This window comes from Pholcus phalangioides, unplaced genomic scaffold (assembly GCF_987345545.1).
Source record: "Pholcus phalangioides strain wild (caught in Gottingen) unplaced genomic scaffold, Ppha-v1.0 ptg000009l_1, whole genome shotgun sequence".
Classification (NCBI taxonomy): domain Eukaryota; kingdom Metazoa; phylum Arthropoda; class Arachnida; order Araneae; family Pholcidae; genus Pholcus; species Pholcus phalangioides.
In genome coordinates this window covers 32,134,477-32,206,565 of record NW_028301602.1, presented here as the reverse complement: position 1 = coordinate 32,206,565, position 72,089 = coordinate 32,134,477, and the positions used below count along the sequence as shown (strand labels likewise).

General features: G+C 36.1%; 3 protein-coding genes and 1 non-coding gene across 7 annotated transcripts in view; 3 read left to right on the top strand and 1 right to left on the bottom strand.

The window, feature by feature from the left end:
• LOC149082823 (RNA-binding protein 1-like) overlaps window positions 1–6,463 on the bottom strand; it is an 8,993-nt gene extending 2,530 nt beyond the window's left edge. Inside the window, exons 1-3 of the mRNA XM_089235992.1 lie at window positions 6,292–6,463; window positions 3,433–3,644; window positions 2,916–3,101 (exon numbers count right to left, since the gene is read on the bottom strand). Of these exons, the coding sequence (XP_089092118.1) occupies window positions 2,916–3,101; window positions 3,433–3,644 (398 nt within the window). The 5' untranslated portion in view covers window positions 6,292–6,463. The remainder of the gene's footprint in view (window positions 1–2,915; window positions 3,102–3,432; window positions 3,645–6,291) is intronic.
• Window positions 6,464–12,634: 6,171 nt separating this feature from the next.
• Window positions 12,635–28,738, top strand: LOC149082822 (serine/arginine-rich splicing factor x16-like). 4 transcript variants are annotated; one of them, XR_016193196.1, is made up of 6 exons: window positions 12,635–12,722; window positions 17,413–17,625; window positions 18,130–18,330; window positions 21,618–22,108; window positions 23,752–23,863; window positions 28,420–28,738. XR_016193196.1 is itself a non-coding variant. In XM_089235990.1 (5 exons), exons 2-4 carry the CDS (start codon window positions 17,414–17,416, stop codon window positions 23,858–23,860), a joined length of 522 nt encoding a protein of 173 aa, XP_089092116.1. In that variant the 5' UTR covers window positions 12,635–12,722; window position 17,413; the 3' UTR covers window positions 23,861–23,863; window positions 28,420–28,738. The 4 variants fall into 4 exon arrangements, 2 of the variants coding, with proteins under 2 accessions (XP_089092116.1, XP_089092117.1); XR_016193197.1 differs by lacking the exon at window positions 23,752–23,863; XM_089235990.1 differs by lacking the exon at window positions 21,618–22,108.
• A 4,763-nt stretch (window positions 28,739–33,501) lies between these two features.
• LOC149082820 (thyrotropin-releasing hormone receptor-like) lies at window positions 33,502–69,865 on the top strand. The gene is made up of 3 exons (XM_089236897.1): window positions 33,502–33,903; window positions 36,140–37,156; window positions 69,313–69,865. Exons 2-3 carry the CDS (start codon window positions 36,299–36,301, stop codon window positions 69,664–69,666), a joined length of 1,212 nt encoding a protein of 403 aa, XP_089093023.1. The 5' UTR covers window positions 33,502–33,903; window positions 36,140–36,298; the 3' UTR covers window positions 69,667–69,865.
• TRNAS-GGA (transfer RNA serine (anticodon GGA)) lies at window positions 42,033–42,106 on the top strand. Its single transcript has one exon. It is a non-coding gene; the product is annotated as a tRNA-Ser (tRNA).
• Window positions 69,866–72,089: the final 2,224 nt, after the last annotated feature.

Here is a 72,089-nt window from a genome sequence, read left to right as displayed (position 1 = left end):
GAACACTTAAAGGGAGAAGATAGTGAACTACCTGGTTACGTAACTTTTTACACAGAACTTTAACAATTTAGTTTTGGGTTCAAATTCGAATTTAGCAAAACTGATCATTTAAATGTAAAAGAGTTATATTCACTTATTCTATGAGAAGGAAAGAGAAGAAACTAAGGTTTTCAGTAACTGAGAACAAAGTTTTAAAAGCTTTATGGAAAAAAAAAAAAATTATATACAGACATAACTAGGTAAAGTGCTAAAATAAAATAATTTAGAAGTATCAGATACCGAAGAAAAGGTTAAGCATATTGGTCTTACAAAGAAAATATTTCTTTATTATTAACAAATTGGTACTGTGGTGCATGAAATAGAAAAGATTATACACATCAATCATTAATCTAAAGTTTAATGATTCTAATGATTTAAATTAACGCTTGACTGAATTAGTTTGACAGTCTGAGTGTTATTAGCAATAATGAGAAAAACATTAACTTCCACTAGCAATATGGTTTATGCCTCTGCGTCCAACATGTGAAATGTTTGGCAATCAAATACAAATGTTCGGTATAAAAAGGAACCAATAAAACATCACACCAAGGCCTGAAAACAGTGTTGAAAGGAAATCTGGCAAAGAATCTCAGGCTGATGTCGAAACACTAGGTACAGGTTCATTTCACTTTGGCAGCTTTATGACAGAAATAATTTAAGAAATAACATGATACTTGAATTGATTAAAAAGAGCCAATAACCATCTGAAACATTAAATTTCAAAAATTAGAAAATAAACCAGCATATAACAAATACAGTCAAATCCAGCTATAGCAAACCTTTGGATACAAAGAACAGTGTTTCTGGTGCCTTCAAAATTTTCTATAGGCATACAATATTATTTAACATGGCTGCAGCAAACCTCAAGAGTATGTAAATCAGATGTCACAAACTTTACTGATGTCATCAATTGAAATTCATTGTGTTCTCTGTGGGTTTTCTCATAGGTGCCAATTTAGACTTGGAAAATCTGTAGTTTATAACGTGATGACATATTTTGCATCGAACATGTCGCACAAATAAAAGGGAAAACTAAGGAATCTTTTTTAGGATTGCATCTGGTGACCATATATAGTTTTCTCTGGACGTATTTTTCGCAATCCTAATTTTTTAGCAATAATGGGCAACTTTACTTGCTTTTGGCATCATATATGACAAGTTACTGATTTTTCATACTTGAAATCCTGATTTCTTATATTTTCCCTGAGAAAACGGGATCAGCCTGGAATTGCAAGAACTGAAAGAGTATTTTCCATTTGAATGGACACAATTTGAAGACTTACAGGGATTTTTCTATGAAGATATGAAAAATCAGAAGATCTGATTCCAGACAGGAAAATTTTAATAAGGTTGAAAAATCTAAAGGCTTCCAGGTAAATTGGAAGCATTGGCACCTACACTGATTGTTTCAACTATTTTGGAGCACGGGAAGGAGAAATTGCAGGCCCCAAGGCCAAATCCCTGAAGCATATGATTTAGCTTAAATATAGAAATCAGTTGGACTTAAGAAAAAACTAAATACACATAATTATAACTGAAATTAATTGCTAATATTATTTTCAAATCCTTGACTTCGAGACAGAACCGACTTAATATTTTTTAAATATATATATTTGTAATATCAACCACAATTTATCACATTAGATATATAGAAAACAAATGCTTATTTTCTTGAAGTTTGTTTATAGCGGGGTTTGACCGTATAGTTTGAAGACTGCTTCCATTGAAACACTTCAAAACATATTTCACACAATTTCACTTCTTTGTGCAAAAGAATTCCTAGTTTTCAACTTCTGGTAACTTCATTTTAAACAATGAAACACTAAAATCTTCAGGAAATCCAGATTAAACATTAATATCAATGAGATAATTTGAGTTTTGTAATTATCCTGGAGTAAGGTAGTAAGCATGGATATCCAAGCGGAAAGAACTAAAATGTCCAGAATTTTTCTTATTCAGGTATTTTTTTGCAGCTAATTTTCACCCCACACACAGAATCAATGGGTGTGTTTTCCTACTTTCAGTGCCAGCCATGGAACTAAAGCTGTCATGAATATCAGAGACCTATACAATTTAAATTAACACCATGTGAACAATGAAATTTCAGATTTTGCCGAGAGTACCTAAGGGACTGTATCACATGGAGTCAAAATTTTCTCCCACTGATTATATTATATAACTTACCATAATGTGATAGGGGGAAAGCATAAATAGAATTTCAATGATTAATTATGAATATTTACGTGACGAAATTAGAAGAAGACAGAAACTGTTGACTCAAAAGAATCTAACGAATGTCGTTTGTTGAGGCATGTTGAAGACCGACGATAACGTGCACAGCTGTTGATGAAACAGTGCAGTACGAACATGCTGAGCTGTGTAGGTTGGCAGCTAACACAGACTGAATGTTGTTGATCAAGACAGGGTGAAGTATCAACTCTAGCCGCTTGGAGCCATAAAGCTGATTTTTTGATGTGTGAGGCTGCTTAGCCTATAAAATGGATTGAGATTTATAAAGTATCATATCACACAATGTAACCCAGAAAAAAAAATTATAATACCATTTTGCTCATTACTTGATTCAAAACCAATAAAAGTTACTTTATTCCTGTGTATTATGATGCATCACATGTATGATGTTTTGCTTTATTATCATCCTACAATCACGTACATATTAAAAATTTTCCATAATTGATAAATCGAATAATGAGCAACAATTAAAAAAAAAAAAAAAAGACATTGAGGAAAAAGTCGAGATTTCAACAATCTTTACCAACTGCTTATCATTACATTTAAAAAATAAAAATGCAAAATAATTTTTGAATAAAATCCTAATGCACACATGGTTAGGAAAATATATGAAATTTATTTTCTACCTAGAATAACGGCGGCGACCACCTCCTCCTCCTCCACCACCACCACCTCTGCAATCACGAGCATAATGGCCTCTTTCACCACATTCATAGCATCGCTCGTCACTTCCATAACGACTTTGAGACCTATAATTAGACCTAGTTTTCCCGGTTGACAGTTCCACTCGAACTCTACGACCACAGAGAACCCTTAGATAAAATAATTAGTTATTAGATACAGAATGTCAAAAATACCACTTAAAAAACATGAAATTATACACATTTCTATAAAGTATGGGTTTTAAAGTTTGTGAAAACACCCTTTTCCCAGTCTCTAGATTCTACATGCAGTTCGCTATGCTTTTCTGTTTTCAACATAGTAAAAAAAAAATTACATCACAGCGTAACTTTACAATTACGAAAAATTAATTTTTACACAGGGTATCCTGCTTCTGTTTAAAAATCCCCGTTATAACAAATTCAAACAATTATAATACTGAGAGAAATGCGTTTTATATTTTCAGGCTAAAATGTTACTAACTTTCCATCTAAAGCTCTAGCAGCATCTCTGGCATCACGAGCATCTTCAAATTCCACGAAAGCAAAACCTGGTGGGTTCCTCGCTACCCACACATTTCTTAGTGGTCCATAATAACTGAATGCATCTTCCAGTTCATGCTTCGATCCACTGTTGCCTAGTTCTCCTACATAGACTTTACAGTCGAGTGGACAACTGCTTCGGTAACGAGACATCTAAAAATAAAACAAAATATGCACATTAATTTCATAAATGACTAGATGGGTGTAAAACTATATCATAATCTTATAAAAAATTATATCACTCAGTTACACCATACTCTCATCAGTTCTTCCCTTTTATTAAAGAGCCTTGGCAAGAAACTATGAATTAGTGTGTTTGATAATTAACTTGTGTCACTCCCTTCTCACCAAGGCCACTATAAAAGGTAAAGGAACAGCTTTTGGCAAATTTCCAAAAATATTTTTCTCCACTCAATTTTATACTATTTGCCAGGGTTACCAATGGGACAAGAAGACAAAACATTTGAAAATGTGCGACAGAGGTTGATATTAACATACTGCTGTTCTAGCATGGTCAAAAACTTGCCATCAAAAAGTAAACGGGAAATTGACCTTTCCCATGTTTTAACGCAGTGAATCCACTAACAATGGGCATTTTCTAAATTAGATCAACGGGCCTCAGTGCACCTAACAATCCAATCCATTAACCCTAGAATATATACCAACTGTTTCAGAGACTGAGGTATAAAAGTTTAGGCAGCAATATTCCATTTTTAGAATAGGTATAGCACAATTCCTTATTATTATTTTAGCCCGTTGGCGCTTTTCTTCCTGGTCGGTGATGGGTGGCATTTTCTTCTTCCCCTGCGAGCTGCTACTATTATTCCTCTCTTTGACTTGGGTTGCTATTAATTATCTTCCCAAGGTGATGTCACCCCTAGAAGTTTACTAGCAATTATAGCATGCTTTACTGCAGCATTTAAATTTATCAATCCAACAGTTTCACGTACACTGCTGCATTGGAATTTGTCCACAGCACACACTTTGGAGCTTCCATTTATTTGTTGTATCAACATACTGTTTGTTTTCAGGATTACACATTTTTTTTCTATTTTTATGGTTGGTGGTTTCTATTATGTTTTGCACGCGGATGCTTTTTTTTCGGCATCCGTAGTGTCTGACGGCCTTGGCGACTCTTCGTTGAGCCATCAGACATATGTGGCGCCAAAAAATCGCCAAGTGGCAAACCATACGACAGATGCAGTATGGTCCGCCACGACTTATGCGACTTTTTTCTCGCGATAAGTCGCCAAGACCGTCATAATGCTTCTTTGGGTTGCCGTATTTTTTAACACCTTTCCGGTTTCGTTGGGTGATACTAATGGCGCTAGCTTCACCAAACAGGATTTTTCTTTTGTTCACTGAATTTTTTCAAAAATTCCAAACAGCCGTTGTTCCATTTCCAGCGCATCTCTGATTATTATTCCTCCCTTCTGTAGCTTGAGTCATTTGGATTATCTACTGCTCAGGTTGTATCATACCGTTTTATTATTTCGTTGTATTTATTAATTATTCATCCATTGCCATGCCTTCTGTTTTATCATTTAAAATAAACCTACAGAATTTTTCATGCCCGGATCAGTTTATTAAAAAAAAAAAAGGTCCGGGTTTTAGTTTTAATGCATAGAATATTTATGCCGGAATTCCTTATGCCCCGATCTTTTTATTATAAAAAAATTGGGCCAGGTGTAATTTTTTTAAACTATTTTTCTATTTTTTATGCTTGGTGGTTTCTATTATGTTTTGCACGCGGATGGTTTTTTTTTCAGCGTCCGTAGTACCTGACGGCCTTGGCGACTCTTTGTTTGCCATCAGACATGTGTGCCGCCAAAAAATCGCCAAGTGGCGAACCATACGACAGCTGTTCCTATGCTTTTATTGAACTCGCACCTTTTTTTTTAGCCCTGACCATAGCATTATTTAACACATTCACTGAGTGATGTGATCACCCACGTGCGATGTGACTATCAATACAGCCTGCCTAACAAGACCAGCAGTGAATTTGTTAAGAAAAATCCTGCTTTTTATCATTTTTAATTTGGTATCTGGTCTACGATGTTATATTTTTAATCTTGATCCCTTATTTACTCGTGATGGTTTTGGGCATTTTTTATTTAATCAGCGATTGTCAAACAAAAGAATCGCCAATACATCGCCAAATTAGATACCATAGCTGCTCCCAATTTTTTCGCTTATCAAGGAGACCTGTGATTTGTCAAATTCTATCACAGCTAGATTTGATGCTATGATAACTATATAACTACCTAAGCATGGAATCAAACATGGTGAAATTTATTTTATCAGTGTTTTTCCACTGATAATTGGCCTACAAGAGTGACAATGTTTGAGCACCCATCATGTAGATCAGCGATTCCCAATGCGTTAGCCACGGTACCCTACGGGGGTGCCGCTACACATCCTATTCTCGAACTGTGGATCGGGGCACTTCAGGGTGTCTCCAAGAGTGCCTCGAGATCAAACGGGTGCCGTAGAAGGAAAAGAAAATCGAGCCCCTGACGTAGAAAATGCAGATTCTCCAAAGGTGCCGCCATTCACAGGAGCATTGTGAATTAACTACCGGAGGTTATCCCACTAACTGAATCGTACCAATTTCAGTTACTTTTAGACAATCAATATTTGACAAAACTGAATCCACGTCATAAAATCCTGACTCAATTCTAGATCCCAGCGTTTATCAATTTTAAAACTGGAGGAAACGATGGTGGGTAAATACAATAACGGAACAGCGTGCTCGCCGACCCGGTAAACTTTTATGATGGAATAACTATAAAATATTTACCTTATTTCTTTATTAAAATGTTTCCTTTTTAGAGCACAGATTCCTCGATAAATTTTAATTGAATTATTTCAATTCAGTAGAACTTCAAAAACACTTGAAATTCTTCAACGATCGTCTGAACCAAATAAGCCTACTACGGACTTCAATCGGCTTTTTACAAAAAGGTTTGCGCGACGATCTTGTGATAAAATGTTTCCTCGCCTTTTCCAAATACTTACTAGATTACGTGAACCAATTTCTCGGAAATCCGTAGTATAACGTCACTCTACGGACTTCGTCATATGGAAATTCAAATTACTGTGGCGTTCACCTAATCGTACTTACCACAATCGGCCACAAAAGGTGTTTGCGCAGCCATTTTGCTAGTTGTGTGTTTGCGTCGCTGTCGAGATGATGCTGTTGTCGGTTTGTAGTTTTTTGAGTGAAGTGTAAGCCGTGAAAGCGTGTTGGTGAAAAAAATCAGCGTGGTTGGTGTTACGCCCCTCTCGCTCTGCGTTTGTGCCTTACCCTTTATTTAATTTTTTACTAGTGTTTCCCTCTTTAAGTACAGTTTTCTTTATTTATTATATTCGTAGGAATAATTTTATTTAATTTCCTGAAGTGAAGGATCAAGGCTCTTGGTTAGGGCTCTGCCCGTTTCCGGGGTCTAGTTTGACTCCTTCAAATGTGCAGCTATGGCTGTTGAAATAGATACACAGCCAGCGGGCAGTGCAGACAAAGTCTCGTCTACAAGTCATAATTGGAATACTTTATTATCTGATGAAGACATCTTGGACGGTTTTGGTGAGTCCCCTCGCATTTTGCTAACTTTCAAGTTTTCGGGTGCAGAAATTATTCCCAGATCCAGGCCTTTGTGCCTGAAAAAGGATATCTGCTCAAAAATCTCTGTTCCTAAACACATCTCGGAGATTCGATTCACACGCTCAAGTGAGCTGTTAATCTCTACGGAAAATATTCACACTGCGAAAGAGATAAAAAAAATAGATATGATTTTGAACATTCCCGTTAAATCGGTCCTTTTGAAGGATTCGATTACCTCCAAATTTTTGCTAAATATTCCGTGTGATATTGCAGTAGTGGAAATTGCGGAAGAACTGCAATCGGAGGGGTTACAGGTCATCGGTATTCGAAGATTTATAAAAGAAAGAATTCCTTTACAAACTGTTCTGGTAACGATTCTTGGTAGGAACATTCCGCTGGAAATAAAGTTATGGTTCTTGATATTTCGACCACGTAAATTTATTGAGCGTCCTAATCAATGCCTTCGCTGCTGGAGCTACTTTCACCGCTCAAAGTTTTGTAGAGTATCATCTCAGATCTGCAAACGATGCGGCCAAAATCATAACCATGAAACCTGCCAAAACCCTATCTCCTGCATTAACTGTAAGGCTTCCACTCATCTTGCCTCTGATCGTCAGTGCCCTGCTTATGTCTTGGAGTCAAAAGCATATCACTATAAAGCCGAACATCATGTTCCAATAAACATCGCTCGAGAAAGATGTAAAATGAATTCCTCTTCATATGCTGCTCGGACCAGCATTTCCATGTCATCTGACTTCAGTGCTCTCAAGGCTGAGATCAGTTCCCTGGTCCAAGCGGAAGTATCTGCCATCAAAGAAATTGTACTTAAAGATCTGAAAATAAGTCTTCAGGAATCGCTGAATGACTCTATTAGAGCGCTTATTCCCGAAATAGTCAATTCGGTTAACCTAGCTGTACATAAGGTGAATATAATACCGCCACTTAATTCGAATGTAAATATGGACACTTCTGGTCCTTCGACTGCTATCTTCAATCAACCTTTGCCCCCTGAGCATAATGATGATAGTGACTTTTCTCAAGATCCTGAATCGAATAAATTCTATACTTCTCCTGCGGAAAGGGTTAAACAAAGACGATTAGCTAAGAGACTGAAAAATGACTTGGCCTCAAATGTTGGAACCTAGTTTTTCACTTAATTTCATTTTTGTCTCCCCCCCCCTTTTTTTTCCCCTCTCGTTTAAAGTTTGTTCCTCGTTTGATCTTTTTTCCTTTCTCTCTGTTATCGAGTTTGATAATGGTTTTTCTTTACCTCATTTAGAGCTGACAAGAGTTCAGTATTCTTATTTTTGTGATCAAATCGAGCTTCGTTTGATTTTTTTTCCCCTCCCTTTCCTATTGTGTTTTTCTCGCTTGATATTTCCTTTTTCTCTCCCAAAAATAAGTGTTGTTTTTTTTGTTTTTTTTTTTTCTGTGAATTTGATGCTTTTTCCCTCTCTTCAGTTCAATATATTTTTCTAGTTAATCCTTTCCAAAAAAAAAAAATACTATGAATAATATGAATTTTAGAGTTCTTCAATGGAATGTCCGAGGCATCAAGTCCAAGTCAACCTTTATCAGAAATTTTTGTTTAAACTATGATATGTTATGTTTACAGGAGACTTTTCTGGAACCGAAGGACCATTTTTTTCTTGCTGGTTTTCAGATTTTTAGAAATGATCGACTTCTCCCAGGTGGTGGTTTAGTGACCGCGGTAAATTCATCTCTTTCCTCATCTTTGATATGGAAAATTTCGGACCCCTTTTTTGAAATTATGATTGTTCAAGTTTTTCTAAATAATTTTTCTATGTATGTTGTAAATTTTTATCGTCCTCCAGGTGTTTTCAATATCGCTGCTATTGACAATATTTTCTCATACATCTCTGGGAATTTCATCATAATCGGAGATTCCAACAGTCATCATCCAAACTGGGGAGGACATATTGTATCTCCTGCAGGTACTATGTTATTTAATTGGTATCTTAATCATAACCTTTGTCTAGTTCCTCCATTTTGCCCCACCTTTTATAGCAAGGACTCACAATCTTATATCGACTTATGTTTCTGTAGTCCAGGTCTTTATAGATATATTATCTGGACTCCCTGTGAATCCTTATTCAATAGTGATCATTTGCCAATTAAAATTTCCGTCTCTTTGAATAAACAATTCATATCTCAGGAATTCCGTTACATTAAATGGTCAGCAGTAATGGCAGGTCTCTCTGTCATCCCCGCTACTAACGATTTCGACAGTATCTACAATCATGTGGTTTCCATTGTTAACTCAGCTAGGTACTCTGTGTACCGGAAGAAACAACCTTGGCTTAAGTTGGATAAAGAAGGGCGTATTGCTCTTATCGAAAAAAAACGGGCTTTCCGCTTATTTCGCCGTGTGCCCTCTCAGGCCAACTGGATTAAATATAAAAAATTAGCTTCGGTTTTTCGTCGCCACCTTCGCATTCTACGATTGAAGACTCTGGCTCAAGAACTTCATCCTTTTACTCAGCCCTCAGTTCTCTTTTCTGTCTTGCGTAGACACCGTTATATCGTGGCGAAAACTTGGGATGATTCCCGGCATATTTTCAAGATTGCTAATAATAGTTATGTCGAGCCTCTCGTACAGATCCAACTTTTAAAATTTTACCACTTCTCTTCACCTGGCCGATCTCAAACCGTTACTTTTTATGGTCCTCCTCGTGAGTTCCAGGCTCAGATGGATGCACCGTTCTCTCCCACGGAAATTCGTAGAGCCATTTGTTCTGGTCGTTCAACTACCCCTGGTCCAGATGGTGTTCCATTGAAGGTGTACAAACTCCTTCCAAATAAGGGGATTGAATTTCTGAATGCTTTTAATACCCTTTGGTCTTCATCGCTGGTGCCGCCGTCTTTTAAAGAAGGACGTATTATTTTTATTCCAAAGTCAGGAAAACCAACTACTGATCCGAAGAACTTTCGTCCTCTGACCCTTATAAACACTATTAGCAAAATCTTTGAGAGAATCATTCTTTTTAGGATCACCTGGATTGCATTACGATTTGAGCTCTTTCCAAAAAATTTTTATGGTTTTCGACCAAAAACTGGTGCTGAGATTTGCATGAGAGATATGGTGTCCTCTATTTCATATGCCCTCCAAAGGGGCTATACTAGCTACATTATTGCTCTAGATTTGAGAGCTGCTTATGATTCTGTGAGGCATGATTTGCTCATTGCCAAATTAGCCCGCTTGGGCTTTCATGGTAAATTTTTAACTTGGCTCTTTAATTATCTCTCGAACCGTAAACATGTCATTCATTGGAGGGGTTCCATATCTGGTGCCTTTGCTCCCAACTGCGGTCTTTTACAGGGTTCTACCCTCTCCCCAGTACTTTTCACCCTGTTCACATTAGATATAACCTCATATATTAATTCTGACATTAAGTTTTTTATGTATGCTGATGATATTTTCCTTCAGATGAATGCGTTAGATGGGAAGTATGCTGAGTTCAGATTGATGAACACCTTGCCTAACATTCTCAGATGGGCTGAAAATAGTGGATTGTGCATCTCTCTATCCAAATCTCGTTTTTCTATTTTTTCACGGAGACGACCTCCATACTTTCCTTCTTTCAACATTAATGGCGAATCCATTCCGTTTGATCCGTACTTGAAAGTTCTGGGTGTTCATCTGGATTGTACTCTCACCTGGAAAAAACAATTATCATCTCTGCGTTCTAAGGGCACTCTATATTTAAACATTTGTCGCTCCATCTCTCACTCATCAAGAAATATTCCTTGCAAGTTCCTCAAACCTGTGCTAATGAGCATCATTGGAGGTACCATTGGTTACGGAGCTGTGGCCTGGTTTAATGCAGCCAAATCTTCTCTCACCAAGATAAACACAATCTATAACTCCTCGATGAGATCTATCTTAGGCCTCCCTACGTCAACTCGCATAGATAAACTCAGAACCATTCTCGCCCTACCCTCCTTTCAGGATTCCATTCTCTTCAGGATTGGGTTATCTTGTATTTCTGCCACAGCCTCTCCCACGCAGGGTCACTCTAACCATATAGATTCGGGTTTTTGTCGCCTCTCGCCATCTTTGGCTAGGAAAATATCACAGTTCAATAATACCATTGGTTTTTCCCACAGGTCCATGCTGCGTCCAATTTATTCTTTTTGGCCGTGGATACCCTCAAATATCTATTTCATATCGGAGGGTCTTAACTTTCAAAAAACTAAGTCTACCATCCCTTATCAAACAATATTCCAAGAGTACATTGAGTCTCTGCCGCTGAATGCTCATGTAATTGCTACGGATGCGTCTAAATCATCTCAAGTGGTTTGTGGAGCTTTCTGTTTGGTTACAAAAGTTATCAAGTCTTGGTTCATTAATAAAGACTCCTCAGTTTTCACTGCGGAGGCCCTTGCTATTACTTTAGGTCTTAGATCCTTCATTCAATCGTCTAATTCTTCAATATTCATATTTACGGATTCCAAATCAGTCATCATGGCTCTCGACAATTTCTCTATTCATTCATCTACGGTGACTCACCTACTGTATGCTCAACTGGTTCATACTAGTTCTTTGGTTAACAGCATATCACTAATCTGGGTCCCAAGTCATTCGGGCATTGCCATTAATGAAACTATTGACAATCATGTTCGTACTGTAGCTTCTACTACTGTTGATCTTCTACCTTCTAGCCTTTATGTAGAGGACATTCGTTCTCTTTACTATCGCCACTTCAAGGAAAATATTCGCAATGCTCTTTTCTTATCTATTCCTGAGTTTAGCTCCTTCTATAACTGCTGCCAGAACTTCTCCCCTTTGTTTTCGAATAGAAGGTTGGAATGTTTATTTTACAAACTTATTTGCAATAGAGCTCCCTTGAACGAATACCTACATCGTATTAAGAAAATGGCTAACCCTCTCTGTCTACAATGCAAGATTCCTGAAACTTCCTCTCACTTTTTGTTTTCTTGTATTAGGTTCTCCCAGGTTCGGTTCTCAACTTTTAATTCTCTTTCTCCACCAGTTAGGTGTTGGTCCGAGTTCTGTTCAGGCAGACCTGAGAACATTATCTGTTGCTTTGAGAGGTTTGTTACCCTTAGTCAACGATTTTCTTGAGTTTTTATTTCTTGTTTTTTTTCTCTCCCCCTCTTTCTTTCTCTCGTTTGGTTTTTTGTCCTTTTCTACCTTGGTTGTTTGGTTTCATTTTTTGTTACCACACACTCATCCAGGGACTCCATGTCATCATATCATTTTAAAGCGGCTTAGCATCGTCCCCTAAGCCTGAAGACTTCTTCTCCATCTCATATAACATTTCCATCTGCGTTTGTTTCGTCTGGTTTGTGTTTTTTTTTTTTTTTTTCTTTTTTTCATACCCTTCTGAAGAAGAAGGAAGAATGGAAATTGCTGAAATTTCTATGTGTTCTGTGATTGTTGAAAGCTCTTTCGTTAGTACATTTTTATAACATATTCTATGCTCTTGTGGAAGTTTCTTTCTCTAACAGGGGATGGCCCGAAGGCATAAAGCCCTGTATAATTGAAGAAGAAGAAGAAAAGAAGTGTGTTTGCGTCTTCACCCTTTTTTTCTCCTGTTGTCGAGACACGAGTTTACGTGAAGTTTAAATATCTGTTTGAGTTCAATGTACGTTGATTATGTATTTTAATTCATTCTTTTATTATTTGTATTACATTGTTTATCTTTTTGAGTATACTATTTCAGTTATTAATCTTTATTGATTGCATATGTGACATGCGTAAGCAGGTGTGGTTTCGAAATTGATATGCGTTGTAAATTTTTCGTGTATTTGATATGTATTTTGATAATGCATTAGTGCTGTTGTTGGGGTAGGCGCATGGCTAGTTAGTATATATTATTCTTTTGCGTAGACTATATATATCGTTGGGTTTCAAAGTGCATGAAGCTTAAATTAAAAATATGAATTTTTACATAATGAGAAAACTGAATTCACTAAGATAACTCTCACAACTGGAAATGGTGTTGATTATGGCACTATTCAAAGGACCGCTTTGGCAGCCTCACAGGCCCCTGTGTAAAGCGTTTTTTTTTTCCCCCCGGGGCAATATTGTAGGAAACTACCTCATTGAGACGTGGAAGGGCATGTTACAAGATGGCCCTATCAGTTCTTGACATATCCATGTTGGCAATTCACAATGGCATATAAAATAATTATTATAATAACAATGTAATGTTAAATTTTGTATTTGACACCTACAATTTTCTGTGATTACTAAATCAGAGTCTAAAGCTAGGTTTTTTCCCCCCAAGAGCAAATTTAGTGTGTGCAGCGTTTAAAATGGCTAAGATTCTTAAAATAAATTTCGCAATTCTTTCAAAGTAGAACATAGAAACATTCTGGAGCCAGTAAAGGAAGTATTGGCTACAGGATTCACACCAACTTATTACAAATGGAAATTTGTGTTTCTATTACGGCAGCCCAATGCTAACTAATTATCTTGGTGTCATCGGTGCTCAAAACCATATGCTAGCGTCACATTTTGGGCAAGAACCTATAATTTCTTTTACAGGTCACACAGAATTTGGTCTAAAAGTGAAGTGTTTTCGTCTCATTGAAGAATGATTGTCCATAAAAAAATGATGAACATGAGACCTAGAACAATGGTGGTAATAAGAAATCAAAATGGCAATAAAATGCGGGTAGCAGGGTTTGAGCTGGATAAAAAAATTCCTTTCGCAAAAAAGCGAAAATGGGAGGAAAAGCTTTAGTTAAATGCTACGATGTTAAGGGGCCATTCAAGTATTATGTCAGCAGATTTTTAGATATTTTTGATCCCCTCCCCCTTGCCAGCAAAATTTAGTCAGCAGCTTATGACATATTCTATTTTCAAAAAGGGTGGTTGAAACCTTCAACCCCCCCCCCCCCCATTACTACTTGAATGACCCCTAATATAATGATTGATAGTTGGATGTGTACTCATTGCATACCTCCTGTATGTATTTTTGCAAAAGTGGCTACTACTTTTTTCGCATTCTACGACTTTTTCGTATTTTGCAAAAAATGAGACCGTAGCTTAAACCCTGGCAGGTAGCATGCTCGCTTGGAAAACATCGTCACCAATAAAAGTTTCGAAAGAGCTCAAATGCACGTTTATCAGTGGGCAAAAAGAATAATCAAATTTGGGGCAATCCTACTTATGAAATGTTAATACAATGAAGAATCTTTAAATGCTGGTTGGAAACCTGCCTTTTAAGTTTCGTAACCAATTAGTTATCACTCTGAACACAGTACCGAAAAATGGGTTAGGAAAATCCAGGTTAAGAATGACCACAAAATTTCCTGATTTCACGACAGTTTCTTTTAACATAGGAAAATTATATACAGTGAAACCTTGCTAAGATGGAAACTGTAGGAGACAGAAACCAGTCGTAAATGGAATCAAAATATAGTCTGTTCAATAAATAGTGATTTGATTTGCACCATTATAAAACAAATATATTATTTTAAACTCGATGTTCTGTTTCATACAGGTTTTATTGTATAATTTCGCCAATGTACGAGTCGTCTAGTGACAATCAATTAATGTAAATGAAATTCGAGATGGTGAAATGAAATTCGAGTTAAAAATATAGATATCATAGTTACAGCAATAAAATTTTAGAAAAATTCAGAAGACAACATTCACTTTTATGTACTGGAAAGTGATTGGCGCATTTAAAAAACCATAAATGACATCATAATGGTCCCTGTAGCATGATAAACGCTGGTGCTAGGCGCAGACTAAGAAACGTGTGAAAACAACTGATGCATATCACATTTCTGCAGCCAGAAGTTTCACCTCAGGGTTAGCACACCAACCCCTTTTGATTTTTATCTGCGTCCTGCACCTGCATTTATAGTGCTGCAGGTACCATTGTATTACCATTCATGGTTTTTTACCATGCTGATCATTTAGCAGTGCATAAAAGTGAGTCTTGACATTTAAATTTTTTTTTAAAATTTTATTTCAGTTACCGTAACCATGAGTTTTTGTTCTCTTCATTCTGGAGTGTATATTTTTAAAACACCTAGATTTGAAATTTCATTTGCATTAGTTGATTTTTGCGGCCGCTTGTGACTTGTATATTGGGACAGCTATAGTATAATTCGCTGCCAATAAAAAGTCACCAAGGCTGTAGATGCCAAAAAAAGTTGACAGCAAAGGAAACAACAGAAACCAAGCATAATAATTGTTAATGAAAAATACCACTTTCTGGACTAAGGCCTAGGATTACATTATAAAAGTTTTGTAAAAGCTCTTTGATAAACTTGAAAAATTTGACCAATAAGATCACCGGTTGTATTTGCTTGAATGCAACTGATGCGCTTATTGGTTGAATTTTTCAAGTTTCATAAAAGATCGTTTATAAAACTTTTATAGTGTTATCGTGGCCTAATCATCAAAACATGATGTATCGAGATTAAAAATGGAACATTTTAAACTAAATAAACTGACTCAAAGAAATTCATCAGAACAGTCCCTCCTGTTGTATAGTTAAATTTCTTAAAAAAATAACCCAGAATCTATTTAAAATAAGCTGATCAGGGCATAAGTCTCTAATAATAAAAATGTATAACCTGGACACAACTTCAGAGATGATAATATCCAATAAATAATCCAATGGAACAGCTTCGGTATAGGGGAAAGGTTGGCGATTTTCGGCGCCAAATATGTCCAACAACTCTATCAGAAGTCGCCAAGGCCGTTAGACACATTACGAGCGCCGAAAAAAAAAATCGCCAGCATAGAAAACAATATGAAAAATATCATGAAACACAAGAGAAATGGAAACGTAAATAACAGCTGAATTGAGCGAGCATAAAAATGCTAAAACCAACAAGCATAATTATAATAAAAAAATAATTATAAATTAAAACCCGGACTCTCTTTCCGGGAATCCGGGTTCTTATAAATAAACAACGGTCCTGCATGTTGTATAAATAAATATATTCTATGTATTATAAATTAAAACCCGGACTCTCTTTTCTGGAATCCGGGTTCTTATAAATAAACAACGGTAAAATAAATAAATAAAATAATGATGCAGGGGCATCCTGCATGTGGAAAAGAATAAATATTGGAAAATATTAAAGGTACAACCTGAGGGAAAATATATCCAAAATAATTCCAATTAATCCGACGCACACACTACATCGTATATACGGAAGGAAGAGAAAATATGAACTATCCCAACGGTTTTTCAAAACGCTGCGGCTGTAAGGTGAAGTCATTTGGAAGAAAAAAACAGAGCATAGAATGGAAAAAAGAGAAAACCAGTTTGAAAATGGCAGTAAAACCCGTTTGAAAGACATGCTAGGAACACGGAAAAACAACCACCAGCGCCACTGCCTCGCAGAATTCTTCGAATATTCTGGAACAACGACAACCCAGCAGAACAACAACAAACCAGAGCGTGCCAACGATAGCAACTTATCGCTGGAAAAAAGTTGCCAACTAAAAAGTCTCCAAGATTGGCGGCAAATCATATTATAGCTGTTCTGTAATATTTGCTGATTATTTGTATTTTATAACCGCCCTGTAACTACTGTAGCATGATGCTAGAACAGGGGTTGACAAAACCAGGGTTGCCAGGTTTTTGATGGTTTAAACTGTCAACGTCAAAAACCTCAAATATTGCTTTGCAATATAAAAAATTTCTATTGAAAATACACACATCAATTGCATGTAATCAGGTTATGGACGTCAAAAACTGGTTTTAAACAGGACACGCGGATAAACTGTCTGAAACTTCCAAATTTCAAAATGTTCTGTGGAAACCTTTTGGTTTTTTTCCACGATACTAACATATTAAAAAAAAAATGCTAGCAGAAAATAAAACTAAATCAAAAATATTTCAAAAAGGTGTCATTTGGTTTTTTTTCTAAGTTGATTGTTTCACCAAATTGATGGTTCTAAGCTGGAAATCTGATAGTAAATTAATATCACTCGTATAACTGTTTAAATAAACACTGTTTTCAACTTCTAGTTTGTTATAAATGTTATTTCTACTTCACATTTTATTTTTCTTGTATGATTATGAAGCAGGTACTTGTATTTAGGACAGTGCTTGTCCAAAACCTTGCTGAATCTGTCCAAACACTTTTCTTCAAAAAATACAGTACCAAATATATATAGTCAATTATAACCATTTCATTATTGTATACTCTTTCATTATTGTAACATAAATATTATTTTTTATTAGCAATATAATGAGAATAAATATCAACTAATATTCCCCCCAAAACACAGCAGTTCCCCCAAACACAGGTTTATTATATTGTCTAATCTGGCTAATTTCATTTGTAATTTTACAGCATGTCGAGATTTCGTGGAACCACTCCTCTGGACTGTAAAGTTTATGTGGGAGAGTTAGGCAACAATGGAACTAGGCACGAGTTGGAAGATGTCTTTGGCTGTTATGGACCTCTTCGTAATGTTTGGGTAGCTCGTAACCCTCCTGGATTTGCCTTCGTGGAATTTGAGGATCCCAGAGATGCTAGAGATGCAGTTAGATCTATGGATGGAAAGTGAGTTTGTTCATTTATATGGAATAATCTTGTAAATGTATTTTCATTAAGTTTTCTTGCTCATCAGTTTTCCTTTTCTATTTCTGTGCTTGAGAAAACATCACAATCTATGAGAAAAAAAATCTGCCAAGCATAAATGGTTCAGTAGTCCAGTGATGTGGTGCACTCCCTTAAATTATGTAACTCCTGTACCTGTTGACTCCTGACGTTATATGTGTAGCAGAATGCATTGGATAGGATTACATTTTTCCGATATCGAATTATTTCCACTTGAAAAATCGAACTTAAGTGGGTTTTTGTAGCATTGCATAATTAGTTTCAGCACAACAAACATAGTTGCATTAGTCAAAAAAATAGAAACAAAACAAAAAAGCATAGTGAGAAACCTTGGATAAACCTTTTAGGGTTAAAAATTTTATTAGGCCATTCGTTATAAATGATTGTTTTGCTTGGTTTTTTAATGTTTTCTCTTTAAATTTCTCAATTATACTCAAAATTCTATAGATTCCTGTGTGGACGGCGAGTAAGAGTTGAACTATCTAGTGGAAAGTCTAGATCAAGTGGTGGCGGAGGAGGCGGTGGTGGTGGAGGACCACGACGAAATAATTCGGATGAACGATGTTATGAATGTGGGGAACGAGGTCACTTTGCTCGAGATTGCAAGGATCGTGGAAGTGGCGGCGGTGGACGCCGTGGTCGTTCAAGGTAAAATAAGTTTGACATTTATTACTTTGTACGAGAAATTCACTTAATCAATATAGTACCATCAATTGGTTTTTGGTATTTAAATATACTGAGCAGATGAAGTTAGGTTCTTTTTCACCATTTTGAATATCTGGCCATGTACTACTCACACTTTTACATAATTAGATATACCAAAATTTGTCTGATGGGGTAAGGGCTTGTCAGTTATGTAGTTGTTTACAGTGAAACCACAGACAGTAGTGACATCACCTCTCCTGGGTTTGAAAATTAATATTTTACCTATTTTTCTTGAAATTTTTGTTATGGAATTTGAAAAAGAAGTGATTAATCTTCATACAGATAAAGGACATTTTGAAACCCCTGCTGTGACAGAAGCGCATCCCCTGATGGATATTATATTGTGTACAATGTGAGAGAATGGTGTGCTGTATGCCAAAATAAGTTAGCCAAATGAAAAATAGGCATCCAAAGTGCTTACATCCTATCACAGGCATTAGGAATAAATCATGAATTGTTAGTAAATTTTTTTTGTACGGTGAATAAAACAGGCACGTGTTGTGATTTGGTGATATGAAGTAGAAAGGTGTTTAACCGTTTAAAGGCCGAACTATGAACGAAGTCACTTATTGTTTTCAAATTTGGAATTCCGGGTCCTTTTGCATTCCTATATATAGATCAATTTTGAAATTGGAAAAAAAAAGAAAAATTTTTTTCTTTGTTTTTCACGATGTTCCATAAATGGAACATTGCCACTTGGAGAGGTGAAAGCGGAAAGTGGTATCGCCTATATTCTCATGATTATTTATTTTTGGAGTACAGTTATCACACAAAATTTTCCATTTTCTATTACAAATTCAAGTTCGTAACACATAACTGGCTTTTTTAACATAAATATGAGTTCACAAAAAATTCGAAATTTTTTCTAATTTCAGTGAGGAAAGAAAATGTATATATTTGATGGACCCCGTTTGTAATATTGGTAGCATTTATACACATTTTTGGCAAACTGCACACTGTCCTTGTGTGACACGCAATATAATGACCATCAGATGACCTGACATTTTTTTTTCATTTGAAAACATGGAAATTGATGAATAATTAACACCTTCATTCGTAGAAGGTTCATTGTTACTTTTCTTCAGAATTCCAAATGTAAAATACGATCTGCTTCTCGCAACTCTGAATGAACTATCCAACATGCTATAATAGTCATGTGGCAAATCTTTTCCAATGGAATCCAGAACTGAAGTTTTGCTCGGATTCTTAAAAGAAGTTTTTTTTTATCTCGTGCAATAATTTTTTTTGGATTGTTCACAACTGTTTTGAACATTTACTCACCCAAAATAAACAATCCATCCCAGAGCACATTCCTCTGTCATGTTACCCAGAATTAGCCCCTATATACATGTCATGATGGCAACCAATCTGAGGTTCGAGCGGGAAAATCGAAGTAACCACTACACATTCGATATCCCTAGAATCGCTCTTAAAAGGCCAATGTTCCATAAATGGAACGTGCATTTTTGAACGTGTGTAGCTCTTTAACGTTTAACAGTACAAAGAAACTAATTGCTTTACTTTGATATATTAAGTGGTAGAAACACAATAATTTTCAATTTACTCAAAATTGAAATTTTGGCAAATTTTAATCGAAATGGGAAAAAAATGCCCAGAAAATGTCAAATTGTAAAATCCTGTCAAAAATGTTTATCAGCCTGAAGTTTCCAAATTTATTTCAAAAAATACTTTGAACTCTCCTCTATATAATGATAAAAAACTGGAAATGTTTGAATCAATTTTTATCTGATATTTTTGTAAATAAAAATAGAAACTATGTTCCATTTATGGAACATTGGCCTTTAAATGGTTAATATAACAATATTCCATAAATAAACAATCACCAGAAGTGTAACTTACAGGTAGCATCAGTTTCCGCTTTCACCTCTCTCCAAGCGCCAATGCTCCATTTGTGGGAAATCATAGAAAAAAATTATTTCTTGAACTCAATTTTATCTCTAAATCATCATGTAAAAGGACAGGATGTCTAATTTTGGAATGAAAAGTGACACTTTTGATAGTTCTGGGTTTTAACGGCTAGTGCACTGTACTGCATCAGTGATGCCATTCATTTTAAGTAGATTGTCAAACTAAAAACTACCTTAGTCTTTTTTAGTCTATTGATGGTTTTAGCCGTCATACAAAAGCCTCAGTGTACAAATCCAATCTAGGCTTAAGAGATCACTTAGGTATGAAAAATGGATATAAAACATCACTTATGTGTAATTGCATGCTGTAGAGACCAGAAAACTTTGAATATTGAAATTAATATTCAAAATATAATGAAGTTGATTCTGCATTTGATCTTTTTTGTGACTTTCTATGTTCAAGAAATGAATAAGCTTCACATTATTGATTATACATGTAGAAACTTTTTTTCATGCACTGTGCATGGTTGAGTTCACATATTATCCTGGTCACCCTTTATCTTTCAAAATATTTTTTTAATTTGCCAATCATTTTTTAATTTGCCAATCTTCCCCCCCCATACAGTTGCACATGTCTGTGCAAATAGTTGTCAAATTTTCTCTATTAATGACCATTCGTTTAAATGATGGTTGATTTGATATATATCCATGATGGTAGTAAGGTGGGGATAAGTTATGCCTTCATTTTATTTCAGAATGCTATCCCTCTATTAATTGTTTTTATTTTTCTCACATACAATAGGAGAGGGGGTGTATTGCAAATGATAGTACTAGCTACTTTCAAAATTTGGAATGTAAATGTGTATTTTAGTTATATTTTTTGTTGGGGAGAAAAATTTATATTTGCTCAAATTAAACAGAAATAGACTTGCATGTGTGTCAAGTGAAGTCACTATTAAAAAAACATTCTTTCACAGAGCGTGAAGGATTAACATACGAGTTGTTAATTTCTTATGCATACTTTTCTGGGAAAGTTCTGTATTTTATATGCTGTAGTAACTTCGCTGGTATTATTCAAATTTTTTCTTGGGGTAAAGTGATCAATTTCTAAAACAAAGTAGATGGGATAATTAGATTACAGGTTTTTTTTTTGTGATCCATTCATTGTTTTATTTTCTTTTAATTCTTATAATGCACTTAAAAATGTTTTCTTAGTGAAGGTTAGACATATTTTTAAATTCCTTACAGGTAGGTTGTGGTGTTGGGTTGGACATTGTATTTGATTTTTAATCAAATTTTTGTTGCTTTGCCGTCATTTGTGGCATTATTCATGTAACAAACTAATTTATGTAACTTTTATAGGCTAAACAGCCTCACATGTCTACTAAAACTCTACACTACTATCATTCTGAGTGACTTTGGTTGACTACTCTTACGAATATGATCAGCCATTGAATCAGCATTTCCTAGGGACCTACAAATCACCTCCACACTGCACTATGCCGTTTTCAGCAGATGTGGTTTTGTCGCAAGTATACCAAGTTCGGCAAAACTTCACACCGAGCGACATTGGTCAGCTTCTCTCACGAGTGTGATCGGCTTTGCACATCTGAATCAGCACTGTAGCAACACAACTAGTCTACTGTTCACACTTCACAATTGCCGTTCTCTGCAGGCAGACATGGGTTTTTTGCCGACTCGCACGATGGAGTTACCACTTCAGGCGTTACTTCAAAATCTTCAATAGTCTACCTTTACCTTAGCATCAACTCTACACTTCTCGTCTCTATCCTTCAATAAAAATGATCACTATCCTCTTGCACCTTTAAGTTCCAAATTAAATCGCAGAGAAGGTTTGTGCATGGTTTTCCTTTGTTTTAAAAGTTTTTACTCATTGACGAGTTATGAGATTGTTTTTTGGTTTTTTTTAATATCTGAAGCGAACAAATTAGAAATGTTTTAAAAATCCTGTATAGAAATAGAATAGCTAGATTTTTTTACAGCTAAAATGGTGAAATGTTTTCACTGCATCATTAGAAAAAATAAGTAATTAAAAAATTCACTAATTAAATCTGTAGGTAGCTTAGCATTCATATACTTGATGGTATTTTTATTAAAATGAGTAATGATTTTTTTTTATAAAAGAAAACTTTGAATGCTTGGGAAGATGGGAGGTTAACCTAATGCAATATTTCTTTTCCAGTTTATAAACATAATTTCAGAAGTTGAAGCATAGGGTTGTTAAATTTTCCGAGTGAAATTGCTCTTAAGGGGGCTGCTGTCAAACTTTGGGAATTGAGCAATGGTGTCATGAGATGAGTGGAATTCTAATCTCATTAATCTCGTTCCTGTGGGTGCAGTAAATGTAAAAATTTGGTATTTCCTAGGTTAGAGGATAAACTAAATGCTATTTCACTTGCATGTTTTCATAAATATTGAAGTTTTACATACTTCTAAGCATTAATTATCAAAATGTAAAAGAATGATCTGTTTCATAACCATTCTGTCAGGTATAATTATGTTGATGCCTGCATGTGCGACAATTGTGAAGATTGACCTGTTAGTCTTTTGTCTTTTAATCCACACATAGTAATTAAGATTCCATGAATTTTCTCCAAAAATCCTGTGACATTCTCATGCATAATTAATTAACAAGGAAATCGCCCAGAGAGATCTGTATTAAATTTTTCGCGTAGCAATGTTTATATAGTAAACTTTTACGCTCGTATTATTCAGATTGTGGCAAGTGAATTCTAGGGTAACACATGAAACAAATATTACTCGATTAAAATCTGGTCAGTTCCTGCTACTGATTGCCATTCTGCCAAATCTTGGGAATGTTTCATTTGACGAGTTGACAAAAAATAGATTGTCAAATAACTGCCCATTGGCTTTTATTACAAAAAGTGTCAATTTGGCTAACTTTTTATCCCATTTGGTGACTTTTTGCTGAGATGAACAATTTTTAAAATCAGAACGCTAGCAAGAACCCTGAGGCAAGCTCATGTTACAATTTTTTGCAAAATGTATTCCATAGATTTCCCCATTTCATCTAATTGATAGAACACTTATGAACATATGGTAACCTATGATTACATTTAATATCAATGATTGAAGGTTTAATTTTTACTGAGATGACATTACATTGCATCACAAAACAGGTGAGTGATGTACAATATTAGATGGACTGGTAAGAAACTTCAACATCCGTTATTTGAAATTTTCACATTTGCAGAAACTAGAACTTCATGTTTATTTTATAACAGCATGTGAAAGTCAAAATCTGTATCTTTTTTATGATTATTTAACTTGTCTACATATTCTAATAACTTTCATACAATCTTTCCATTAACACTTCAGTGATGTTGATTTTTTTCGCTATGAATTGTATGAAAGTTGGTAGAACCAGAGCGATTTGGTCTGCACTGACCCATAAACCCTGAAGTATTTTTTTTCCTTCTTTCTGTCTCTTTTCCACCCTTTTAAAACAATATAGGTCGAGATCTCGCTCCCGCTCCCCGCAGCAAACCAGGAGTGGGTCTCATTCCGCTAGTCCCGAGAAGGGCACACGTAATTCAAGAAGTCGCTCTGGTTCTCGAAATTGATCCGTAAGTACTAGTCATGTTTAGTAAGAAATGAGGTTTCTGACATCAAGATGAAAAAAAAACACCTTTTTTCTATTTCTTGGTTGGTCTACGCTCATTTGTATTTTTTTTCTGTTAATTTTTTTTTGCTATTGAAAATATTGTGCTATAGATACATATGTAAAATAAGGGGCAGAATAAAAATCACTGATTAATTGAACAGGGAGAGTATACTTATTAAATGCTGTTCACTTTTGCCTTGTTAAGTCAACAGAAAATTTTAGTAAGAAAATGATGTCAGTGTTTATAGAATAAAAGTTGATTTTTTTTTTTCAAAAGAAAATTCAAGAGTTATTCTGAAAATGATTATAATAATGAACATATGACATGAATAAATAAATTGGTTAGGTTCTTGTGGTAGGACACTTAGACTTTATGTATACAGTAGAACCTTGATTAACTGAGGTATATGGCTAGATCAAGTCCTGTTGGTCATACATACCTTTCACTGTGGCGGTTTTCATGATGGTTGACCTATCAAACTGGTTATTTGAGATTTTTTTTTGTATGTATATTTACCTTTGTGTGTCAAAGTTCAGTTAGTTTTTTGTCAATGAATTTTTCTGTGGTTGTCACTTATTTTTCACATTTCCGGAAACCGTTTTCATTTATAGAGAACTTAGTTATCAAAATTGACTCTTGATACACTAATTCTCAAACTGCTGCCATGGGCAATAGTTGATGAGAGCTTAGTAAGCTGCTTAATCAGTTCAGGATGATTTGCAATACCATGGAGTGAGAATTCCCCCCCCCCCCAAAAGAATACTTGTATTTCTGACTATTTACACTGTTCAAGGGTTAGTCAAGGTTCTACCTGTATACTCATTACTTGCTTTTGTGTGTCTCAACTATCCACTGATATTGACTGTGGTATTATAGAGAGAGCGTCCATAATTAACAGACCCTATTTTAAAGTAGCCTACAGGCAAAACCAGTCATCAGAAAAATGTGAAATTTTGTAGAGAACTTCATGAAGTGATGGGAATTTGTTTCTGGGGAAGAAATTAGTTACGCCCCTTTGAATATTTGTAGTAAGCATGTAAATTTGTGATGTCACGTAGCAGCTGTTATAAAACCTAGAAACATTTCCAGAGATCTTGTTTCTCAGTGTGTTTGCTGCTGACTATGACGCTAAGTTTACAAGATTGCACTTGGAGAAATTGTTCCTAAAAACAGCAATTCCGCAGTAACTGCTCTATGGAAATATCAGACTTGGAAGAGAATTCAAAAAGGTCCAATGAATGCTAAAAACCTAGTACGATACCAAAATTTGAAACCCCAGGATTGTTAGCTGTTCATCCTTTAAGAGGAGGAAAACCTGTTTCTACAGACTCAGTACAAAAGGTATCGTTTCAGGTTGAAGGGCGTAGTGTCAGGCGTTGGATAGGTCATGTCAACTATCTGTAAGATTATGTGGAATATCTTCCGATATTCGCGCAAACTTTCACTTGTGCAGTGGTTGCTTCCACATGATTATGACGCTCGACTCCGGTTCTCACTGCAGTTTCTAGCTCGTGTCGAGGTCGATTCAGAATGTCTTTGGAATATTCTCTGGACAGACGAAGCACATTTTCACTTAGATGGTGCAGTCAATACACTCACAACTGCCAAATTTGGGAGCCAGAAAATCTGCACGCTATCTTAGAGGTGCTGTTGCATTCACCAAAAGTGACGGTAGGGTGTGGATTTATTATCATTTATTCTCTGTCCCTACTTCTACGAGGAGTTACATTCTACAGGTCCAGTGACATGTTCGATCACTGCGAAGCGATATGCATTGCTGTTACAGAATGAAATTGTTCAGACTCTGCAAGCACGTCAATGCCTTGCAGACACAATTTATGAAATACAGAGCTCTTCCGCACATTGCAGTGTTAAGAATGCTCTTAAAACACATTTTACATAAGAACGTGTCATCAGCCGGCACTTCCGTAATCTATGGCCTCCCTTGACTTTAATCCATGTGATTTTTGGCATTTGAAATGTCTGGTAAGTCGTGACAATCCAAGACATGCCTGACCCTGAAGGCAGCATTTAAGGCCGCATGCTGAACATTTCCCCGCACACACTGGCCAGTTGTGGAACACGCTACCTTGCGATTTCACATGGTATGTGAAAATGATGGCCATCATGTGGAACATGTTTTGTTGCAGTAACAATTGTAAAAGTAAATAGTCTATAAGGTTTTCGCGGCCATCATTTGATAAAAATTGTTTTTTCGGGTTCGAAGACCGTCGTCCGTTTGAGTTTGTTCTCAACGTTTCCCCAACACTAGTGGTTGGCATCATCAGGAGAATTGATAAACTGGATCAAAGTCAAGTTTTCCGGAGTCTCAGGTTGTATTTATGCACATAAGTGGCTTGAACTACACTATTGTTTTGCGATTGGTCAGTTGATTCTATGGCTGGCAGCGTATTGTAAACAGTTGTTATGCTGGTAGAACCTGATTGGCCGAGAGATGTGGAGTTATCTGATTGGCTGTTGTCATCATTCTGTTGCTGGACCTTGAAGGGGAAGGTTCTTGTTCTTCTGAGAGCTGGTGTCCAGGATCTGCTCAATTTCAAAGTTTCTTCTCTTCTATTATAGCTGTTTTTGTGCTTGTATATTTCAATAGCCTCTCTGTAGATTCGTGGGAAGAAGTGGTCAACATTAGCTATTACCTGTGTTTTGCTGAACTGTACACTGTGGTTGTCGTAAAGCGCACGCTGTTGACCACTTCTTCCCACGAATCTACAGAGAGGCTATTGAAATATACAAGCACAAAAACAGCTATAATAGAAGAGAAGAAACTTTGAAATTGAGCAGATCCTGGACACCAGCTCTCAGAAGAACAAGAACCTTCCCCTTCAAGGTCCAGCAACAGAATGATGACAACAGCCAATCAGATAACTCCACATCTCTCGGCCAATCAGGTTCTACCAGCGTAACAACTGTTTACAATACGCTGCCAGCCATAGAATCAACTGACCAATCGCAAAACAATAGTGTAGTTCAAGCCACTTATGTGCATAAATACAACCTGAGACTCCGGAAAACTTGACTTTGATCCAGTTTATCAATTCTCCTGATGATGCCAACCACTAGTGTTGGGGAAACGTTGAGAACAAACTCAAACGGACGACGGTCTTCGAACCCGAAAAAACAATTTTTATCAATTGTAAAAGTGTTTAACAATCGTTAAAATTGTGAACGTTTACCTAAATGTGTCATTTAATAAAATGCCCTCTGGTGGGTGACGTGCAACTTACCCCCCACCCTCCCTCCGAAACACATTCCCATCACTAGATGAAGTCATCCACAAAATTTCACAATTTTCAATTTTCTGATTACTGGTTTCACCGGTAGACTACTTTAAAATAGGGTCTTTTAATTATGGATGCCCTGTATGTAATGTTAAAAGTATTTAAAAAACGCTATGACCTAATGTGAGATCTATTTGTAATGTTTAGAAGAAGGTTCGTCAATCACAAAAAAAGTTTTGTTAACAATTATTCAAGTAATTAAACAGTTTTTAAGTAAATTATTTACAAGCACGCGTTGTTTCCTAGTAGTGAAATGTTTTTATAGATGTACCATAGCAATCAATTTTGCAAATTCACTTAAGATTATAACTGTATACTGTTGTCCCCTCACAGCTAAGATTTAACGAACCTACCAATCTTTAGTTTTATGAGAGACTTGAATGCATAACTTTTTTGGTTTTGATTTTAATTTCCACTTCCATTGTACAGAATGACTGGTGCAACAAAAATAATTAAACATCAGTGTGCATTAACTGTCAATAACCAAATAATTGGTTCATTAAACTCAATATGAATAGATGAAGTTTTTGATGGAAAATTTGAAATCATTTAAAAAAAAACCGACAATGCGAAATTTAAATGAATGCAATTCATTATGGATTTTAAAATGGAAGATCCTGCATTTCTAGAACTTCATTTAGACTGTCTTGTACAGAATTTTTTTACTGTATAGGGGGGGGGGGCAAAGATTTTGTAACTAATTTCCCACCTTTCACATCAGCTTGACAGTGATGTTTGCCCTTTTTTTGAAGATTGCACACCCATGGTGTCTGGATTAGGCATCAGGATTTTGTTCTGCTATTTGTCCTTTTCCTTGGTTTTTCCTCTTAATTATCATATTGGGTAAAAATGATTATTTCTTCACATAATATATAAATTTAAAACTGATCAAAAGCTGATTTTACAAATGACTTCAGATTACTGTAATAAAAGTCAATGCATTAAAAGCAAAGAATACTTTATGTGGAGGGGGATTTGAACACATCAATATATACTCTCTCGATTAAAATGCTAATAATTCTTGTCAGCAAGATAATTTCTGTTTTACACATTCTATGTATGGGTTTTGGTTAGATGTGCAGTAAAAATTGTTTCTTAATCGATTGCTTCCCTAACTCAGCAGTGATTGAGTTCAAAGAAATTATGCACACTATTGAAATTGATTTTCAAAGCATACATTTGACTGTTCAGATATTTACACTACTTTATTTCCCACAGGTCTCCACAGTCCAATGGAAGGTATTCAAGGTAATTGGTCTCACGAGAGCGAGATTTGTTCAGCTGTGCATTAACTGTCATTATATGTTGGCATCTCATCTACAGTAAAAGCAAACACTCAATTTCAGATTTATTTTGTGGCCTTTTCACAGCCTCACAATTCGTTATTTGTATCTTCGATTGTGTTGATTTAATTTTGTTTTTGCTTATGTGCTGTGAGAAATCCAGTCTTGTCAAGAATCTGTTTTGTTGTCATTTTGCAATGTCAATTTGTAGACCTTCCATTGTTCACTCAATAAAATGCCATTTTTAAAAACAATGACAAATGGTTATTTTGTTATAAAAATGTTTTGTAGGATTTAAAGAGTCAAGTCACATTCCACCAGGTGATTGCAAAATATTAAATTTCCTTCATTTTTAAATATGGGTTTTATTCCCAACTATATTAGAGCGGGGGTTCTTTACCTTTGGAGAAGACAGGCTCTGTCTTTTTGCTTGAAAGTGGAAGTCTCACTCAAGAAAATTGGTTTTGTGCAGTTTTGGCTGCAGGACGGTGTCTAGAAGTGACATAAGATGCTGGAAGGTTGCTACATCTAAAAAGCCAGATTGCAATTCGTTTGGTAGCTTCTGGAAAGTGGCGGAAGGTCTAGCAGGGGTTCTTAACCTTTTGTGGTCTACAGACCCTTTCCTTTTAGCCTCGTTCACATGTGCAATATTGCGGTAGCATTGGGAGTTCTAGCACCCGCTTGATTTTTTTTTTTTCCTTCCGTGAACTGTAATATAGAGCGCTAGACACCCAATTTTTTATTTGAGGGCCTCTTTCACCCTGCGGATCACTAATTATTTCCTTTATGAGGAAAGAAATGGGAGCAGTCGTGGGTGAAAATTCTTGAACCCCGTTGACAGCGCAGTGGTGGTCGGCTGAAGTTGCTTTTCTGTGGTTTTCCAACTTCGAGGCGCGAATGCGAGCCTGTCTTCCATTTGAAAAAGTCTCCACAGAGAGCAGGCAGACCTACAACATAATACTGTCGACTCGACGAAAATACGTTTGGGTTATGCATAACTTATGCATACACCCAGAACAATTCCGGCAGGTGCCAATTCGTTAGAAATTCCGTAAATGAATGCGTACGAGGTGGATGTACGGTTTAGTAGTAGTATAACGCACATTTTGTATTGCGCCACCCAGTAAATATAACAGAAGCTTTCACATTTTCCAGTAAAATTGAACCACTTCGGTGAGTCGCCATCTGGCAAGAGCACAAGTTTCCTTTATATACGAGGACGTCACCTTTCAGAAGGGTGTGAAGAAAATCGTGATTTTAAAAAAATGAAATCCGATTTTTTTTAGTTTAACTCACCACTTATATATTAATTAAAACAAATCTTGTTAATCATTAAGAAAACATATTTTCATATCGTCTAACTGCTTTTTTCTTCTAATCTCTCGAATTTAATTCAGCATTGATGAATAAACTACAAGCAAAAAATATAAACAAAAATCCGCATGCATAATAATTGAAAGGTTGAGCCCAAATTAATTTCATGGATTAACTTTTTTTTTGTAGGGAAAAGAGTTTTTATTCACACATGAGGGTCCCCCTAATAAAATTAATGCGTGGTGGCAATTCAGTATCACAAATATGGTGCAGGTTTCTCGATTCACTGTGTATCACGAATATATACAACCAAACGGCCATTAGCATCAACTAAACAAAAAGCACTCTATTGACAAGATTGTTTCTTGCACAGTTGTGTTGGATGTGTTTCCGACTTGCATTATTGCTTAATAGTTTGCACATTTTTATCATTTCACATATTTAATGAGTTGATTAAAATAAAAACGAACACACACAAACTCGAAATTTTAATAAGAAATGTAAAGTGTAAAGCCCAAAACGATATAAAGTATATGTTACTGCCGAAGTGCGGCCAATTCGCGACAGGGCCGACCACTTCGCAAACTCGCCAAGAGTTTTGGTGTAATTTCGAATTGCACAAAATGATTTTATTGGTAAAGGCGCGTATACATTAACGAGCGGATCATGCAATGAAAACATTCGCAATTGGTTGTTCAGTAATTTGTACGGTGTGAATGATTCTGGAGTTTCTTTAAAAACTGGACCGAGTTGGAACAGCACCTACTAGAGAATTTTCAATGTTTTCTAGTGGGTGTTGGCTGGAATCGGTATTTTCAACGAACACAAAGAAAGTTTGGTTCCCACGAAGGGATTAGAACTGCTGCAGGAGGTACATTGCAAGATCTGCGCGGTAATGTATATTATCGCCTCAAGATCCGGCCATTTCGTGAAGTGGCCGAAAATCCCTGGCCAAAGCTCTATATGCTGATGTAAGACGGCCCGGTAGGACCCAAATACATTTTTTTAAATCGCCAACGTGTGATATATGCCTATATATAGCAGCTATATTGGATTAGATCCACATGTGACGAGAGAAAAAATTGAAATTTGAGAGAAAACTAAAAAATAATTATATAAACAGTTTTTCTGAGGTGGTTATATACCACAATCGTGATAGCGGTTTGATGGGTTGCCATAACTAACGTGGACATAATTATCACGAAAAAATGCACCAAATTGACGATGATCCCGAATCATGTCCATTGTTTCGGACTTTGGCCAGGGATCACCGACCACTTCGCGAATTGGCCTATTTCTGGAACGAAAACGTTTGAGCGTCGAGCATAGAATTCAAGGCTTTATACAAAAAAAAATGTTCCTTCGTTTTTTAATCAGGGGAACCCAGTGCCAATTGTATATACAGTTGAATCCCGTAATAACGAACGCCAAGAGACCGCTGAAATCACTTCGCTATAACGAAATTTTGTTATAAAGGAATTTCAGTTTTATGCATTGTTCCTATTTAAGTTTATCTGGGGGATTAGAAAAGTGTTCGTTAAAACGAGATTTCGGTATTCGTTAAAACGGGATTCGACTGTATAATGCATTGAAAATACTGTACTTTGTGCAGTTATATCTAAGTTTATATAGAAATAGGCCTATATTTTTTTTTCTGCAAAATATATATATGTATATATATACATACACACACACCTCAATGATCTTTCAATCCGTCTGGCCACACATTGGTTGACGAAGGCTAACTGTAGTCTGTTGTGACTAGTCATAACACATCATGAATAATCATGAAATCGTAGGGTGTCCAATTGAGTTGTCTGTGAATATCTCCTGAGCACGAAATCAAGCATCCATCTTCAATGGTTTAAATGAGCACCATGACCTCCACAAGGCTCTAGCACGGAGATCCGGGATTAATCTTATTATCATGTTTTTTTTACATTATCAATTCACTACAAAGGAGGCCCACTGAAGATCTTAGTCTGGGGGAACCTGGTTCTAGGAAGGGGGGGGGGTGAGAGAGGGAGACATGGTGTGCATCGAGATGCTCGCGAGAAAAGGGAAAATTTTATTCCTACATAAAATGTGCCCTCTAACTTTTTTTCCCCATGGGGGCACATTGTCTTCTATTTCCCTTGCACTGACCTGTTGTTTCTCTGCACACAGAATTTCGATATCCGTGCGAAATGACAAAACTGTGCATGTAGTAGAATTCTCAGTCGTTTTCAGACTAAACGTTCATACTTTGCAACATTCACCATGAAAAAATGGTGTCTTTCTTAGATGCTTTTGTCCATAACCAATGAACGGGTAAAAATATAATTTTATCAGTAAAACTGCCTTCTAGAAAACAATGCAAATTAGTATACAGTACAGTATTATATTACATGTAAGAAAAATAATTGAACTTGAAACCTGCTGTTATCTAGCAAATAAAAAGCTCATCTATTGTGATTCTTTGATTGAAATTTATGACCAGTTTCTGATCAATTTGTCGCATAAATAGAGTTGATATAAGTATGATGTTAATAAATATTTTGTGAGCAATAATATTAGTTGGATTGTCACATTTGCTTCAGAAAAATTTAACAGCTGCTGTTTCTGTGCGGTAAATTAATATTAGTAAAATGCTCTATAGCTTTTTGTAATTGTAATCAAAAGGAACATAGACAATAATCGAAGTGATTACAACTTTATGGAAATGCAACGGAGGGTTATGTGTTCTGCGCATCTTACTAACGTTAGTTTACCGCACATCAACAGTGAAAATTTTGAAGCAAACGTGACAATTTAACTGCCGCTGTCGAGTGATCACAGTGTCGGACTCGTATCACGAGGTCCCGGTTCAAACCCCACTGGTGCCGCAGTGGTCACAGGCCTACAAACGGTACAAATATTGTCATTACACTTCACTCCCTGAACTTCGGAAATATAGATAGCAGCACTCAGCACTGAAAAATCAGACACAATACTAGATACGCACTGACTGTTATGTACACACCCTTACACTCGTGACACAAGTCACTAGGTAGTAAATTTCCTATGGTGATAGACCCGAGTTGTGCTCGGTTTGAAATAAAGGAAAAAAAAAGACAATTTAACTAATATTATTGATTACAAAATGAAACCGGAGAAGCAGATCACTGCCACTCAATTTTCCTACGAGGCTAAATACATTTCTGGACCGTCCCACGATCTAATAAAGTTATGATAATGTTGCGATGAATGATACAGTCTGATAATGATGTCATTTACTTGCAGCTAATTAGAGAAAGTCTAAGTAGCTGAACTATTGTGATTTATAGATGGAAGAAACACGGTCAAGAGTACACCTCCTACAGCATCGAACGGTGTAATTTAGTTTCGATCCCCACATCTATTTGATATCTTGACGGAAGGGTTAGATTGTCAAACCGCATCTCTCCACCACTTGTAGCTCGATAATATGCTACCGCCGCACACATCAAGAAAATACAATAATACAAATTTTTTTTCTTTTCAATTTAGCTCAGAAGTTTTGTTGAGTGTCCACCGCTGGTTGCGCTCCGGGAGTCCATCTATCCACACTTTATTTTTTTCCTATGATTGGGAGGAGCGTGTTTCCGTTGCTCGGGACAACCGCTAAGAATCTAGTATTTTCCACACCACGCACACTGCCACTCACTGGAATTGAAACCTATTGGCGCTTGCGTGAGTAGCGCGTCACACGCATCCCAAAAACCAATTTCCAACAGTTTCATCTCAGTGTTCCGTTAGGATGAGTCGGGACGAAAAGTTGTTCGCTCTCTATCTCTTCCATTCGAATATATTTCAAAGATAACCCACAAGGGATGTCGTCAAGGAAAGGGTTCCGACTATTACTCTTCCACGGAAGGGTTTTTTTTATTTCATTTTTAGAAGTAGTTTCTGGACTATATATATGTGATAATCGAGAACACCATTGGTGATAATTTCGAGAATTTTTGGATTATCCTGAAAAAAAAAAAGAACGAAACTTCTTTAATTATCTAAATTTTTTTGGACACACAATGTTTTGAATTATCGTATTTCGTGACTTCAGAAGGTTATTGATCATTGATATTTGTTTCCTTTGTGAAAACACGAGGTAAGGTAGAGTGATTTACATTATGTACTTATCGAAATGACGGAAATTAATAATTCATTGAACTACTGATCGATCATTTCTTCTGACAGTGACAAGGATGTTCATGCCGATTTATTTTCTTGCGGACATATTTTTTGCTTTATTTATTTTTTTGTGGAGAAACGAAGCAGGTGAAATGATTGACATTATCTACTATTTGGAATGATAGGTATTAATTATTCACTGCACTGATCGATCAGTGGATAATTACAGAGCCTTTAACAACATTTTCAGTCCTATTTTAGTTTCTTAAGAAACTAAAAGGAAAATATTTTCTTTGCTGAAGGAGAAGTTTTATAAGTGAAATATATTTGATATAATTCTATGTCTGGCAACCATGCTCAAGTTTTCTGAATAAGAAATAATTAATTAGAATACTAAACATCGTGAAAGAATTCTGATCATCCTAAAAGAATTCTGGTAAAATAATCCTGATCATCACAACTCTTATGATGAATGAATGACATTACCTCTCTCTCTGTCTCTCTCTTTATTTTGTCCCACTTTCGGATGACATTGATTTGATAATAATATGAGGTTAATCATTGGCTGATGAACTGATCGATCATGAAGTTTCACAGAATAATTTGAAAATTTAATTAACTTAATACTTGTCTTATTCGGCTTCCTTAGAATATGGTATACTGTATATGGGAAAATATTTTCTTTGGTGGAAAAGAAAAAAAAGTTTTTTTTAATGATGAATATTTTTGATATAACTGAAGGTCTGGAGAGATAATGATCTAGAGAAATTATCTGAAATTATTTTTTATAAAAATCGTAATAAGTAGATTCTGATCGCAATAAAAGAATCATAATCATCACAGGAATTTTCCGATTATAATAATTGAAATTCTAATAGTAATAGAAGGACTTTGTATGATCCCGAAAAGAGGAATCTGATACCTGATCATAACAAAACAATTCCGATCGGGATAAAAAGAATTTTTGATCGCTTTAAAAGAATTCTGATCGTAACAAGAGAATTGTTAAATCGTTAAGTTGAACTGCATCCCTGAAGTCCTTATCGTAATAATAGAAATCTCAGAAAAAAATTCTAATCGTAATAATAGGATTCTATGAAAAAATTCTGATCGTAATAAAATAATTCTTAGAAAAATTCTGATCGTAATAAAATAATTCTTAGAAAAATTCTGATCGTAATAAAAGAATTCTCAAAAAATTGTGAATCACACAGAAGAATTCTCAGAAAAAAAATTCTGATCATAAAAATAGATTTCTAAAAAAATCATTCTGACCGAAAAACGGGAATTCTCAGAGAAAAATTCTGACCGTAATTAAAGAATTCCCAGAAAAAATTCTGATGTAATAAAATAATTCTCAGAAAAATTCTGATCTAATAAAAGAATTCTCAGAAAAATTTTGATCTAATAAAAGAATTCTCAGAAAACCTCTGATCCAATAAAGTAATTCTCAGAAAACTTCTGATCTAATAAAAGAATTCTCAGGAAAGTTCTGATCTAATAAAAGAATTCTCAGAAAAATTCTGATCTAATAAAAGAATTCTCAGGAAAAATTTTGATCTAATAAAAGAATTCTCAGAAAAATTCTGATCTAATAATAGAATTCTCAGAAAAATTTTGATCTAATAAAAGAATTCTCAGAAAACCTCTGATCCAATAAAGTAATTCTCAGAAAACTTCTGATCTAATAAAAGAATTCTCAGGAAAGTTCTGATCTAATAAAAGAATTCTCAGAAAAATTCTGATCTAATAAAAGAATTCTCAGAAAACCTCTGATCTAATAAAAGAATTCTCAGCAAAGTTCTGATTTAATAAAAGAATTCTCAGAAAAATTTTGATCTAATAAAAGAATTCTCAGAAAAAGTTTGATCTGATAAAAGAATTCTCAGAAAACCTCTGACCTAATAAAAGAATTCTCAGAAAACCTCTTATCTAATAAAAGAATTCTCAGAAAAAGTTTGATCTGATAAAAGAATTCTCAGAAAACCTCTGACCTAATAAAATAATTCTCAGAAAACCTCTTATCTAATAAAAGAATTCTCAGAAAAAGTTTGATCTGATAAAAGAATTCTCAGAAAACCTCTGACCTAATAAAAGAATTCTCAGAAAAATTCTGATCTAATAAAAGAATTTTGAGAAAAAAATTCTGATCAGTTTTGTTTTAGAATCAATTAATTTTCAAGAATATAATTATTTTCATTGTTTGTGTTTAGGAGAATATAACGCACAACTTCCAACTCAATTTCCAAACCGACAGTCAGGAATCTCTGAAGAAATTCTGAAATTAAAAAAAAACGTACCCGCTTTCTACTTGGACTGCTTGGACACAGATATTTTCCAATTATTCAAAATCGTAAATAAAAATCGCAGTAATGGCGGAAGGTACCATAGGACCACCGCTTTTCATGGATTTGGACTACAGTTGTGCACCGGATTCGAACGATACCATCTGCACTGACATCGCGACTTGCTGCAACGTCTCGAACATGACAGAAGAGATTTACCTGAAGGTACCAGCTTACTATTCGTTGAACTACCAGATAGTCGGCACCATCTTCCAGAGCATAATCCTGATAGTCGGCATCGTCGGCAACACGATGGTCGTTATGGTCGTTACTCAGACGAGGAGCATGCACACACCCACCAACTGCTATCTCGTTAGCTTGGCCGTGGCCGACTTGATGCTGCTATTAGTGACGGTACCGAACGAGATATTGGCTTATTATCTTCTCGGAGACGAATGGATATGGGGCAGGTTCGGATGTGCGGTGTTCGTTTTCATGGGCTACTTCGGCATCAACGTCTCGTCGCTGTCAATCACGGCTTTCACCATCGAGAGGTACATCGCCATATGCCACCCGATGCGAGCACAGATAGTGTGTACGGTCAGCCGGGCTAAGAAGATCATCGCCGGCGTGTGGTTCTTCGCGCTCGTCTACTGTTCTCCCTGGCTATTCCTGACGAAGATCGGGCCCCTCTTCTACCACGGCATCGAGAACGCCGTCACCTGCACGTACGCACTGTCCCGGAAGAGCTACTTGGGCTATTTCTTCGCCGACATGATTCTGTTCTACGTTTTGCCGCTGCTTCTTTCCTGTGTCCTGTACGGGTTGATAGCCCGCGTGTTGTTCTCCAGTGAGATCCAGAAAAGTCAGAACGGCAAGAACAACGGCTTGATGACGAACCAGGATTCCAAGAAAAACAGCAATGGGACAAACGCCAGAGTCCAGGTAATCATGCTTTATCATCAAAATACAGGGCGCATATCTAACAGCTGGTACTGAAATTTACTGGTGAACCGTTGATCCTAGAGGTACACTTTTGGTTAGGAAAAGTATCCAAATAACGTGTGGATCTCAAATACATCATTCACGTTACAAGGGGTTGTATAGTTATTAAAATATAAAATAACAAAAATTAACTTTTTTTTATATGGACACCTGTGCTCAGGGACGTACGCAGGATTGAATTTTGAAGGGGGCACAAAAGACGGCGGGGGTGGCCTAAACATTTTCTTCCCGAGAAATTTTAAGTTGCCAACCCTTCAAAAAGCATTTGAATTAACAGAAATTAGTTAATGTAGCAAATAAAGGGTATTTTTCTTTCGATTTTTTCACCGAAATAATGCTGGTTTTTTTTTGTAATTTATGATCGGCTTGTGGAAGGGCGGCATGGGTTCCCTGAGCACTACGCATGCGTACGCCTCTGCCTGTGCTCAAAAACCGAATTAGAAAGTTGTTGCCCTGTTTCTCCTGAGGCAAAAAAAAAATTCTATATTTATAAATTCAATATTCGCTGAGATATTTCAATTCAAAGAAAGGGGGAAAAATTGGAAAAGAACAGCAAAATGTGCTTTACCCTTCATTTATGCTGTTTTTTTCCCAACTCTTCCCTTCATTTTTTGAAACCAAAAATATCCCAGCGAATATTACACTTGGAAACATGGAATCATTTTTGTTGGCCTCAGAAGAGACAGGGCGACAACTTCCTAATTGGTTTTTTAGCACGGGGGTGTTCGTATAAAAAGTAAACTTTTTTATTTTAATAACTATGCAACCCCTTGCAATAGAAATGAAATACTCGAGGTCCTCACGCACGTTATTTTGTACTTTTTCCTAATTGAAAGGATCGTCAGTAAATTATGATGCTGGCTGTTATAGCTATGCATTCTGTATATATTCATTGTAATATATCGTTATATTCATTGCATGCATACACGAAATGTTCACCAAATTTCTGATGCGCATATGGTTATGGTTAGGGCTCCTTGAAACCCCAGACCGATTCATCCCCAATCTCTGAAAGCAAGTGCTGAAAGCAATGTTATTGCTGTAGCCAATCGCTGTTCCTTATCCTGCTTTTTAACGATTATAAGTCACTTGGAAAGTGACAAAATCAGGTTTTTTCTTTCAAAGATATGGAGCTATCTAAAACCTTAGTTACGGCCAGTAACCGAAGTCAGGCTAGTTCGCGAATTTTTCAGCCAACGTTCGATGTATTCTAGGTTCTCGTATACTTTTGACTTTGGCAGGGCCGTAGCCAAAAATTTCTTTCCGGGGGGCGGGCGGTCAAAGTGATAGAACAATAGACTCCCCCCATTTTATTCCATATAAAGTGGAAATCATATATAACGATAATCGACTATATAGCGATATTACTCTCTGGTCCCGATGCACTTTTTTTTCATAATTCTTTTACGGAAATTCTTCTCATAATTTTCTTTCATATATTCCATCTATAACGATACGTTTCTCCGGCCTCTGAGTACAGTTATATACTGTAGATGTTTAATTGTATGTATCAGTCATTTTGTCTGATTGGGTGGGGGGAACGGGACCCCGGTTACCCCTCCCCCCTCTCGCTACGGCCTTGGATTCTTCAGGTTCAGAATCTATATATATTCTGATCTATATATTCTATGGTACTATCTATATCTACATTCAGATCAAAATATATCATATATATATATAATTAGCGCTCTCTATTGGCTCAACAGAGTTCAAAAATAAAATAATTAAATGTACGTATTGAAGACAACTCGAATTTTTTGGAGGCCAGTATCTATTCTCAAATGTATTTTACATATTTTCCATTAATTCCAAAATGTTGCATTGAATAAAAACATTATGCGTATAGAGTGTGGTTGATGTGTATCAACAGTTGACGTTGAAACTATCATATTAATCGGGGAACTTTAACATTGCCATCATGGGAGAAATTTCGGTGCCTGAGGATTTTAACCATTTAAGCGGGGTATCCATTTTCCGATTAATCGGCAGTCGACGGTACGAATTAGGGGGGGGGGGGGCTTTTCAACTTAAATAAATGCACTCTAATATTTGAAGTAGAAGAGAAAAAATTGCAAAAAAAAAAACCAATTCGGAAGGTCTAAAAATTTCTAATGATTTTTAGGGAACCTCTTGTTTGATTGGAGCGTCCTTTTCAACTTATATAAAAAGAATGCCTATAGTAGTTGAACACTAAATCGAATTGGTAATAGTAAACTAAAATATTGAATGAAATTTTTTTAAAAATGATTAAAAATTCTAAATAACCTAAAATCTTCAGTGATTTCAGTAACTACATGTCTTCAGTCCTGCTACCTGCAGTTCGGGCTTATTTGAGCTTATGAGGTTATTTGGATTTACCAATTTTACCTACTAAATTATGTAATTAAATATTTAATTTAGGAGTAACTAAAAGGGTTGGCCGTGAAGAGAGGGGGAAAAGAGCTCAAAAGTAAATCACCCAGGTTCACTATCCTAGGAAAAGAACACCTTCAATTTTTCAATACCGCATTTAGACGATTTTTTGTTTGTGAAGAGAAAAATTGTTTTTCTTTTCACCTTAAATTGAGTTTGTCTATCTTTTTTTATTCATGTAATGCTAGAAATTGAACAGGGCAGAATTTTCGATATGTATTTTTCCGAAACATATTCCATAGTTAAGGGGTTAAGCACCGTTCCCCCTCCCTCTCGTTCAATTCGGGGCTAGAACATTCGTTAACTCCCTTGATGTTCACCTCCAATATAATTTTTCATTGAATATATGCATAACTATGGCATATGATTATAATATACTTCCGTCTAAATAATCAACTTAAATGTAATTTTGTTTATAATCTGAATCTCAATTTACTCCTGAAAACGTTATTTTTTCAGGAATATTTAAAATGAGTTGACGTTTGTTCACATGAATATACAATGACTTATACACACGTAATTTGAATACATTACTACCAAATGTATCGATGTCAATGATGATAACTGTGATACGTTTATGAAATTTGATCTTTTTTGCATGGTGTTTTATCTCTATTATGACGATAAAAATGATTTGATGTTTACAAGCTATTTATTATCGTTATATTATTTAATAGTTTTATGCAGGATAAAACCTATATATTGCTTTAATAATTCATATCAGAAATTCCTAAATTATTTTCGTTCATGGCATCCTTGGGAATAAGATTGGAATTTTCAATTCATGATAATCAATCAATCAGTTTTCATGACAGCTCGGGACACTATCTCGAAGAATTTCTGCGGCATTCTAAAATGCCAGGACACATGGTCAGGAGTCATAGCTCTATTATTACTTCCAATACTATTTTTTTATTAAAAAAATATTTAATTTTCGCATTTCCTTCAATTATCAATATATGGGCGAAAAGTACATTAAAGAATTAATAAAAAAATCAATAATTGGCATAAAACGGCGTGAATTGCACTAAAATAATTATGGCCTAGAGGTTTTTTTAATAACTTGAAAAAAAGTTCGGAATTTCACTCATAAATGGTGTTGGTGTTGTGTAATGAAAAACTCGATTTAAAAAACACATAAGATGCAACACAAGCGGTGCATAATTGATGTTCATGACAATTTGCATCACATAAAACTATACTGCATTTTAATGTGAGCACTCTTTGTAGCTCTGGTCGTACATGTTGAAATATGGTGGTTGTATGCAACGCAAAACGGCATAAACATTAAACATGCGTTACATTAAATGAGCGTAAACTTGAAAATGAGATGCCCTGACGGGAGGAAGTCAAGAAGGGTACAAACGCGTTACCCGAGTATACTCAGCCAGTGGTTAACAACTTGTAGCAAGTGGGTTCAAGTCAAAACTGTGAAAGTGTAGTTGAGCCCAGTTTTCGGCGCAATGATGGCAACATTAACGATCCTAAGCTGAAGAGAATGTAAAAGAAGATATTTTTCATTCACACTCAGATCGCTTTCGTTCCTTTCTCTTCTTGTCTCAAAATGGAAAGTTATGCAAATTTGTACCTACGATCCTTGAGACTTTATGCTTTAGTTTAATCATGCAAATGACGCCAAAAAAAAAAGATGGCCGAAACAGAAATTCGTTTCCCACTAGAATTGCGTTAATGTACAACTTCGACTTCCCAGAAATTTCATCTTTTGGGAACTTACTGGGATCTTCCAGACCCACTTGAATATGATTGGAACATGGAAAAATGAATGGAGCATGAAGTTTAGCGATGACAAGTGCATGGTCGTTCATTCTGGTTCGAACAACCCACAGCTCGCTTACGAGATGAATGGTGTCACTATCCCGTATGCAACTAGGGTCACAGATTTGGGAATTCTCATTGGTGAGCGGCTTAGGTTTTCTGAACATTGTTCGGCGGCGGTGGTAAAAAAAAACGCGAATAGAATGCTCGGTTTCATTTTCAAAAAGGTGTCTTCGCTTACTTTTAAAGTCATTATTCCGCTTTTCCGAGGCTTGGTTCGTCCTAGACTGGAGTTTGCTGTAAGGTTTTGGAGACAAATACCTATACAGAGGGACATAGATTTGGTTGAAGGGATGCAGAGTTACGCGTGTCTTTATTGACACACGGGAAGAGATACTTCATTTTTTGAATATGTTTACATTGTACAAGGATGACGTCACTCTCCGCTACCATACGAAGGTTTTCAACAACTGGCTGTTGTGAAGATATATTTTGTATATATGTATTTATAAGTCGCCATCTGGTGGCAACGTCAGCAGTTGTGAGCTTGGCCTGAGTCTGGTCCGGCCGTCCATGTACGGTCCCTTTCAGTGTACACGAGCTCCAAAGAAAGATTGAGAGATTCTGTGCCTCTGTAGTCTAGTGGTCTAGGGCGTTCACCCGGAAAGTGAAAGGACGTGGGTTCGATTCCCCGCAGGGGCAGTTGAATTTTCTCTCTTTCCGAAATATATCTTTGCAACAGCCAGTTGTTAAAAACCTTCGTATGTTTACATTGGATGAACGCAGGTGTCGGGGAGATGTGAATGAAGTGTTCAAAATTTTTAACGGGGTTGGATAGGATGAACCATGATTTATTGTTACACCGTCAATCGACTGTTTTTACAAGATGACACCAATATAGATTGGTAAGGGACAATTCTAGATTGTGGTGTCGCAGGGAGTTTTTCTCTAATAGGGTTGTTAATAAATGAAATAGCTTACCCACGGGGGTAATGAATTATAAAAACAAATGACACGTTTGAAAAGAACTACGATAATCATGTTGGGGTAAATCGAGAAGCTATCCATACTTAGAATAAGACAACCATAAATACATTTTATGGGCATTGTATAATATTTTATCATGTATATATGCATTGTTTATAATTTTTTTGATTTCATTTTTAATTGGACTGCTGTATTTTAGTAATGTATGACATCCATACTTGTTATGGGCATCTTTTTCCTCAGCCACCTCGTTTGGCATTTTGCCTGTTGTGGCCTTGTATTTGTATTTCAATATGTTCCCCGTTACTCGGATTTATAATACATAATATATATACGGAATACGTATTTACTTTAGCGAGAGAGAGAGAGAGAGAGATATCGTGGCTTCAACTTTCGACGACAGTAGCCAGGAGCTCCGCAAAGTCTATTGTTGAAAAGTTCCGGATCAAAACCTACGAGGGACGTGACACCAGCATCACAATAAAGAGTAGTAGCTTATATACACACACGAAAATCCATTAGGGAAGTGAAACTCTATTGACATAAATCCCGCGGTTTCGGCCAACTTTCAAAACATTGTTATGGGTTTACTTATTATTAAATCTCGAAATTACAATCGTTTTGCATGAAGATTTAAACATTTTCTAGAGTTTAATTTCGTATAATTGTTTTATTATAATTATATATATTCATTAAAGAATTTATAACTTAGATGTAGGGATGGAACGAATAGTGATTTAACCGTATGTTCGGCTAATGTTTTGGGCCGAATATCAATTTTCTTTAAGATTCGTCACAGTTATCAATAAAATTAGTGTTTTTAACTGAAAATAAAATTATATTGGTAATTTCAAATGACTGATGACGAATTTATTATTTAAATGAATATTAAAAAACTCTGGTATAATTGAAAGATTTTTATTACTATGATACTGAGACAAATGATCAAATGTGTAGGATTCTCTCGATTTTCAGTTCCATGTTTCCTAATCCTAGAAATTCTCTCTGACATAAGGGGCCGTTCAAGTATTACATCAGCAGATTTTCAGCCATTTTTGAGCCCCCCCCCCCTTCCCCTCACTGTCTGCAAAAGTCCGCAAAACTCTGACTTTCCTCCCACGTTGTCAGCAAAATTTCGTCAACTTTGTCCCCTACCTCCCAACGCATATTGAGATCAAAGAAGTACGTAGGATGGGGGGGGGGGAGAGCCCCCCCCCTATGCTCCTCCCTTCCTCAGACGATGATAATTTTTTTTTTTTGATGAAAACTATTAAAAAAATTAAAATTTTGGAAGAAAATACCTTTAATATGTGTTATTAGACTCAATTTCTGTCAATTTCAATGCTTTTTAAAGCCCCATCCTCCAAGCCATATATGCTGAACTTATGACCCGGGGGCCTCATGTTGTCCTTCGGGTTATCTGACGTGGCCCACTATCTCAAACCTAATTTTGTAAAAATGGCGGCACATTTACAGATCGCTTAAGTGACTCGTGGCACAATTCCAGAGCACTTAAGGGTGTCACGAAAGTTCAGCGCGAGACAATTCAGCGCAGTGTGATTGTGTTTTGTAAATAACAATTCCCTTCCCACTTTTTCCAGACTAACCGAAGGACTGACCGAAGATGCACTGCTCTAATTTAATTTCTGTTAGCTTTCCCCCTTTCTGCAGAGCCGTAATGAATTTCCAAATATTAAAATGATGGACTTCAGTATACTAATGAACGAATTATACCAGGCCCCCAATATTATTATTGGTTTTCGCAAAGCTGTCAATGGTGGCGTCAAACTGATTCCATAGTTTTATAGCAAATTTTGGATCTCTCTTACTATTTCCTCATGCTGGTCTTCCAATCCAGGTGTCTTCGAAGTAATTTACAATATCATGCAAATCTTCTTCATTGTCTCTGTAGTACTCCGTGGTATCCTTCGGGAAGCGACATCTTCGATACATTTGTTATGACGACGACATATTTGTGTCTGAAAATTCTATATAATGTATATATAACTACACCTTATTTTCTAAATCATTTCAAAGCATTTTGAAAGTACGTATGCCAGTCCTAAGTCTAGAAAACGTGGGAAGGGAATGGTATTTCCAAAAATATAATCAATGCGCGGTGATGAATTGACTTGCGCTGAGTTGTCGCTGCGCTAAAATCTCTCGCGCTGAAATGTAGATTCGTATTTAGGCAGCCCGTGGCATATTTTCAGATTACTCAAGTTGGCCCGTGGTGCATTCACAGATCACTTAAGTGACCCGCGACACAGTTCCAGAACATCTGAAATGTCCGTGACACATTTAGAGATCCCTTAAGTGGCACGTGGCACTGTTTTAGAGTACTTAAGCAGCAGTTCTGTAGTGCAGCTCTATATCACTCAAGTTACCCGCGGCACATTTCCAGATTACTTAAGTGATCCACGACATAATTTAGAATCACTTGAGTGGCATGCAGTACAGTTCCAGTGCACTTAAGTGGCCCGGACACATTTACAAATCACTTGAAGGATCCGCGGAACATTTAGAGGTCACTAAAGTGGCTCTATAAAGGACTGATCAATAGGGAGAATGTTAGCTCAGGTGCCCACGAACTATCGAAAGGTGTTTTTTATTGTTTTTCGCACACCGAGTAAGATGACATTAAGAGTTCATATTTTGTATGAAGGGTGACAGATGACGTAAGCATCATAACCCCCCCCCCCCGTCATCAAAACTCAGTATAATCGAACCCCCCCCATTGATGCTGACGTAATACTTGAATGACCCCCCCCCTCCCCCAATAACCTCTTTTACAGAAAGGGATACATACCACACAGTTAAATATAACCAGTAAATTTTTAACGAACGGGGAAAAATTCCAATTAATATAATTTTTTAAAATTAGTTTGTTGTGCTTGGATTTACGTGGATATTCAGCCGAACCGAACATTCGGAAAAAGGGCCGAATACCGAATAGAGCCGAATATTCGGTTATTTCTGTTTAAATGTGCTTTCGGTTATAGAATTTATTTGTAAATGCTAAATTTAAAACTTATTTCAAAATTTATATGAATATTTTAAACTGGAGAAATTATAGGAATGATTTGAAAAATGCTCTGCATTTTGGAATTGTTCCGGTTGCTCTGGACTAGGGTCAACAAGAAAATGAAGAAATACGTTGAATGAACTCAAACTTTGGAAACCTTTGCACTAGACAACAATAATCACTCGAGCAATTAATTAATAGTTCATAAACAACTCATTAGACAGTAATGCTCACTAATTCACTAAACAAAAATACTTAACATTTCACTAGACAACATTGCTTGTTCAACAGTGCTTGATAATTCAGTAGACATCAATGCTCGGTCAACAGCGCTTGGTAATTAACTAGACAGTAGGTTTTGGGAATTAATTCACTGGATAACAATGCTTGGTAGTTCACTAAACAAAAATACTTGGCATTTCACTAGACAACAATACCTGGTCAACAGTGCTTGGTAATTAACTAGACAACAATACCTGGTCAACAGTGCTTGGTAATTAACTAGACAACAATACCTGGTCAACAGTGCTTGGTAATTAACTAGACAACAATACCTGGTCAACAGTGCTTGGTAATTAACTAGACAACAATACCTGGTCAACAGTGCTTGGTAATTAACTAGACAACAATACCTGGTCAACAGTGCTTGGTAATTAACTAGACAAAAAATGCTTGGTAATTCACTGGACAGCAGTATTTGGTAATTCACCAAACAAAAATAGTTGACATTTCACTAGATAATAATTCTTGGTGATTCATTTGACAAAAATGATGTAATTCATTAGACAAGAATGCCTGGTAATTCATCAAAGATAATTGGTAATTAATTCACTGGACAAAATGCTTGGTGATTCGTTACGAAGAAATGATTCATAATTATTAAAGTGCACAGCAATGCTTGGGAATTAAATCACTAGAAACAATGCTTGGGTCAACAGTGCTCAGTAATTCAGTAGGCAAGAGTGTTTGGGAATTAGTTCACTACACAACAATGCTTGGTAGTTCACTAAACAAAAATACTCGGTAATTCACTAGTCAACATTGCTTGGTATTTCACTGGACGACAATGCTTAGACAAAAGTGCTTGGTATTTCACTGGACGACAATGCTTAGGCAACAGTGCTTGGCATTTCACTGGACAACAATGCTTAGGCAACAGTGCTTGGCATTTCACTGGACAACAATGCTTGGAATTTCACTGGACAACAATGCTTGGAATTTCACTGGACAACAATGCTTGACAGTTCACTGGACAACTATGCTTAGGCAACAATGCTTGGCATTTCACTGGACAACAATGCTTAGGCAACAATGCTTGGCATTTCACTGGACAACAATGCTTGGCATTTCACTGGACAACAATGCTTAGGCAACAATGCTTGGCATTTCACTGGACAACAAAGTTTACGCATTTACCCAAACAACTATGCTTGGTAATTCCTTTCATGCTTTGCGTGTAAATCACTAAACGATAATGTTTTCAGAGAATTCTCTAGACATCAATGGCTCTTGAAATATCTAAAAAATTATAAATACTGTATATCACAAAAATATTCTATGACAAGGGTGATTATTTGGTTTATCGACTTAAATATTTCATGTATAATGAAATGAAATAATATTTTTTGTCTTAAAAGTTATCTAAAATAACGAACTTTATTCACATTTATGTAGAATTGACAATATCGTAAATATAGGGCAAGTTATCATTATATTATAAGATGTCAATGCAATACGAAAGAGTTGATGGTCATATGCAATCAAGTGATAACCTACTTACTTATCTTGGAATGAAATAAAACCCACGCAAAATATTCATTGGACCATAAAAGTTGCGAAAAACGAGCTTTTCTTTTAGGAAAGAGAAAAATTTCGTACATCTCTCGGCATCATTAATAGTTTCTCCAATACAAATATCACGGTCGATTTCGTCAGCGCGAAAATTTTCGAAATATTTATATTAAATGTAGATGCTTCCTGCGAAAGAAGCGGAGACTCTCCCGCGCTATATACAGTTCAGCGCGAACGAAAGTATCATCTTGAGAAATCACCTCGGAAAAAGCAAATTTGCGTATAAATGGCGATTTCAGTTGCTCTCGAGCCATTTTTTATCTTTATTACGAAAAATATTTACCCAACGTTCCATACGTTTCAGCTTCCACCTGATGATATCTTGAATTCTAATCGAAATCTATTTTATTTCTTATGTGCTCTTTAATATTAAAGAAATTTCTTCAGTATGGTACTAAATGCTTCTAAAATTCTTTATAAAATATTTTTAATCACGAGAAATTGATTGATGTAGGGAGAAAAAATATTTCTCACATGATGATTAATGAAATCAGAGGTGGTTATTAATTTTTAGAATTTATTATAGAAAAAAATTAACTCCCCGATTCACGGGTGAGAAAATGTTTCGTGATTGCACGGGTTGGGTCTCACAGACCGATACTGAATTAAATATATATTATATAAAATATTTAGACACTTTTTCTATTTTAAGTATTTTAATATATTTATTACTACATCATTTTAGCTACTATATGAATGTAATTGACCATTGATGTGTACTATTTTGTACTAAATTACAAATTAACAGTTATGGACTACTCATAACATAATACTAAAGCAAAAACTAAATGATAAAACAATGAAATGATTTTTTTTTCAAATCCAAGTATAATACAACTTAGGCTATGCTAGGGTGCAGGGTGATTCTAAATTCATGGGACAATTTTCAAGAGGTGAAATAAGGCACCTAAACAAGCATTTTTTATCATATAATGTGCGGTCGAATCGCAATAGCAAAGGCAGTAGAGGTTGTCTCTACTTTCTTGTCAGTAGCAAAGGCAGAGAGTGCACACTAAAAGTAAATATCATATTTTTCTGACGGATATGCTGTAATAAGTACAATCGACAATGCAGGGGGGGGGGCAGAATATTTCAATGTGGTAGGCCTTCTCATGGTGCAACCTGGGTAACGCAAATTTTACCACCCAGACAACGCTGCATCACAGAAAACTTGATGTAATATATAATGCGTTACACACAAATAGTGCGTCATTAATGTCCATTATGATTTGCGTTACATAAAACAGCCACCGGGGAGGTCTAAGTGACGGTGCAAGGGTTGTGGTGCACCTGGGCGGCAGCTTAGGCTTCAGTTAGACACCAAAATTTTGTAAAATTCCCAATAGTAAAAATTCACATGACATCAAGTTTTTGAGACATACGTTCATGATGAAGATGTTGAGAAAACTTGAGGGAACAGATAGAGGGGGTTGGGACAGTAATAGAAGTAATGAGAATGTATTTTGTAACAGGACGCGAGTGTACATTTTGATGACCCCACTCTAGTAATTTTTTCGGAAGTCAAATAAAGGCAAAGGAAGAATTCAACCTCTAACTTTCCCGGTGCCTAGAGCAGTATACTACTGGTCCGCGGACCAGTGCCGGTCCTTGGGGACTTTCTGCCGGTCCGTAAAATTTTTTCGCAAGCTATATAGCCCCAACATAACTCCACATAAAACATAAAATACTTTCTCTAAATTCGTTATTATTTCTGTTTTTGCTGTCACCCAGTCTGCAAATTATGTATTCTTCTTTTTTCTTTATCTTTTGTCGGTGCTGAAATTATCTCTTCTATAAATTATCTCTTTTATAAATTTTTTCGGGTCCGCAAATCATTGTACATATTTATTCCATTCCTGGGAAAAAAAGTACATATTTATTCTTTTTCCCACAAATTTTTGTAAATATTTATTTTTCACCGGTCTGCAGGTTTATAAAGGTGTAAAAACACTGGCCTAGGGCACCAAAAACCCTTCCTAGATTCTGTCCTAACAAAAAGCACACACCTATAATTTCTCTATTACACCTCTATGCTGCAATCAGATGGGAACAATTTCTTTTGCCAATCAGATCACAGCCACTCCTAGGTGTGTACGATACACACCTAAGAGATTGAACTGCGTCTACACCCACGGAAATAGAAATGAAAAAAAAAAATTAATTAAGCTTTTTTTGTGCCATATATTAATTAAACCAGGAAGAGTAGGTCGCATTTGATGCCTCTGTCACAAAATTTGCGTTTTAGAGGTTCTAAGCGTTTTAAATGCGAAACTTATTCTATGTTTTACTTATCTTACTACATCCTGGAAATTTGACATTAATTAAAAAGAGCAACCTTAAAGGGAAAGAAAATATTTGTAAAATTTGAGTATAAGTTAACTTCCTTGTTTTTATATTTTAAAATGGTTTTTATTTTAACACTTATGAAATATTTTTGAAGAAATGAAATTTCTTCTTTATTTCAAACTTTTAATAAATTTTTCTCCTTATACTTCCTCTTCATATTACAAGTGTAAGCAGTGTTGCCTCATAATATGGGGAAATAATCTGAAATAAACTAAAAACAGCCAAATGAGTGGAATTCGGGACGGGTCACGCATATGTTTCTTGGAACTGGGCTGAAAACACAATAGACATTATGTTTATCACAGTGTTTGCTAAGCTATGGTCTATCTCAGCCTCCCACTAGTGTCGTCTTTAGGGGCTCGAGCAGTCCTGACAACCACATTTCAATATGTTGAGCATCCTCTCTAGCTCAGGCTACATATAAATGGGTGAAAGGGTACCCATATTTAAATTGATTTATGTAACGCAAATCATGATTTCTATATAGAATTTTATGTATTATGCTATTTTTTTTGATACAGCGCTATCTGCCAGTGAGATTTTGAACTTTTCTATTGTTTATAAAAAATGAATAAATGTAAAGCATGATGATAAATGACATGTATAGTATTTTAGTGGAAACCACAAGTTTTTATGCTAATTGATTTACTGAATATTTTTAGAGTAACATATTCGCAAATATCGGTGAATTCGTTGTTTCTACTAATTTTTGCGTCGTTTTTGAAGAATTGTGAAATTTTTCAGACTTTATTAATTTTATTTTAGGACGTAAAATATGACGAAAATCAAGAATTTTCATCACCATAATTCGACAAAAATATTTGTTCAATCGTCGCGGGACGAGTTTATTTCGGCATATTGGAGAGAATCGCATATTTTACTATTTTACAATCTTTTAGGGCCCGTATAAAATTTTGTTTTGTGTTTTTCCCCCAATAACGATTTTTGAGGATTCGACGATTGCGTAACGACTCTATGCTGATCATTTTTATCAGTTTATGAAAACACCAGAATCCCAGCAAATTGGTTTTTCCATTGACTAACTGAAGTAGATACATTTTCCTATAGACTCCCATAAGCTCCCCCCCCCCCCCCTGTTCGCTGTTGCTCCGTACGAGCTAATTTTTCCATCGGATACAATATTGAAATTATAGCTTTTAATTAATTTTAAATAAGATAAAATACTAATAAACTTCAAATAAGACTAAATACTAATAAATTTTTAAAAACTAATTACAAATTAAGAGTAAAAATTGAAAAGCAATTAATTTTAAATTTGAAAAGCAATTAACTTTAAAAATTGAATACCAATCAATTAATTTTTGTTATTAAATACTAATTAGCCAGCTGTTATGATTGAGTAATAATAAACTTTCAACATGTGTTGTATTTACGTGTTCTGAAAAATTAGATATTTGGATGATTTTTCACTATATCGATGAAATTTTGCTCAAGATGACTCGCATAACATAGTAAGGGCAGTAGTCCAGGTAAGACCACAAAGTAAGCCAGGTACTTAGGATTTTCAGAAGTGTCCCTAGTTAGAAAGCCACTCCAGTACTTGTCAGAATCTTTCCTGACACAGAAACATCACCAAGAGGAGGAGGGACAAAATAGATGCAAATCGCAGGAAGACTAGTTAGCTCACCAAACTTCCGGCGAAAAACATGATAGTAAAAACTGATTGTAGAAGTTTGCTGTTTAGCTTCGACTACAAACTGTAAGTTGCAGTCTTATTTACTCCCTTGTGCAGAAATCGACCATGGTGCGAAAAAAGTGATCAAATAACAATATTAATGAAATTATTTTTCAAAATACAAAGATAAATATAGAAACCTAAATAAATATATTGAGGTAGAAACATATAGAAACAATATAATTTACTAAAATCATAAAAATTCAAAAAAGATAGGGTAGAATAAAATAGCATGCATTTTTGTTTGCTGATTTCTTAAATTTTTTTTTCATTCGTCTATTCATCGTTTTTTTTACGTTCACTGTTATTCTATCTGATTAACAAAAGGATTAAAATCGTTAACAAGCATACCACGATCACTAGACCATTATTGACATCATTTACTGAAGGATCCTTCAATTTCTTTTATAAATTAGAAAAAGTCCAACTTAAACTTTTTTAAACAGAATTAATTAATCCATGGATACCCCTGAACTACAATTTTTTGAATTCTCTATTATAAAATGATCTTTTCTATTATTTGCCTTACTTATCATAATAATAATAAAATAATCTTCTCTGGGATACAATTAGTTATCCCAAGTCGAAGGAAAATATTTTTCTTTCATTAAACCGTTATTCATAGAAAAAAAAAAAAATTATTTTTTTCTTACGTGTTTTCTATACATTTGAATTTTTTATGTATATAAAACAATAGCTTTTTGGAATCCATTGAACAGAAAAGAGTTGAGTTTCTAAATAGAAATAAGTTCTTTTTTTTTTTTTTGAATCATTTCTTTTGGAAATTGGATTAAGGCACTTTTCTGGAAAGAAAAGAAGTTGTTTTTTTTTTGCGTTATTTTCAGTTGAAAACTTGAGAAAACTTATCTAGACAGGAAAAATAATCCTAAAATATGAGGAAAAAATAAAAAAAAATACCTTGAAGTCAAAAAAATAATTTTTCACTTATTTACCTAACTTTCTTGACAATCGATACGGAAAATGCAAACATATAGTTCTTACCTGACAAATATACAGCGAGCTTCTCGAAGAGTGTCAGAATATAATAAAAAAATTACAGTTAATTCTAAAATTAAAGTAAAATAAAAGAAAATAGTAAGCGAAAAAAAAGTATTACTAGAGCTGTGATTAGTTTAATCCCCGTATAGAATGAAAATATACTAGAGATATAAAAATAAAATTTTTATGCGAAGCTCCAATGAAAATAAAAAAGCCAATTAATGAAATTTATGGCTTTCAATATCATATACCAAAAGAAATTAATTCTGTAATAATTGAAAAAACATTCACCAGTGATGACAACGAATGAATTTTTTGATTTTTTTTCCTATTATGACTATATATATATACACTCAGTGGCCAAAAAATTAGGATCCCCTCACTCAAATTCCGACTCGTCCGTGCAGCACGAGCACTGTCGTAATAAACCGGATTTATTAATAAAAATATTTCTCTGGGTCAGAAGTACCAGTTAATGTTGCAATTTGCCTGTTCATAGGGAAAACAAGAGATTTGAGCGATTTGGAAAGCGGCATGATTGTGGGCGCCAGACTTGGGTGACTTGGCCCACTAAGTCACCAAATTTCAACCCGATTGAGCATTTGTGGGACGAGGTTGAAAGATCTGTTAAAAGCTCCGAAACACCACCTTCTAATCGAGGGAATTTAGAGCTGCCGTTTCATTAGCATTCCTCCTCAATGGTTTCAGTGTTTTCAAAGAATGACAGCTAAGCCAAAAAAATTCCAGCGGAAAGCAGAATAGTGGGCGGAAATCGCTTGTGAATGAAAGAGGTGCCAGGAAACGCATTGTGTGCAGCAACAGAGCTACAACGCAACAAAGTACAGCGCAATACAACTCAGGATCATCGCAAAACATATCCGTACGTTCTAAAAGATGGATCTTAAAACGAATTGGTTTTAATAGCCGGCGATCAACAAGAGCTCCTTCGATTTCGCTGCAAAACCGAAGAAAACGGCTTTTGTGGGCTAGAGAACGCCGAAATATGATGACACTTAATGAAGAAAGTTGTCTGGTCTGACGAGTCAAGATTTCTTCTCCATGATGTTGATGGCAGGATTCATGAGTGGCACAAACAGCACGAAGCCCTGGATCCGGCATGCCACATGACAACTGTTCAAACGGCGGAATGACGGTCTGGGGGAGCATTTCCCTGGTATAATCCTCCTTATTTCCATTGGAAACATCCGTCCGTAAATGAAAGTGCCTACCTCCACATCGTTGCTGACAACATGCACCCGTTTACGGTCATAATGTTTCCTGATGATGATGGCTATTTCCAGCAGGACATGCACCCTCCCACGGGGCTGGAATTATCTCAGATTGGTTTGAGGAAAATGATTCAAAGTTTCAATTGCTCCAAAGGCAGTGCGTCTTAACGCATGGGCCCATATATCGATATACCTAACGGTAGACATCTCTTTCAAGGAAATGAAACTTCATAGATGTCTAATAGACATCGTGGAGTATCTTTACAATGCAAAGCGAAACAGATAATCACTACGTGACAAAAAAAGAAAAGAAAAAAAGACGAAGTTCCTTCCAGCAATCGCAAACAGTTACGAAAACTGCTCGTTCTGTTGGAAATAAGAACAGATATGAGTTCGTGTCAATATAGAGTGACCTCCTTGAACACTGATGCATATTTGACATCGATTGTGCATGCTGTCCACTAAATTGCTGAGGAGAGCTTGAGGGCAAGAGAAGCAATAAGGAGTAGTAAACACTATAAAAGCAATTAAGAATTTCTTCCTTGAAGCGCATATAAAGCATATATGCTGAACGGTACCATGCGATGGACAGTGACATCAATCGGTTAATGGCTCGTAAACGACGTAAAAGGCCGCTAGATGGTGACATGTACTGTATTTCGAGAAAGATGCCCTCTTTACTCCCTAATACAAGAAATTCCGTAGAGGAATGTCTACTAGGTCCATGTACGGTTAAGTAGTAATAGTACTGCTTCTAAAGCGTGGTGGTAGCGTATTCACCAGGACTGCGAGAGGGCTGTGGTTCGAGTCATAGTAAAGGCAAAAAAATTTAAATTTTTCTTTACAAAAAATCTTCATCTCTAGATAAAAACCAGTTCTCCGCATACCTTGTATTAACACATGGAGAGGACATCTTTCTCTTCGTAGATATCAGCGTGACAAAAGGCATCTATTTTTGTGTAGCTTGGTTTCAGTCCGGGGGGGGGGGGGAGGCGCATACGGTTCTCAAGTTAATGACTTTTTGAGAAGTCAAAAGTATTCCAGAAGATTCAAAACCTGGAGTCCATTGTAAGGTATGGAGAAAAGTCATTTCTCAATATGTATATTTATTTTTATCCGAATCTCTGAAATAAGTGAAAAATCCGAACGAAAAAGAAAGAAAGAAAGAAAAAAAAAGTACAACAGAAGCAATCAGTCGGATCACTTTTTCTTCTGCTCGTGGATATTTGATTTGAAAACTCTTTTCCCACCTATCGCTGAGATGCTGTTCCCGTATGGACTCAAAAAAATAGGATTCTGTCTATTTTTACGCTTTCATCCGGGCGGAATTTCCTATTTACGTCATCTACGTTTATTAGGTTTCATGTGTGGCATTTTTTTGCGACGAGAAAAGAAAATATGGGAATTTATAGCATTCCCTTAGCTCTTGGCCGATGCTTGTGGAATTTCGTCCAAACATACACACAAAGAAAGAGAAGAGAAATTCTGTTACTTTTTGGGAAACTCCATTTTGAGTGAAATGTCGCCGGAGTTGAACCCGAACCTGACGACGATATCTGTGGTTTGACTGTGAGATACAGTTCTAGAAAGAACACAAACTCGAGCTGATTGAAAAAAAGAAACGCGTATAGAAATGCTGCAAAGTGATGTTAAGGTCAATCTAAAATTATATAAAGTTGCTAAAACTGCTTAGGTGTTCTCCAATACATGTTATTAATTAGAAGTAAGGAACAAACGATCTATCCCAGCGAGTCAAGTTCATTCAAAGCGAGTCGGTCTAAGAATAGCAGAAATTTTTATGCAGTCATTTAATATCGGCAATGAAAGTTGTAGCCACTTGAAGCGACAGCACGCGGCAAGCGACGCGAGCGACAACAGCCGATATTGAGTCAGATGACTGGGGACGTCTGACATCGTCCACTGAAAGCTACATTATACGTACCTTACTGAATTCGTGATTGCACTCCGCGCAGACGAGACGAGTTTGTTCATTAATAATCTTGAAGAAACTATAATTTGATATTAAATATTGAACAAACTATAACTTTCGAGAAATGGATCCCCAGAGAGGACCTGTATTTATTAAGTCTATACCTAATGAAACACATCTGATACACATTTTGTTACATATACACATATTCATTACAAAATGTACAAGAGGATATTGCAATGACAATACAATCAAGTCATCAATCCACAAATTAATTAAAAAAAATGTGAAATTGACATGATTTTTTTTTCTTATTCACTGATTTTCGTACTGATTTATTTACAGTTTATTTTGTGCGATTTCAACGTCGACATGATGTTTAAATCGGGTTCAACCGCAATAAATAACATGAATATATTTGTGTGAGATAAATTCGCCCCTACATCTCGAAAACGCTGCAACTCTGACAGGTAGTTCCATCGGTTTTTTTACTACCCACGACAAGACCTTTTCAACGATATCCTTTTCGTCAAAATCGGCTGCTGGCACTTCGGGTACTGCTCTATTCAGACTTAAGCCTCACAAGGAAAGGGTCCTAAGAAATCCTCAAAAAATTCACAAAAAATTAAAGTAAGTAACCCAGGAACACATAAAAACAAAAAAGTTGGCGGAGGAATGCAATTATTAAAGCCGCAAAAAATTAATAAAAGTGATAACAGTTGGCTACTCATCGCCTCTTGCGTTTCTTGGCGACATCTATAAAAACTTTTTTTTCACTTTTTTTTCCTTTGTTTCCTTCAGCTTCTCTGCTCTAGAAAAACTAGTTCTCTTTTCTTTTTCTCTCTTTCTTCGTCTGTGCTGTACCTGATCAACGCCTTCTATAGGTGAAAGACTCCGTGCGAAGATTTGACGTCACTGAAGTAGTTCATTTCACCTGTAGCCATTGAATATAGCAGTCTGACGTACGCGAAATCTTTTGTAAATTCTTTTTGCAATATATTCAATGACTATAGGTGAAATGGACGACTTCATTGACGTCACGAGCTTAGCGTGGAGGCTTGCTGCTATAGAACGTGTTAACCTGATCCAGAACCTCTTGAAAAATTTGTGTGTAAAGGCTTCTTAACCTGATCTAAGGCGATTTGATAAAGACCCTTATTCTAGTGGCTTCTTTTCTTTTTCTTTTTATCTCAAACCGAGCACAACTCAGGTCTATCGCCATAGGCAATTTACTACCTAGTGAGTTGTGCCGGAAGTGTAAGTGCGTGTACCTAACAGTCTGAGTGCGTATCTAGTGTTGTGTATGATTTTTCAGTGCTGCCATCTATATCTAAGAAGTGAAGTGAGTGATGTGTAGTGACTGAATATTTGTACTGTTTGCAGCATTTTCTCCTCGAAGTTGGGAGCCACAAGGTTATAGTGGCTATAACCTGATCAGGTGTTGTTTGAATGACGTCACTCTAACACTCTAGGGTTGCTGGATTTTTAAATTCTCTCTTGGCTTCTATTGGCATTAAAAATATTAATATTAAAATTTTTTTTTTTTTATTTGAGTACCCTAAAAATAATTTCGCCGAAGTTTTTTTTTTCAAAATATTTTTTACATTTTTGTGTGCATATAAATGAGTAGATTTAATGGTAATGTTTCACAAATCCTTGAGATCCTTTTCTTGTCACACTCATGACAGTCTTTTACACCGAAAGACTCTCATTTACTCAAAGATAAGGATAACATGGATTGGATGAGATGATTATTTCTTTTTCTTCACTTCTACGGCAAGCGTAGGTTGCTTGTTTCGTTTCCAGTTGTCCGAACAGTGTCTGTTAGGAGCGAATATCGCAACACTCATTATTATTAGAAACTCAGTGAGCATGTACATTGCAATCATTATTTTCGGCGTGCTTCTGCGAGCTTGAATAATTTAATTACAGAGTTACTTTGACCTTATTTTTCTAAGCTTATGTAGTTTGTTTAGTTTTCCGTCGTTCGTATTTACTATTTTTCTCTATAATTTATAGGCCACTTTTCTACTTGCTGGTTGCGATATTTTATTTTCATAAAAGTTTGCCCATCGTCGTCCTAAAATATCTTTCGTTTAGCATTTTAGCTCTACAGTTTTGATTCCATAATTTCTCCCGTAATAAAACCATGGTTTTAAAAATTTGATTTCTAGCTTCTCTGACTTCTTTAAAGCTGTGACGTTCTCCTTAGCATTTGTCGCCTTTTCCTACACATTTTTTATTGTTCTTCATCAAAATTTATGAGTTTTTTTTAATGCGTAGTGACTGATAGCATAGATAGCTATGCTTTATTACAACGGTTTCGGAGTCAAAACATCTCTTTATATTTTGCCTACATCTGGCAAGACATAGGACGTAGGAAAAGCCTGTTCGAAAGATTTTTCAGTAAGTTTACTGACGTCGCCAAATTAATGGCAATTACGAAGAATGTGAATGAAAATTGAATTTTGCTAGTAAACGTTTGAGTTTACTAGCAAAAGGCCGCTCTAGCATTGTAGGCCGAATAGCGGAGCATGCAGTTCAATGTGAAAAAGTGCACGGTCTTACATTTAGGATACTGCAATCCGAACCTTTCGTATTCCTTAGGTGGGGGAAAACATTCCAGTTTCCCAGAGCGTCACTGACTAAGGGGGTCATCGTGGGCAAACATGTACTGTTCTTCGAACAGCTGCAGTTAAGAAATCGAATAATACGCTGTCTCATCATAAGAAAAATTTACTCGAGGTCACCTAAATTGTCAATCGCCCCCTCCCGCTTTTTCAAGGTTTTAGCTAGATCTTACTTAAGATATGCCTAGCAGTTTTGGAAGCCCTATCTATCTATCTACGGAGTGGTACTGATTTGATTGAACGTTTGCTAAGATGTGAGACGCGTGCATTTAGAGGCATGCATTTAATCTGGCTATAGCTCAGGGCTGCGAGCTCGGATGGACGGGAAATTTAGGTAATGGGTACTTATGATCATTAGACTGAAACGGGAGGCGGTCGGCAAAATTTGAATATCTCACAGGACGGCAAAACCGCAAACCTGGTTATGGTAACAAATCGGGGTCATCGGATGTATAGTGAAAATCTCTAGCCTCTTTCGTGTCTAATAGTCATTCACAATAACCGCGACATAGACAACAAACATTACGTATGACAAAATTACACCACACGGAAGCACAATCAGCAGCTTATCACTGATGACTTTATGCAGTAGGCACAAAATGTGTCATTTTAGCGGACAGACCTCCCTTCGAGTTCTTCGCGAACGCTATCTGTCTTATCCTCATATAGGTTCTAGATGCGTCTGTGAATAACTATGGCGACATGAGCGAACATAAGTGCGTTCTGGCTTCCAAACTAATTGCTTTGCTCGATTCTGCCAAACTATCGAATATTATATTTTGTTGATTTTGATAAATCCACTCCAACGTGTTTCATTTAGAGCTTCCATTAGGGGTTTATGATAGTTGTGGTCGCTTTATTGCATACTATACATAAGATTTCAACATTCAGTTACGCTCATTGGCTAAGATCAGAACTACGCCACTATAAAGCAAAGCAAGATGCGGTTGTTGCTTATGGACTTTATAGCACCATCTTGGTTGGACAAATAGAGATTAAAAAATTTTGCCAGAAATTTCAATAATATAATTTTTTTTTTCATTTTACGTGAGATATTATTTGAAAAAAAAATCATCTTGCTCAGTAGTCTAAATAAAATCAAAATATGGTTAATCGTTTTTAATAATGCTATATTTGCATTTTGTTAAGCTGCAACTTATGATTTCTTGTGTAAAATTAAGATTTATCACATTTTATGTGACGTGGTAAACGCGATAAATCCGGTTATTATGAATAATCGCCGACCATTTCGGTAAGTTTGATAAATTTTTGCCGGCGATCATGCGAAATACCCAAGGGTCGTTGGCAAATTTGATTAATCGTACTAAATTTATCATGTTTAGGAGTTATTATGCATATTCCACCATTTCGAATCGGTAAATATGACGAACCGGTACTATAGCCGTGAAGATCTATTATTTAGATCATTTGATCATTTTTGTCGAACCACAGCCACTTTCTGCACACGAGGGCTAACTAGACTGAGACATACAATTTATTGCTGATTCTGAACGGCCGTTTTTTTATTCTCATCGAGAGATTGGTGCGCTAACCCCTCGGTGTGGGATTCCCTGCGGTAGCAATTTTTTTTCCGTGGTCATGTCGCCGTATCTATTGTACCCCTGTGTCAGGAAAGTTTCTGACAAGGAAAAACTGAGTATCGAACTCGCGACGCGTCTAAACATCCTTTGGTATTTTAGGCGAGTATCTTATCGACATTGGCTACCGCCCCCTATTATTTAGATGGCCGTACTAGTGAACCAGAGTCTGAACCTGATATAACGAACTCTGATTAAACGAATTTTTCCGAACATCCCCGATATACAGGGTTCATATGTAACAGGGCATTATAGCATTTTACTGGCGAGCTGTTTATCCTAGAGGTATACGTCCAGTTAGAAAACAATTTCCAAATAACGTGTAGTACTCAAATACGTCATTCAAGGCCGTAACTGGAGGGAAGCAGGTGGGCAACTGCCTCGGGTGGCAAAATTTAGGGGGCGGCAGTTTTACGGGGAGACAAAGAACGCCACTACAAAATTATCAAAGTTGTACGGGCGGCAAAATAATGTTTGCCCCGGGCGGTAAAAATCCTAGTTACAGCCCTGACGTCATTCATGATGCAAGGGGTTTATATAGTAATTAAAAAATAAAATAAAAAATCAACTATATATATCTTTTTTGTGTGCCCAAAAACCCAATAAGAAAGTGGTTGCCCTGTCTCTCCTGTTACCATCTAAAAAGATTCCACCTTTCCAAGTGCAATATTCACTGAGATATTCCAATTCTAAAAACGGAGGAAAGTTGTCAAAAAACAGCATTAGATGCTATAAAATGGTTCTCCCGTCTTTAATGTTGCTTTCTTTCGCAACTTTCGTCCTTCTTTTGAATTTGAATATCTCAGTGAGTATTGCACGTAAAAAGGTAGAATCTTTTCAGATGTCAACAGGAGAGACAGGGCTACAAGTTTCTTATTGGGTTTTCGGACACACGAAGACGATATAGAAAGTTAATTTTTTTTATTTTAATAACTAAATAACCCCCTTGCAACATGAATGACATATCTGAGTACTACACGCTGTTTGGAAACTTTTTCTAACTGGGAAGTATGTTTCTAGGATCAACAGTTTGCCAGTAAAATGCCATAATGCCCTGTTACATATGCACACTGTATATATTAATTAACTCCTATTTGACTAACTATGAAATCGGACTTCGATATAACGAACTTCTGTTCAACAAATTTTACGATCGTACCCCTGATATAAAGAATTCTCGTTCGTCAAACTTTTAGATTCAACGAATTTTTACGAGTTTTTAGGCGTATACAATCCGACCTCAATTAACAAACGGATTTTAACGGATCCTACAACTGGACCCCGATATAATGAAAAGTTCGATGTAATGAATTTTTAGAAGATTCTGTGCGAAGTTATTCGCAACCTCTGTATAATGATTTTTCTCGATTTCATCTGATTCCTCAAATCGGGAAAATTTGAGTCAAACCATACTAGACTCTCATTTGGGAATTTCTTTTCCACGTATAACATCAATTACAACAGGCTATTCTGCATAAAAGGTGTTAAATGTGATGAATTTATCAAACTTACGGAAACGATTGGTGATTATGAATAGTAATAAATTTTTTTATCGCGTTTTTTACCCTAACATAAATATACTTTGTCTCTTTGGGCCTGCCTCGTATTTAGTGACGTAATAGTGATCTTTTCCAGTGAATATCCCCATATTAAACTCATATGTATCGTATGGAAGTATGGAATAATGCCGCCATGCCTGACACTCAAGAGAGCCCCACACCCAAATATAGGTCATACGCAATTCCGGATTGATGAGAATTTGAAATTTATGGAAACAAATAGTTCAAGAACTAAAAAAATTCAGAAATGACGGAAATTCAAATTGAAATGACTAAATTTAATATCAGAACTAATGAAAATTTAAAATTAATGGAAATTTAGGACTGATAAAAAAGTCTGAGGATTAATGAGTATTTCTAGAATTTAAATAAGAACAAATTAGAATCTCAGAATTTTAGTGAAAAAAGTATTTAATAATTTGGAAAACTCATTTGATTTGGGAAAAAATTGCTACCGCAGGGAGTCACCTGTTGAGGGGTTAGCGCGCCAACCTCTTGATGAGTATGAAAAACAAGCCCGCCGTTCGGAACCGGCAATAAATTGTAGGTCCCGGTCTAATTAGCCCTCGTGTGCAGAAAATGACCGTGGTGCGACAAAAATGATCAATGAAGAAATTTGTATTTTATAAAAACAACACTTTGAACGCGATTTTCTCAGATTGCAGCTTTCGTGCTCATCCGTAAAATTTAATAATAATAATAACAAAAGACAAATGACTGCACCAAAAACCCAAACAGGAACCCAATTAGGAAATTTCATGAAATTTATGCAAGATTTCAAAATTTTTAGTGCAGTAGATTTGAAAAAAAATTAAAACTGCAGTGGAGCAAAAACTGTAAACTGAGAAAATCGCGTTCGAAGTGTTTTTCTTGGACACACACATTCACATTATAATTCATTACTTCTCTCTTTTATTTTTAAAGACCAAATTAGCTGATTGACACGAAATTTTTTACATTTGATTTGCAATTGAATTAAATATTTTTCAAGCAATTTTTGAAAAATCGGCTGCAGGGGTCGTGACATCCCTTAAAATAGTTTCTCTCATTTATCTTTCTGTCTTTCTTTTGCTGTTTCTCAAATTAATTCTCCTATTTACGCATTTTTTGCCGTCCGCAAATTATCTCTCTTATTTCCGCTGGTCCGGTGTGCAGTCGTATGAAGGCTGAAGAATATTGATATAAGGGAATGGGGGAAAATTATTTTTCATGTTCCCCGTGAATGGACCCCGCGTCTGGTGAGGGCGGTCTGGTATCATCCGATCGATCCTTTCACATATCCATTCAACAACGACGTGTGTGTAATACGGTATTAAACACGTGTGTAATTCATCATAAAACTGAAAAAGAGAAGTACAAGAAATGAGAAAACTCAAAGGAATGGAAGCGAAAGTTAGAAATATAAAAAAAATTACCAACAGGAAATGCAGTTTACGGAAGATATTTCTCCAGGGATTGCTATTGTGAAACCCCCGGATGTGAAAAGGAGAAATAAAACGAATTCTTTTCTTCGAGAAATTTGAGGTGCGTTTCCACATTCTTGAGCTCTAAAAGAGCTTCTGCAGATAGATCCGTAATTTTAGATGGTAGTCGTTTCTGGCACGTTGGCAACCATGCATCATATCAATGCTCGGGAAATTGTTTTCATCGCGTCCCGTTAGAAGCAACTTCAGATATAAAAGGGATGCTTTCTTTGGCACGAGTCTCATTTTTTACACGCGAAATATGAGAGAAATACTGTACATAGGGGAAAATTCTGATAAATATTTTGTTGAAATTGACCTTCTCTGAAACATACATGCTCAACCCACGGCCCGTGGGCCTAATGTGGCCTCGGGGTTATCTGATGCAGACCGCGATCTCAAATCTAATTTTGTAAAAATGAACTGAGCGGCATATTTTAACACATAACTCCATTGACCCGCGGCACAGTTCCAGGTCACTTCAATAGCCCGCAGTGAAGTTAAAAATCACTATAGCGGCCCGCAGGACATTTCTAGATCACTTAAGTGATCCGATCATCCTGATTTTAAGATCACTTGGGTGACCCACGGCACAATTATATATCGTTTCAGCAGAGCGAAGCACAGCCGCTGTGCGGTCGTGTTTGCATCGTGCTGGACTCTCGTCCAGGATCCAGGTTCGAACCCCGCTGACGGCACAGTGGTGGTCGTCTAAAGTTGGTTTTCTGTGGTTCCAAATTTCGAGGGGGGAATGGGAGCCAACCTCCGCGTTAAAAAGTCTCGCCGCAGAGAGCAACTGGCCTACAACGAGACGATTATTCAATCATTACATTTCACTCATGATTAGAAAAATTGACGGAAGATGGCAGCACCATACATAACAGGTATTATACATAAACAAGCACAGCTTCTAGCATGGCAGAATTCATCATCGACCACCTGCTAAAATCTCTCCATTGAGACAGAGCGGCACGGGCCATGATCTGGTTAGGAGGAGGGTCTTTTTTTTTAATATACACCCACATAGGGTATGTATTCGAAAAAAATATATATTTATAATAATTTATTTATAATATTATTATAATTTGTCACTGCATCTTTCAATTTTTTTATGTCGATTTTAACGTTCCCCTCCAGAGGGGACATGAGAAAATATTTACTGTATTTGAAAAGGTGGTGAAGTGTGGGCTGCGCGCGAATAAGTTTGCGAAACACTGCTCTAAAAGATCTCAATCATTCCCATGAGAATACAACACAAACAAAAGTATAGCATTTTATTTCTAATAGCTATATGTTGTTTTTGTGTCTCGTACAACTCATTTTTCTAAGTGGATATGGAACACTGTTTCTCTCTAAGAGCAAAAAATAAATATTTGTCATTACAAGATGGCCGTCGGAATTGACCACGATTCTCGATTTGTGTGTGTGTTTTTCTCGGTATTTATTTTTGAAAGTGTTTTTTTTCTTGGAATGGGACATGGTGAGTTATTTCGTATCAAATGTTTTCCAATTTACTTTCTTCCTATCATCTAAAGTAGATGGGTTTCTCGAGTTAAGTATTGAATTTCGTAGAAGAGTATTTCAAGTAGAAAATGCGGTATTTCTGCCGCTTTTGCGGGCAAGAAACTTGTATAGTATGACTATGGGACCCCTTATTATAAGGGACATCGTAGTAGATTCCAGTAGTTTTGGCCGTTCCAATCTCTATTATGAATAAAATGTCCCGTTTTTCCCTTTCAATTTCAACAGGGCTCGCTAAGAATTAAGACTATTTTCATGATTTATAAATTATATTATGGTATACAGGGTCTTTATAATTAAAGTTCCACTTTGAAATGACCATAAAAAGAAAACTACTGGACAAAATGTTATAAAACTTGGTAATAGTTTAGAGGAGGTGATGGGATTCAATTTTCCGCAAAAAAGTTCATAAACCCACCACCAGTGGGGAATGGCGCTGTATGCAATATTGCTAAACGAAAGAAGACATGAAGGCTTCGGTTTAAAATTCTTTTAATCGTTTCTAAAATGTGTTGCAAAGCATGTTCAATGTGGTGTCCACCATGTGACGTGCAAAGCGCATTTGCTTAATTCTAATTTGAATTCCTCCTGCCGTAAGCCATATAGCCATTGCCATTTTGCATAACCCCACAAACAGTTTCGTTTTAGAAACGATTAAAAACATTTTAAACCGATATCTTCATGTTTTATTTCGTTTAACAATACTGCATACAGCGCCATTCCCCGCTGGTGGTGAGTTTTTGAACTTTTTTTTTGCGGAAAATTAAATCCCATCACCTCCTGTAAAATATTAGCAATTTTGGTAATATTTTGTCCAGTAGTTTTCTTTTATGGCCTATTTCAAAGTGTAACTTTAATTATAAAGCCCTGCATACTTATGATTCTGATAATAATTAATTATAGTCATAGAAATATATTCATCTCACATATTTGTCAAACACACATGCGTTATTTGGTTAGTTGCATCTCAACTCATTGTGACTTACTGTCCTCTGATTCGATCATTTGATCCCGCCTTTGGTTTGATCATTTTTGTCGCACCACGGTAATGGATAGTGCCGATTCCGTATGGCACCATTTTTTATATTCAATGTGACGTTGGTACTCTAACACCTCGATGTGGGACTCCCTACGCGGTAGAAATCTTTTTCTGTGGTCATGTCGGGATGTGGAACTTTTCCAACCTCATCTTGTCTGTAATCACCCCAAAATTTGTTAATCACGACAATACCCGATTGTGTGGTGTTTGATCAGAACATGATATATCCAAAAAATGACTTTTTGATCTGGTAGTACGTCTTGCTAATTATAATTAATTAGAAGTGAGATAAATGCACAAATACGTGCGCATGGCTAAAAAAAAACATGCTGACGTATGATATTTTCATTTGCATTTGTTTGTATGCTTTATTTCTTATTTTTAAATGACAATGAAAATGCTTATATCTAAATGCGGTTAAATGCGATTTTGGAGTTATCATGTTCTGTCCAAACACCACAGAATTGTAAGGAGAAAATATCTTGTAAAATTTTGTTATGCTTTTTTTTTTGATTCAAAATGAACTGTTCCGGACTTTGCCGTGGAGCTGGGCTGGAAAAAAAATCTCGGCAACGGGATAAGTCCAGTGACAGAAATCTGTCATTCATTCTGGTACCGGGAAAGTTTTTGACGAGGACGAACCGGGTATCGAACTCACGACACCTCTAAACATCCTTTGGCACTACAGACGAGTATCTTATCGACCTGGGCAACCGCACCCTTTAGCCTTTGGGCAACTCGACAATTATATTTTTGGCTGTAATTATCACCTTTACTTACCGTTAACAAGTTTTTTTTCCCGATATTGGCAATTTCATTTTTCTGAGGTAATTTTTTCGCGATACAACGTATTGATCCCAATTTCCCGTACTTTTACGAAGAAAATACAGTAAGCCCTTTTTAACGTTTTGTGTGTATTGATACTTTCTACCGCAATACTTTTTCGGGGCCGGCTGGAACGCATTTCTACCCGCGGGACAGAGGTTGTGCATCCCCTGCTCTATAAGGTCTCAATCACTCCTATGAGGATACAAAAGAAAGAAAAGCACGGAATGTTATTTCTAATAGCTATACATTGTTTTTGTTTCACATACGAGTAAGTCATTTTTTAAAGTGATATAGAATTGTTTCTAAGAGAGCAGAAAAAAAAAAAAAATCAATATTGTTCATTACAACACGTCCGTCGCAACTGTTCCCGGTTCTCGATTTGTGTGTGTTTCTCAGTATTTATTTGTAAAAACGGTTTCTTTTTCCAATGTATTTTTTTTACTGGGAAAGAGGACATGATATTATTTCGTATCAAATGTTCTCCAATATACTTTTTCCCCCTATCATCCAAAGTAGATGAGTTCCTTGAGTGAAGCATTAAATTTCGTATAAGAGAATCTAACGTAGGAAATAAACTGGAGAAATAAATAGGTATAAAAACGATTTTGCTTTAAAAAGATGCTTAAATGTATGGAAATGCACATTTTTACCGTTGCATTTTTTTGTACTGTTTGATGGAGTGAATTTAAGGAAAACGTGGCAATTATTTTAATGGTTGGAAACTTGCGTGAAAAAATCGTTATTTTTTTCTGGTGATTCCCATTTAATTTAAAACTAGTCTGGTTTTGATCCTATAGGAATCTCAAAAAAAAAAAAAGACGTATAGTGTTTAGACGTTTTAGTATTAAAGGTTCTATAGCGCTTATAATCTAGCTTACCACAAGAAATTCGACGGGACTAATAACACGCATTTCAATTTCCCGAGTTCGTGAAGTCCTTCCGATTAGTGAAAAGTTTGCTTAAATAATTAAACTTTTACACAGTTAAAAGTATACAGAGATACTAGTTTATATTTGTGACAAGTTTTTCTGTGTGTTCGCGAAAGTTCTTGGAATATTTCACATACTTCGAGAGAGATTGAAGTGTTAGGAAGGTGGATTCATGTCTACAGACACTCACGGTGTCCGACACGTCATTCTTTAACATAAACCAATAAACGTATTCTTATCTATCGTAATGTGGCTGCGCAAGCACTAACAGATATTTTTATGTTAAAGGATGTTTGTCGAGTCTGACAAGACACGGTGATCGTTTGAAGACGTGAAAAAATCCACCTTAAAAGAATTTTTAAACTCAGAGAAACTACGAGAAGAAAAAAAAAAATGGAATCGGGTAAAAATGATTCCCAAGTTAAAAAAAAACGATTTCTGTAAAGAAAATGCATTGAACATTCATATGCGTGTCCCATAAATTCGTAAACAGTTTAAAAATTCATAAAAATTGAATGAATTGTTATATTTGAATGCAGTTTTGAAAAAACGTATTGTCATAAAGCGTGTTTTTCTTTTGTATGGGGGAAAAAATTCAGTTAAAATTTTTGTCGATAAAGTGCACTGCACGAAAGCAGATCACCGAATTTGGGACCTGAACTTTTTTCAATCTCTTCTGTGTCTGAAACGTTCGTAAAGCTTCAGCCAGTGATTCGTGGCTAAGGAGGAAAATCGTCACAATAGCGCTTTATCCACCAATATCAACATCACAATTAAAACCTTAAGCACCAGTAACAATAAAAAAAAAAGAAAAAAAAAAGAGCAGTTAATCGTAGTCTGCAGTTTATAGGATCCTGATTTGCATATTTCTAGTGATTTGCTTTCGTACAGTGCCCTCTATGGACAAAACTTTGAACTATTTTTCTGTGGAAGAAAAGAATTTTTTAACCCAAATTGGCGACTTCTCACTTATCAAGATTTCACGGCAACTAGATCAGAGCTTTTGAACCATTACTTTCGTGGCACATTTTGGAAGGATATTCAAACTTGCAAAAATGACTATCAACAGCATTGTCCGATCTCAAGGCACTCACACAGTGACCCCCCTAAAGTAGACACATATCGGTTTTGAACAACTGTTCTGATTACCGTATATACTCGTGTATAAGCCGAATTTTTTTGTGGAAAAATTCGTTCCTCAAGTGGGGGGGGGGGGGTCGGCTTATACTCGGGTCAGTTTTTCATAAGAAAATATCGACCCCCGAATTATTGGTATGGGATATGTTCAAACGCCACAGAACCGATAATGTCAAAGCCAAGGCAAAGAAATCGAAAAAATCATTGGCTTTGATACCAGGTGGGCTAACGTCGATTGCACAGCCTTTAGATGTGAGCATCAAAAAGCTTCTCAAAGACTATTTGAGGAATTTGTGGATCGAATGGATGAGTTCCGATGATCAAGAAACTAGAAAAAGTGGTGCCTTGAAGAAACCCGACATTGGCCTAGTGTGACAATGGGTACATGAGGCGTGGAATTCTGTTTCTGCTGATTCTTCAAAAAGTGTTGCATCAGCAATGCGATGGATGGAACTGAAGATGATATCCTCTTTGAAAATGACAATGGCAATGACAGCCCAGATGAGGATAAAAACAAAGATGCGCCGCACCCTGTGAGGATCTGATGAATTACGATGAGTTTGGAGACTCAGATGAAACGGATTAAAAAGTTTGAATCATTTTCTGTTGTAAATTTCCGCAAGAGCTATTCATTTTCTATGAAAATATAAGAATTCTTTTTTCATCTGAAACGCACGGATTTTTTGGAGTCGGCTTATACACGGGTTTTTAATTTATTACTGTTTTGGTGGTCCTGAAGGGGGGGGGGGAGAGGGTCGGCTTGTACACGAGTATATACGGTACTTGTTTACTATATGTGTTTGCTAGTTACTACACTTGTTCCAAGTTCTTTCTAGCCCAAAATGTCTCTTGGCATACCTTGTCACTCTCAACTCTCCCCCCAAGTACCACGCCACATTATTTGAGAATGACTGTGCGAGATGTTAACTCGGACCTTTTCGATTTACGAACAATTCCTCTTACGAACTGGAACTCTATCGAAAGAATGGAAGCGTCTGCTCAGAAATTGTGTCTGGGCTTCCTTTTGGTATACAAAGTAGTTTTATGGCACTAAAATTTTGAAATTGAATATATTTTACGTGTTTTATACTGAGCTTTGTCAGATTTAAAAATTGATAAATGCAAATTATTCTGATTTCAGGTGGTCAAGATGCTTATCGTAGTGGTGGCAGTTTTTGCATCTTTCTGGTTACCGTATAGGGTGCTCCTGGTTTACAATTCACTGGCTCGCAAACGCTACATGGAACTGTGGTTTCTGATGTTTTGCAAGACGATGGTCTACATGAACAGCGCCATCAACCCAATCCTTTACAGCGCCATGTCGGTCAAATTCCGTAGAGCTTTCAAGAGGATGCTTTCCTGTGGCAAGATCGACAAGAAGAAATCGAGGGGCCCGTACCACAGCGTCGCCGGATCAATGGTACTCAAACATCACCAGACCCTGACGTCTCAAGCCACGTCATGTACCGTAGAGCAAGTCGAAGATCAGCTCTGATTCAGGACGAATCAATTCCATTTGCTTGAATGGACGGAAAAAAAACCGAAAAACTTTTCTCAATTATATAAAATACTCTCAATAATGGCACTCAATTACTAACCCAAATTAATTTTTGTTCATTTGTCATGAGCTTTCAAAAGAAACTTCTGAATTGCATGTCGTGAATAACATCAAATCGGATGATTTCTCAGCTTCAGCTGAACGAGATTTGCAGTTCTTATTACCCTTCAGCAGTTCTTCTTTATCATATGTATCTGTGCAGCATTTCTCAATCTGTGTTTCGCAAAAATGGCGAAGGTGGCCCGCAGTCAGACTTGATAATTTACTTTCAAATCAATTGTAAAATTGTTCAATTCGCGTAATTGATATCAGTAATATACTTTTGGGTTCAAATAAAAATTGCAGCTTCATACTTGTCGTCACCATATCTCATCGCGGAAAATTGCGACCCTAAATATGGGATATCACTAATTGCAGCCACAAAAATGCAGTTCACCACAAATTTGCTAAATTTTTCAAAATTCGCTGACATAAAGGGCAGCTGCAAATCGCAGTAAACAACGATATATTTCTTGGGGAAAAAAATCACCACATTACTTGGTGATCATGTTTCATTAAGTAAAATAAGGGAAGCTAGGATCTTAAATACTGCATAATACGGACATCATCAATTGCCACAAAAAACGTCGCCAAGTGTTGCTAAAACTTGCCCATAAATCAACAAAAGTTTCTGAATTGCTGAAAAATTACAAATGCTTAGGAAATGAAGGACTACTGGAAATCGTTGTTAATTCGAATGTATCATAAATATCATAATATGATTTATACGCTATAAAATCCTCATTCACGAGTTAAGTAAGCGTTACAAATTCAAATAAGATTTGTTGAAAAGAAAATGGGACAAGTGTATAAAATAGTCGGAACAACCAAAAATCCGGCCATTCTGACAGCCCCGAAAAATACGGGACGCCATTATGCTGTAAGTTTGTGCCCGTTGAATTGCTTCAGACATTTTACTGGTGGTCCTTAGATTCAGAAAGGTTGAGAAACACTGCACCTATAATGTATCTTGCCCTTTTTCGCCCATGGTCACTTATGGTATATACTGTTTCATCTTGGACTCCTTGTCTGATCCAAGACCTACACATCCAGAGGGAATCTCTATAATTATGAAATTGGTTTTTGAGTAAATTTATAGTGCAGATTTTTTTTCATCAGTAAGAATAGTTTTTGGATTCGTCAGCTTACCTCTTGGGGGGTGGGGTCTACGGGTTTTAAAAAGTAGTCACAAATTTCTCCGTTATATTTGACTTGAATGCTTCACATCCATGTTATATTCATCGGTCTCTGTGCCGCCCCCTTCCAATCATCTGTCATGGCTTCCAATCACCTGTCTCTTCACAGATATAACAGGCAGGCCTTCAACACGATACTTACGTAATAAGAAAATTCAACAATTTTCCCTCTTCATTTCAAAATATGGACGCCAGATGGCAGCACCAGTAAAGACACAAACAAGCACAATTCTGACAAAACAAATATGTTAGGGTCATGCACACATACAATAGGTTCCGGCATGTACCGATTCGTTAGAAATTCCGCAGAGGAATGTTTACGAGGTGCACTTACGTTCAAGTAGTAGCATATAGTGTGTGTGATGTCTTCTTTTTTATTTTATTTTTCACCCCTGACCCCGTTGGAATATCCTAAAGCTACAAGGAAGCCATTTGTTCCCCCCACAATGAGAATCACTGATATACAAAAACTGTAATAATTATTCCTACATTGTTTATTGTTCTTCCCGAACGAATGTTTGTCAGAATGGGCTCAATGAGCTCACACTGACAAACATCGGGTTTGATTGTATTATATTTCCAATACAATTTATTAAATTTTATTGGAAATTTGCAATGCAACCCCCCCCCTTCTTAACGGTCACACAGCAGATGCGGTCACCTCTCTTTTGAGGTCAAATCAAGTTTTATTTTAAAGACTTCAATAAGAACCCTTCTTTTAGAGTCACCTCTCTTTTGGGCCGGGATTACACTATAAAAGATTTTTCATAATAAACTTGAAAAATAAAACCGATGGGTTTTATTTTTCAAGTTTATCAAAGAACTTTTACTAAACTTTTATAGTGTAAGGGCGGCCTTACTGGCAATTTTAGCTAACAGAATCGAAGTTGATTAAGTTTCCGAAATTCTTGGGAAAACTTCGAAAAGAGGCTAATTGGGAAAGTGAAAGAAACAACACATAATTTGATGAATAATTTTCAAGTACGTACTAGGATATGTTTATCCATGTACGAGTTAATCAGTCATGTACGTATGTTAATCAGTCGGCAATTCAGCTTCGGTACTTACTTACTCAATAAGGAGTGTTTTTTTTGTTTTTCTGGAGTCATTACATGTTTCGGTTGG

Excerpts from the sequence above, each read along its gene's own strand:
- LOC149082822 (XM_089235990.1), top strand. The coding sequence starts at position 17,414 with ATGTCGAGATTTCGTGGAACCACTCCTCTGGACTGTAAAGTTTATGTG. Across the intron at positions 17,626-18,129 it reads GTTAGATCTATGGATGGAAA|ATTCCTGTGTGGACGGCGAG; the intron begins GTGAGTTTGTTC and ends AAAATTCTATAG. Across the intron at positions 18,331-23,751 it reads GGACGCCGTGGTCGTTCAAG|GTCGAGATCTCGCTCCCGCT; the intron begins GTAAAATAAGTT and ends AAAACAATATAG.
- LOC149082820 (XM_089236897.1), top strand. The coding sequence starts at position 36,299 with ATGGCGGAAGGTACCATAGGACCACCGCTTTTCATGGATTTGGACTAC. Across the intron at positions 37,157-69,312 it reads GGACAAACGCCAGAGTCCAG|GTGGTCAAGATGCTTATCGT; the intron begins GTAATCATGCTT and ends TTCTGATTTCAG.